Source organism: Lepus europaeus, chromosome 9 (assembly GCF_033115175.1).
Source record: "Lepus europaeus isolate LE1 chromosome 9, mLepTim1.pri, whole genome shotgun sequence".
Lineage (NCBI taxonomy): Eukaryota > Metazoa > Chordata > Mammalia > Lagomorpha > Leporidae > Lepus > Lepus europaeus.
The window spans coordinates 54,961,018-55,032,233 of record NC_084835.1 but is presented as its reverse complement, the minus strand read 5'-3'; the positions used below and the strand labels follow the sequence as shown (position 1 = coordinate 55,032,233).

The window sequence follows — 71,216 nt, the reverse complement described above, 5'->3', positions numbered from 1 at the left end:
GAATATTACAGACAATGCAGAGTGTGCAGAAGTACAAATGGACTTTCTGGAAGTTTACGGAAATGGAGGAGGATTTTTGCTGACCCAGGATTTTGCCTGCTGGTTGAATTGAAAACATGGTGAAGGAGCAAGATGTACTCCCAGCTGCTGCTGCTGACTTTTAACCAAAGATTTATTTTATTTACTTGAAAGGCGGAATTACAGAGAGAGAGAGAGAGAGAGAGAGAGAGAGAGAAAGTGAGATTTTCCATCAGCTGGTTCACTCTCCAGATGTCCACAATGGCCAGGGCTAGCCCAGGCCGAACCCAGGAGCCTGGAACTCCCACATGAGTAGCAGGGACTCAATCACTCAGCCTATACTCCGCTGCTTTCCTGGACCATTAGCAGGGAGCTGGATCCAAAGTGGAGCAGCTGGGACTAGAACCGGTGCATGTATGGCATGCTGGCATTGTAGGTGGCAGCTTAACCAATTATGCCATGACTCTGGCCCCTTACCAGCATCTTCTTGATGAGAAGAATTGGATTTTTTTCTTTTCATAAACAATTTGTCACTTTGCTGGTTAATGCTCAGTTTATTTCTATTTTTAAATAAAATGTGTCAAAATAGCCAAATTTTTGCATCAGGAGGTAAGCATTCAGCTTGTTCTACAAGTCTGTGATACAAGAGGATAATCAAGAGAAGAGAGGTCTGCAGTAGAATTCTGAGACCTTCTCAGCTGCAGGTATAAGAAAACCAAATCAACCTGTTGACAGGATGAAGGGAGCTTATTAGCTCAGGTGACTGAGAAGTCCATAAAACGTCAGGCTTGAAAGAGGCCTGGGCCTTGTGGGGCAACAACACCAATCAGGTGTGGCTTTATTATTATTATTATTTAAGGATTTATTTATTTATTTGAAAGGCGGAGGTAGAGGGAGGCAGGGAGAGAGAGAGCGGTATCTTCCATCTGTTGGTTCACTCCTCAAATGGCTACAATGACCAGGGCTGGGCCAGGCTGAAGCCAGGAGCCAGGAGCTCCTGGGTCTCCCACATGGGTGCAGGGGCTCAAGCACTTGGGTCATTTCCTGCTGCTTTCCTGGGTGTATTAGCAGGGAGCTGGATTGGAGTTGGAGCAGCTGGGACTCAGACCGGTGCCCATATGGGATACTGGATTTGCCAGTGGCAGCTTAACCCACTTAATGCCACAACACTGGCCTTATTATTATTATTATTTAAACTCTTTTTGTCTGAGGTGTGGAGAGGAAACAGAAAGAGACACACAGAGAGAAACAGAGAGAGCACTCCCATTGCTAGTTCATATTCTAAGGCCCACAGTGGCTGGGGCTGAGCCGGGCTACAGCTAGTAACCTAGAACTCAATCCAAATCTCCCACATGGGTGGCAGGAACCTAACTACTTGAGCCATTTCTGCTGCCTCCCGAGGCCTGTATGGCAGGAAGCTGGAGTCAGGGACCGGAGCTGGGAGTTGTGGAATATGGGCATCTTAGTTGGTGACTTGACTACTAGGCCAAATGCCTGCTTGCAGGTCTGGCTTTGCTCCAACCCTCGGGCTCAGGCTCCCACTGAGGATGTTAGCAAACCTCACGCTGTCTGTTCTGGGGGTAGCAAGTTGGTGGTTCACAACAATTAGAGCTCCACACACCTTTAAATCACACTTAGTGAGCGAGACAGAGGTCACTTTTGAAGTAGCTACCACCAAAAAAATGATAAAATACCCTTCTAGAAATTTCTAGGAAACATGTGCTTTTGTCCATCTGAATTGCATCGCATGCTTATCCTCAGACCATGGGGAAAGCGTCAGCCCAGTGCTGGTCACTGCGGCCACCGGGGTTCGCAGTCTGGGGCAGGGTTTCAGGTGGGCAGGTGATGCTGGTGCAGTGAGCTAAGAGGATGGACACACTGAAAGGGGCAGCCACTCTCAGCAGGTGTACGCATGGCTGCAAGAGTCCCAGCAGGGCTGCAGACCTGGACCAAAGAACAAATAGGAGTTCAGTGGACAAAGGAGAAGGTGAGAAGGAAAGAACTTGGGGAAGAAGAACATCACGTTATAAATAACAGCAGTTTTATCGGGAAGACTGTAGTGACAAGCAGCACAGAAGCGTCTTCTTTCATAAAAATTGTCAAGGCAACCACAAGGTGGTAAGCAAAGATTCCAATACTGGCAGAGAGAACTTTCTTTCCAGATCTTGGGGCTGACTTTCCACTGAGTATCTGAATGCTGTGCTGAGGAACGTCAGCTTCCCTCCAACGCCTTCAAAAGGGGCACGGGGAGTTCAACCTTGGCTTCCTAGGATTTCTGTGCTTCTGGGAGGAAAGGACTCTCGCTATTCGGTTTTCTCTCCCACACTCTTAGCTTTATCCCAAGCACGAGGGATGCCTGTTGCATCCTGTTCAAGGTGGAGTGGGGCATAAGAGTTAAACAATCCTCGCATGGACTTAGGCACCCCCTTGGCTTGTGTAGCGGCTGTGGCATGCCTCACAGAGGGCATGTTTTTCCTGTGGTCAAACCAACTGTTAAAGACAAGCAGAAAACCATATAAAAAATTTGGAAAGCCCCCCAAACCCCACAGCAAAGCTCCAAGTCTTTGTCTTTGTCCTGTAGTGCTGATGTGGGAACAAGCTCATAGGCCAAACGGCACGTGTAACCTATTTGTTCACGGCACTTGCATATTTTCAGTCTTTTTTTTTTTTTTGACAGGCAGAGTGGACAGTGAAAGAGAGAGAGACAGAGAGAAAGGTCTTCCCTTTTCTGTTGGTTCACCCCGCAATGGCCGCTGCAGCCGGTGCACCGTGCTGATCTGAAGCTGCGGCGCCGGCCCTAATTTTTTTTCATATTTTCAGACTTGATATTCAGGTGTTCCCCGGGAGCATGGCTTTGTGTAATTTCACTGCCACTGTGAAGAGTCTGGCCCAAGCATGGATTGGCCAGGTCTCTGCATCCTGGGTGGATGGACGGAGCCAGCCAGGGGCCTGTTTTCAGCTGTGAAACTGCTCTGGACCTGCAGCCGTCTCCACTCTTGAGCTCCTCCAGTTCTGCCCCTTGATCTCAGCCAGACTGAGCTTCTGGAACTACAATTCTGAAAGGTTACACCCTTGAGTGGGCTCATCTACAAATCTGAAAGATTGCACCCCTGTTAAAACCTTGCAAGGCTTCCCCTGGCTCTCAGCATGGAGCCTGGTATCCTTCCTGTGACCTATGGTCAAAGTTAACCACAGCTCGTGTTCTGGCTGCTCCACTTCTGATGCAACTCCCTGATAATACACCTGGGAAAGCAGCAGAACATGGCCCAAATCCTTGGGCCCCTACACCCATGTGGGAGAATCCGGATGGAGCTACTGGCTCCTGGTTTCAGCTTGCCTAGCCCCGGCCACTGCAACCTTTTAGGGGAGTGAACCAGTGGATGGAAGATCTCTCTCTCTCTCTCTCTCTCTCTCTCTCTCTCTCTCTCTCTCTCCCTTTGCCTCTCCCTCTCTGTAACTTCACCTTTCAAGTAATCAATACATTATTTATTTATTACATGCCCTGCCCTGCATCTCACCCTTCAGCCCTCAGCTTCCCACACCCTGGGTCATGTACCCCCCATCTCTGCCTCTTCATCTCTCACCTTTTACTTCTCGTCCTCCCCTGCTCCTCCCCTGGCTGCCCTGGGAATCAGCGAGCAGCCCCAGTTTCCTCCTCTACGGCAGTGTGGTCAAGGCAGGGGATTTAATACCCTAGACTCTGCCATAGGCACAGATGCTGCCTAGAAGGCTGGATTCAGATCCTGATGGCATTTTCACCACTAGCTGAGAAGTCATGACTGCCTGGAGCCTTGGCTTCTTTGTCCTGCAGATGGAAGAGGAAGATTGACCTTCTAGGGCTATGGGGAGAATTCCCTGAGGCTCTGGACCATGTTGGGTATTGCAGGCTCCCAACAGATGTTCATCCCTTCTGGTTTCTCTATGGTGAGGCAGGAAACTTGGTGCATCCCACATGTGGCTGCTCCAGGCAACTGCTCCTAGGCAGAGGCCCAGGAGGCTGCCCAGTGGTTCTTCCACTTCTTCCCTCCTGCCTTGCCCTTGCCCTCCTCAGGTGCTGCCCCCAGTGGCTTCCTGTGCCATCCTGCACTTTGAGCTCCTCTCAGTGCCAGCATGGCAGAGACCTCAACCTGGGACACAGGTGTCCAAATAGATGTCACCCTTGGAAGCTGCCACCATATAACTCCAAGTGTTCATTCTGTGCATTTGGTCTGAGGATTGTCTCTGCTGTCCATGTTCAAGAAATAAATCAAAATAAAGCACTGAGTTTGTCACATGGTTACTTTGGCCTTCAAGTGAGAAGAGAGTATTGGAGAGGAATCTGGGGGCTCTTAGATGGCTACCTTCTTGTGTTTGTGTTATGCATTGTTCTCACCATGCTATTTGAGAGACAATGTTTCCATCGACAGAGCTGGTTGAGGAGCTCAGTGTGTATTCTCCTAGCTCTTTTGACTTCAATTATTTTCCTGCAAGAAACAAAGAATTCCAACTGCACTTATACTGTTTCAGAATAGAAAAGCAATTAAAACATCTCCCTCCTTTTTCCAAATAATTCAGGGCAACCTAAATATGAAAATTCATAAAATAGGAAGACAAACCCACTGCGAATGAGACTGGCAGCATTTTGAAAGGATCGTGCTCCGCGGCCACCGGGTCTCCCCAGAGAGGCCTCGGTGCTGTGCCAGGTGAGGCAGTGGGCCCTGCAGCCAGGCTGCAACTACCAACCCTGCTGCTGTCCAGCGCTGGGAACCTGGCTTTGCCACCTGAACTTGGTAAGTGTTGGCTCCCTCCTTTGTGGGGTGGTAGTGATGAGTACCCGCTTCCTAGGGTTTTGAAAGAGTAAGAGAACGAATTCATGCACAGCACTCGGTAAAGCACCTGCAGGGAAGCAGAGAGATGCACACCTCCATGGTCAGCGCCAGACAAGCCCAGTACAGCCCGGTGTGCACAGCAGCCGCTGTATTTAGTACTTTTGGGGGTGTTGGGGGGGGGAAGCAGAGCCTCTTGCAGAACCCCTTCTGATCTCGAGCATGAGAAGTAAACAGGGGGATGCTTGAACATCGGCAATTTTTCTAGCAGACACTTCTTCCGTAAGAACACAACACCATCCTCAACATGGGAAATCACAAAATTCCGTCCTGTGGCTCTCACCTTGGCACGGGGACCCTCCACCCTTCCCTGGGGTGGGGTGCATAGGACCATGGGGATGGCGGCATCCGTTGCTCGTATTTACTGGAAGCACTGTCTGAGTCTGTGTGGAGCCCACAGAAAGCGATAATGGCAAAGCAGCCTTGTGCATTTTGCCCTGGGTCCGTGTAGGCCAACATGAACGTCCCGGTGAATGAAGGTCAGAATTCTGGGTGTCAGAGAAATGGGAGGGTATTCCATCCCAGGGACTCCTCTTTTTCTGCTTAAGTGACAGTAAAGGCTGCCGTGTGCGGGAGTTGCAGCCTCAGCCAGCTAGCAGGTGTGTGGTGTGGCAGAGTCCGGGTGGCGGCCGTGACAGAGAGCTTCAGGGTGCACCGCATCGGCTTTGAGCGCTTCAGTCCGTGCGGAAGAGGAAGACCGGGAGAGGAAGAGGGGAAATGGGAGAGGCAGAGGAGAAAGGAGAGAGGAGAGGAAAAGGAAAACACCGAAGACACAAGACAAACCGCTACAAAGAACCGACATGTGCGCGCCCTTCTGGGGAGGGCGCCGCCGCCGCGGAGCGCGGGGCAGTGCGGGGCGGTGCTGCGCCGCTAGGGGGTACCGCGAACCCGGCTCCCCAGCAGCGCCCGGCTGCGGAGCAGGTGCGGGGCGGGGGCGGCCGGGGCGGCGGGGGCGGGGGCGGAGGCGAGGGCGGGCCCCGGGCTGCGTAAAGGCCGGAGCGCGCGAGGCGACCGCGCCCTGCGCAGGCCAGGAGGAGCTGGTCCCGCGATGGCTCAGAGTTCCCGGCAGCTGTCAACGCGCGGGGACACCGGGCGCCCAGGCTGAGAGAGTCCGAGTCCCGGGAAGGCGCGAGGCGCCCTGCGGGCGGGAGCAGGAAGAACCGCGGTGAGTAGCCACACAACTTTGCATGTGCTTGAAGTCGCCGGGGAAGAATGCGAGATCCTTCCTTTCCTTCGTGGGAACTGGAACGGAGAGGTGGCAGCCAGCTCGCCCAGTGATTTTTGAAAACGTCTCGCTCTGATGGTAATGTGATAGTATGATAGACCTGGACATAACTTGGTCATAAATATGTAAGGATGAGCTTTGATGGCAGAAATCCCAACTCTTCAGATGTGCTCTGAGTTTGCAGGGCAAAGGGATTTTTGAATATAAATCGCGAGGGACAAATTGTGCAACAAAGCAGTAAATTTAAATTGCGTGTTTCTTCATTCTCTGCTCATGTGGGACTTTTTAAAGTATCTACTGATGAGACTTCTTGGAATTTCAAATAATGCAGAAGTCAGGGGAAAGCGTTTATTGAGGGGAAAGTGACATTCTGTTTTCTTCAACTTTAACATGTATGTGTAACCCAGGCTTTCAGATGGAAGGCAGTCACGTTTTACGTGTGATTATTCCAAGGAAGCAGGCTGCTTTGTTGAAGTCTTCGCTGTACGTGTCTGTGGAGACTGAGTGTTGCAGCTTTGAGAGGGTTCGGGACCAATGTTCAGAATGCACCTGTCTCTCTGAAGAGAATAGGGATCTCTCTGTTGAGAAACCCGAGGAAATCGGGATGCCGTAGCCTTAGGGTTGTGAACACTGGGTGTGGGGCTGGGATTTTGCAGGTTGTGTGCAGGGGACACGTTGGAGGGTGAACTTGGGCACCAACTAGGACAACAGGCAGAAGGAATGAAGCTATGCTGGGCAGGGAGGGGTACTGCCGTGCTGGTGAGGAACGGAAGGATGGGATCTTGCAGGGAGCAGAGTTTTCAAGAGGCTGGTGGGAGTTTAAGCCTGAATGTTGGAGGGGCGGTGCTCCAGGGGGCAGGACTGCAAGCCAGAGTGGCCAAGCCTGGCTCTCGCCTCTGCCGCAGCCTTTGTCAGCTTGCACTTGCTGTCGGCATGCTGTTGTGTTTCTTTGGGACACTACTAACCTCTCTGGATCATGAGAAAACCCTATTTTACAGTAATCGGCCGCCAGCAGAGGAGCACTTTTCTCGAGCAATGAATTCCTCATCTCACCTGCCTTTCGTGGACCTCAACTTGAATGCCACAGAAGGCAACCATTCTGGACCAAATGTCAAGAACAGGTCTTCGCCGTGTGAAGACATGGGCATCGCTGTGGAGGTGTTCCTGACTCTGGGGCTCATCAGCTTGCTGGAGAACATCCTGGTCATCGGCGCCATCGTGAAGAACAAGAACTTGCACTCTCCCATGTACTTCTTCGTGTGCAGCCTAGCAGTGGCTGACATGCTGGTGAGCATGTCCAACGCCTGGGAGACCATCACTATCTACTTAATCAATAACAAGCACCTGGTGATCGCGGACGCCTTTGTGCGTCAGATTGACAACGTGTTTGACTCCATGATCTGCATTTCCGTGGTGGCCTCCATGTGTAGTTTGCTGGCCATTGCGGTGGACAGATACGTCACCATCTTCTACGCCCTGCGGTACCACCACATCATGACAGCGAGGCGCTCTGGGGTGATCATCGCGTGCATCTGGACCTTCTGCACCGGCTGCGGCATCGTCTTCATCATTTACTACGAATCCACCTACGTCATCATCTGCCTCATCTCCATGTTCTTCACCATGCTCTTCCTCATGGTGTCTCTGTACATCCACATGTTCCTCCTGGCACGGACCCATGTCAAGCGGATAGCGGCTGCCCCCGGGTATACTTCCGTACGGCAGAGGACAAGCATGAAGGGCGCCATCACGCTCACCATGCTGCTGGGTGTGTTCATCGTGTGCTGGGCTCCCTTCTTCCTTCATCTCATCTTAATGATTTCGTGCCCTCAGAACCTCTACTGCTCTTGTTTCATGTCCCACTTCAACATGTACCTCATCCTCATCATGTGTAATTCCGTGATCGATCCTCTGATATATGCCTTCCGCAGCCAGGAGATGCGCAAGACCTTTAAAGAGATTATTTGTTGCCATGGCTTCAGAATAGCCTGTAGGTTCCCTGGCAGATATTAAACACGAAGTTCTCCTCTCTATGGCTCTCTTCTTCCTCCTCCTTTACCGATGACAGGGTCGGTCAGCCGCAGCCAGCAGGTAAGCAAGAGCCCTAGGAATCCAAACTGGGCGTTGCCTTGGCCCCTGTGCCAGCTCAGACCTGTGCTGAAGATGTGTTCCTTTCTCCCTGCAGTGATTGTGACAAGCATGCACTTGTTGCTTCTCCATTTGGAGAAAGAACTGTGACACTTATGGTCCTCATTCATCCCATTGTGTCTGCTTCAGTCCACATCTGGGGAGCCCTTCCTTTTTGCACTTGGCAAGGGTGTGCTCAGGGAGTGGACAACATCCTGGGTGTGATTCTATGCATGACTAGGAGCTGGCTGTTAGTGAAAGGAAAACCACAAAGCTACACCACGTGTTGCTCTTTTGCCCTGGAAGCGGGTTTGTGCTTTGCTTGATGCACCTGGGAGTGGTGCCTACCTTTCAAGGGAGAGCCGGGGGGGTCAGATCCTTTCCCTTTGTGGTTTCCCACTCATCTGCTGTGGATGCCTCTGCAGTCTCCTCTCTTAAACCTTTGAATCCCTGGCCTGTGCTCACAATTGTCCCAGGGTGGATTTTCTTTAATTCTGTTTCTGCAATTACGGTTTTGCACTGACCCAGACATATAACTTTATGCAGCAAATCTTGCCTCAAGTGCTGTGAAAGCCTCTGTGACTCTTCCTTACTATGTTCTTCTGCTCCAATCCAGGGTCCCCCAGGGAGCGTTTGGGGGCTTATCAGGGCTGCTCCATGTGCTGTATGTAGTGCCTACCCAGAGCCAACCTTTCTTCGACCCTTTTTGCACAAGGTCTGCTTTAGTGCCTGAAGCCCCGCCACGGTGTACTTTGCAGCATCTTGACCTGACTGCCACAGCCAGCCAGGGTCAGGGGCCCAGTCTGCTTTGTAGGAGACCCATCTTCTTCAGTCCAGAACAGAGGGAGAAGACCTAACACTGGATGCTTCAAGTTCCACACCTGGGCTGACCTCCCAGGATGCTCATGAGCACTGCAAGAGAACGTGGGAGGATTTCTTGTAAATTGACAAAGCAACATAAGAGATTTGCTTTTCATTTTTAAAGAAATGACTCAAGGGGGGCAAATAGCAAGGAAGGACCCAGGAGCCAACCACGTTCGGAGCATGGTCTGGAGCAGCAGTGTAGCACCCTGTCCCAGGGCCCTCACCTGAAGGGAAGGGCAGGAGTTCCCTCGGGTTTTCACATTCCATTATTTCAGTTTTGCTGTCGTGAATATTTTCTCTTTTGTTTTGGACCTCTACTCCCAGGTTGCTCCCAGTGAAGGGGAAAGAATATGTAAGGCAGTGGACTGTCAGGGTCGCACTACAAGCAGCTATTGGGAGGGAAGAAGGGCCATTCCTGTTGAAGTCAGGGACCTCCTGGGGAATTGACTTCCAGCTGGACTCCCACCCTTGGGACTGCAGAGTCCAGGAAAAAAGAAATGGTGCTGGCTGAGCAGAAGTGTACACCAAACACCCACATCTTTTGAAAGTGGCAAATTAACAGGGGAGGCTGACCATTCCCATGTCTTCTGTTCCCTGTGCTGCACATGTATGTGAGGGTAAATGGGAGTGGGTGATCCCAGTGACAGTGCTGTGGGAAACCAGTCCAGCATCGCTGTGACGCGTCTCACAGGATTCCGGGCTCTGTGACACCTGCCTCCCTGCGGCAGTCCCTTGCATGGAGTCGGGACACACTCAGTGTTTGTGATTGCGCTGACTCTTCTGCCCACTAGCCCTGAGTATGAGAGACTGCTAGAGTTCCAACTGTATGGGGTGAATAAAATTTCGGCTCTTGTGATTTATGTTGGCTCCATCTGGGAGTCGAAATCTCATCAGGGTAATCCTCTGCTTGAGGTGCTTCATGACTTAGTACAAGGTCTGACCTGTTTTTACATAAAGGTCTTTGAGGAAATTCTCCAATGTCTTCTAATCACTCTATAAATAGTACAGAAATAACCCAAGTTGTTTAGACGCTTCTTTGGAAAGAATATGTGTGTGTAATGACTTGGTAAATATCAATACCCAAGTTGGACCCTGGCATCCAGCAAAGTCTCTGCCCCCCTCAATAAAACCCACAGAACTTTTGAATATGATATGACATTGTATATTAACATTCTGCTTCTGTAGGGACTTTATTTTGTGTAAAAATATATTCAAGAAAATGATTAATGAAATGGGAAGACCAACCCACCCCTTTGGTCATTCTGATGATATGTTGCTGTTTTGATGTGATATATGATAAGATATACTCAATGCTTTTGATCTTTCTGCCAGTTTGTCAACAGCTACTGCAAAATGAGAGGGCACATCCAGTGGTGAATTGTGATAAAGTTCCCTTAACAATGTTTATTCCAAGATGGCCATTTCTTAGTTCAAAATGATATAAATAAAATAAAGTTGTACACACATGTGACTTTATATACTGTGAAAAGTCTGTGTTGTAGTAAACAAGTGTTTGGGGGTATCACCTATTGTGTGCACAGGATGGGCTAGAAGCAGTGGCCAGCAGAGAATCTTTGCCATCTAGTTGCTAATGAGCCATGGATTATTTCGGGACATGGCTAGTTCAAGGTAAGTGGGAGTATTGTCCATACTTCCAGCACTACATGTAATTAAACATAAACCTGTGGACATATTGTAAAACATTTTGTAATATTTTACATCTTGTCACTCCATACTCTGACTCCTGTAAGAGCAGTTCTCACTGCCGCCAAGTCGGGGTTTGTATCTGAGCTGTGGCTGAGGGAGTCCCTGAAAAAGATCCCAGATAGCCTCTGCATTTTCAGACCCACAAACTAAAAAGACAGCATATAGATCCCATCCCTGAGCCAATCAGTCATGGTGGGACAGGGAACCATGCAGGCTCTCCCATCCACAGATAGGCAGAGGGGCAGGCACACAGCAGCAGCTTCTGAGCATTCGCGTGGCCAGGGGATACCTCGCTGGACACTGCAGAGCTACACCCAGTCCTTAAACTCACCACATAGTTCCCCTTTTTGCTCCTTGTCTTGATTGTGGAAACAGGAGCCTATTGGACTTGGAAGGAAATCTTGCCTTGAATTTCTTTTCCCTGAGACATTTGATCCAATGGAAAGAATTCAAAGGACCCTTTTAGTGCATCCTTTCACAACTTTCCTCAGAGTCTACTCTGAAGATTTAGTAGTGATGATGAGAGCATCCCCTTGAATTGCTTCTAGTGCCAACTCTGAGCTTTTATGTTTTAAATTAATTAGGGAGAGGGAGAGAGAGCAAGAGCGAGGGCTCACATCCACTGGGTTATTCCACAAATGCCTGCAGCAGTGGGGGTGGGAACTCAATGTGAGTCTCCTGGGGATGGAGCGGGGGGAACCCAATTATTTGAACCATCACCTGTGGCCTTCATGGTCTGAATTAGCAGGAAGCTAGGGTTAGGAGCCGGAGCCAGAAGTGAGTTTTAATTGGTCTGCGTTGTTCAGCTTAGTTTCATCTTTTCTCATTGGCCTGGGAAGAACTGTTTCTCCCCATTCTGAAGCCCTTTGATGCTAGATTTTCTTGAATTGTTTTTTCCTAAAGATGGTTTCCAGTTTATCACGAAATAATTCAATGCATATATTTAAAAATTGTGATAAGACACATATAGCATACGCTTGAAGTGTTCAGTTTGGCCGTGTTGTGCCTCCACGTTGGTGCAGGTGGAGCCCCCTCTGCAGGCAGCTAAAGCTTTCCCCTCTGGTGGGATTCATTAGGTGCAGGCAGCAGTAACCAGTGATGTTTTCCAACCTGCACTAGTCAGCTTTTCGTGACTGCAGCTCACGCTTATGAAGGAAGGCTGTTTCCTTTGGCTCCTGGTTTTGGAAGTTTGCAGTCCCACTTAGGCAGCTGCATTGGTTCGGCCACCTGGTGAGGCTGCAGGACGATAGTGGCTGAGTGTGCGGGGAGGAAGAATGATCCTGTGGCGAGCCAGGAAGCACAGGTACAGAAAGAACGAGTGTGTTGATGTATTGATGTGTGTGTGGTCTTTCCTTATGAAGCCACTGTGATTTGGTCATGGGGGACTGTGCCAACAACCTAATCCAATCTGGTCACTTCAGCCACCACGATTGGCTTTCGTACCCTCAATCCATTAACCATTAGCAAACTCTGGAGACCAAGTCTTTGACACAAACTAATAACCAAACCACAGTGCAGCCTCTCCACATCATTATACATGTTTGCTGTCCTTCAAGTGACTGCATTTCCATCCTTCCTGGCCGATGTGCACCCATTTTAGTGCTGATTTGGCCTCCTGAGTAGTCACAATTAGGATAGTCAAGGACGGTGCCTTTCACTTTAATAACAATGGGACCTGAGAGGAACTTGCTAAAATGCAGGTGCAGACATGGTGGGGCTGGAGCTGGAGCTGAAACTTTGCATTGCTAACAAGCTCCCAGCTGCTGGGGGTTTGCACCCACTTTGAGAACCAAGGTTATCCCAGAGAATCAGAGAGCTCCCAAGTCTCAGCCACTTAACCTTACAAAGGTTGGTTTCTCTGTCATGGTACATGCTCCACACAGGTTAGCAGTGAGTCTTCCTGTGGCTACTCAGGGGCTTGGGCTGATGGGGCCCCTTACACAGCTCTCCAGTGAGTTTCTGGGTGCACTCACATTTTGCTCATCAGGCTAAGTCACACTGGCTTAGAAATCCAGCCCTAGGATGCACCTGGATGTTGTGTGTGGCACCCACTGTGTGCTCAGCATGATGCTGAGGGTGGAGCTGTGCCGTGTCTTGGTCCTCCAGGAGCTTACACAGGTCAAGGGCCCTCATTCTAGCCCATGCGCAGGAGATGATCTGTGTAATGAAGAAAGGACTTGGGAGGTGGGCTCTGCATACACTTCGATAGCAGGGATCCCCACAGGGGGAGCATTGAAGACACATTCGGAAAAGCCCCTGTGGTTGATCAGGATGTCCTCAGGTATGATTTCTTCCCCCACTGAGAACCACTGGTGCGTGCAAAATTTCAGAGAGGAAATATTGGAAGTAGTAAAATCAGGGGGGTAAATCATGATCTTAGAGGGAGAGGCCTGAGCACCGGCAGGAGCTTGTGAGTGGTGGAACAGCTGCCTCTAGCAGAGGGTGTGTGTTAGGGCGAGAGGGGAGATCGCTGAAACGTGCTGGAAACCACAGGTGAGCTTAGGTGGTCCTTGGAAACCAGGAAGAGCCTGTTTTACACTTGTCTTATAGGAACTAGGGAGCAACTGCGAGTGTATCTTTTTATCCTTTTCCCCCCCAAGATTTATTTATTTATAAGTCAGAATTACAGAGAGAAAGAGAGATCTTCCATCTGCTGGTTTACTCCTGACATGGTCACAACCAGCTGAAGCCAGGGGCCAGGAGCTGCTTCTTCCAGGTCTTGGGTGAAGGGCCCAAGTACTTGGGCCATCCTCTGCTGCTTTCCCAGGCACATTAGCAGGGAGCTGGATCAGAAGAGGAGCAGTGGGGACTCGAACCAGCGCCCATATGGGATGCCGGTGCTGCAGGTGGAGGCTTAACCCAGTGTGCCACAGTGCTGGCCCCTCTCCTTTTTTTTTTTTTTTTTGACAGGCAGAGTGGATAGTGAGAGAGAGAGACAGAGAGGAAGGTCTTCCTTTTTGCCGTTGGTTCACCCTCCAATGGCCGCTGCGGCCGGCTCATCGCGCTGATCCAAAGCCAGGAGCCAGGTGCTTCTCCTGGTCTCCCATGTGGGTGCAGGGCCCAAGGACTTGGGCCATCCTCCACTGCACTCCTGGGCCATAGCAGAGAGCTGGCCTGGAAGAGGGGCAACCAGGATAGAATCCGGCGCCCCAACCAGGACTAGAACCTGGTATGCCGGCGCCGCAAGGCGGAGGATTAGCCTGTTAAGTCACGGCGCCGGCCACCCTTTTTTTTTTAAATCCATGACATGGTGTGATAAAAGCTTTGCTCATGAGTTAGTTTTATAGCAAATGTGCATTCAAGTGAGGAGAGATGCTGGGCAGCTGCTGTGGTCAGGGGGTGGGAGCACAGAGGGCTGGGCTTGGCTAGGGGGTGGGCTGGAGAGAGGAGGAAGTCATTTTCAAGAGGGGAGCTCTCTGCTGGTGTCCACTTAAGCACAGGTTTTACAGAAAGGGTCTTAGACTGTAGTTTGTACAGAGTTCCAACCCCAGTGGGTGCCTAAACCACAGATAGCAGCGACACCTGTACACACTATGGTGTTTCTCATACACACTTGTACATACTTAGGATAATGTTTAATTTAGAAAATGGGCACAACAGCCACTGTGATGCAGTTGTGAGGACCCCAGTCCCACATCCCAAAGGCCCTACCCTCAGTTACTGTAATTGGATTAAGTTTCTACCCTCAATCCACCAACCATTAATATTAATTTTTTAAAGATTTATTTATTTGAAAGAGTTACACAGAGAGAGAAGGGGCAGAGAGAGAGAGAGAGAGAGAGAAAGAGCGAAGTCTTCCATCCACTGGTTCACTCCCCAATTGGCCGAAATGGCCAGAGCTGTGCCAATCCAAAGCCAGGAGCCAAGAGCTTCTTCCGGGTCTCCTATGTGGGTGCAGCGGCCCAAGGACTTGGGCCATCTTCTACTGCTTTCTCAGGACACAGCAGAGAGCTGGATTGGAAGGGGAGTAGTTGGGACTCGAACTGGCGCCCATACGAGATGCCGGTACTGCAGGCAGTGGCTTTACCCACTACGTGACAGCACCGGCCCCACTATTAATATTAAGACTTAGAGGACTAAACCATTAACATGTGGGCCTTCAGGAGACACACACACTAACATCCAAACCAAGCACAACAATTAATAATGAAGTCTTAACGTACACCAATACACCGTAATAAGGGTTCTATGACTGTGGCCTGTGTCTCTCTCTTTCAAAACACCTGATTGTGGGGCTGGCATTGTGGCACAGTGGGTTACGCCCCTGCCTGCTACACTGGCATCTTCTCCTTTTCCTCTCGCTAACACCCATCCATTGTTCTGACGTGTGACTCCCGGCTCTGACTCCGAGCCTTACCTTGTCTTCTGAGCTTCTGCCCCGTGTCTTAGGGAGATGCACACCAGGTGGCCCGGGATCCCCCCAAGGCTCCTCATTCCCACTCATCCACAGCAACCAAGTGGCTTCCTTGGTCTCCAAGTGCAGAGAGACGCTGGGGCCGTCCGGGCCTCTTGTCTTCCCGGACGTCACCGCAGAGTCAGGCAGGAAGCCCTGTGGGGCCTCCCGAGCTGCCTACACACCTTAGCGCCCTCTGCTGTGCGGGGTTTGCCTCGTTCCCTTTCAGCCTGGACTCTGGTGCTCACGTCTAAACCACCTCCATTTCTCCCCACATCGACAGTGTTATTCCCGCCGTGACGAAACCTGCGGTGATGCCCCCAGCCCCAGTGCTCACCTTTTACCTCCAGTCGTCTCCAGCGCACCAGCGGGCCGTCCGGTCATCCTCCACACTCAGGCAGCCGGACTGCTCTGAACGTGGGGTACGCTTTTCCGTGTCCAGAGTCTGTTTACGTTTCACAGTGGCAGGGGCACTCTCTGCATGCCTGAGCTGTCCAGGCATTTCAGAGGGCGGACGGCTTCTCTTTCCTTCACCAGAGACTCTCCGTGAGAAGGGACTTGAGTCAGGTGGGACAATGCTACCCTGTAGAACCTGGCTCACAGATGGGAATGTTCCCTGTCGGTCCTGTTCACCACCACACCTTCTAGTGACCCGTGACAAGTGGACATTTAAGATGTGGCCACGTGACTGAGGCCCTGGCGTCTAAGTTTTGGTCTAGTCCACTTAGGTTTACTTATAGGACGACCCTATTGGACAGCACAGAGTTAGGGTTTGGCTCATCACATGCGAGTTTAACAGAAAACTTGGGAAAAAACTGGCCTAAGGTGAAGGGTTTTATTTTGGTGACATTTTATTTCGCAGAAGAGGAGCGTGGGTGTTGGGATCAGTGTTTCAAAGCCAGAATGGGGCTCGATGTTGTCTTTTTTTTTTTTTTTTTTGACAGGCAGAGTGGACAGTGTGAGAGAGAGACAGAGAGAAAGGTCTTCCTTCCGTTGGTTCACCCCCCAAGTGGCTGCTACAGCCAGTGTGTTGCAGCTGGCACACTGTGCTGATCCGAAGCCAGGAGCCAGGTGCTTTTTCCTGGTCTCCCATGCGGGTGCAGGGGCCCAAGCACTCGGGCCATTCTCCAATGCCCTCCTGGGCCACAGCAGATAGCTGGACTGCAAGAGGAGCAGCTGGGACTAGAACTCGGCGCCCCAACGGGGACTAGAACCCAGGGTGCTGGTGCCACAGGTGGAGGATTAGCCAAGTGAGCCACGGTGCTGGCCCCCTCCATGTTGTCTTAATGAATTATGCTTCTGCCATTCGTAAGGCTAATTTGTGGACCAAGCTCTGGCCATCATAGTCCAATTACAGGCCAGGCCAGGCTGAGAGGCAGTTGGCAATGCAAGCTTTCCATCACAGAAGTGTGTCTTCAACTCTGCACACCTGTCCCCTCGTACTTCACTGAGCGTGTTTTTCTTTTCCTTTTTTGGTAATTCCTCCCAGTCAACTGTTGGCCACCTGGGTAGATCCTTTATGTCTCTTAATCTTCCCATTCATCTTGTCTTCTTTGTATGCACTAAGTACCACTTCAGCCTGGTGCCCCTACCCTATCTCTCTCACTGAATTTCTAAATCGAAAATTATTATTAGTATTTTAAAGATTTATTTATTTATTTGAAAGGCAAAGTTACAGAGGCAGAGAGAGAGAGAGAGAGAGAGAGAGAGAGAGAGAGATCGTCTTCCATCTGCTGGTTCAGTCCCCAGATGGCCGCAATGGTTGGAGCTGTGCCAACCTGAAGCCAGGAGCTAGGAGCTTTCTCCAGCTCTCCCATGCAGGTGCAGGGGCCCAAGGACTTGGGCCTTCTTGTACTGCTTTCCCAGGCCATAGCAGAGAGCTGGATCGGAAGTGGAGCAGCCAGGACTTGAACCAGTGCTCATATGGCTCATATGCCAGCACTGCAGGTGGTGGCCTTACCCACTATGCCACAGCACCGGCCCCCAGAAATTATTATTTTAATGTCTATGACATTTTATGTGTCTTCCCACTGCCTTTTTTTCATGGCAAACTTTTTGAATTCTTCTATCCATATCTTGTCCAATTTTTCTGAAGACTCTAAATACATTTTTAAAAATTCTGTCCTTTTGGGGCCCACACTGTGGCATAGCAGGTAAAGCTGCTGTCTGCAGCACCATTATCCCATATGTGTGCTAGTTCAAGTCCCAGCTGCTCCACTTCTGACCCAGCTCCCTGCTAATGCACCTGAGAAAGCAGTGGAAGATGGCTCAAGTATTTGGGCTCCTGCACCCACATATGAGACCCAGAAGAAGCTCCAGGCTCCTGGCTTTAGATTGGCCCAGCTCTGGCCATTGTGGCCATTTGGGGAGCAAATCAGGGGATGGAAGATCTCTCTCTCTCTGTAACTCTTTCAAATAAATAAATATTAAAGAAATTTCTATCCTCTTAACTGAGTCATGTGTTCTCTCCAAAGTTCTACTTTTGTGCATTTCCCTGTTGCGTGGCTTGTTTTCCTCCAGTGCTGGGTGACCCCACTTCCTGTGCATCCCTGTGAGCAAAGCAGAGGGTTACAGTGACTTGGAAACTGCATGGGCTTCCCTGCAGCTCTCCTGAGCGAACGAGGCAGCTGTCTGTAAGTGGGCAGGTGCAGGTGCACCAATGGGCAGGCTACCTGAAGCATGTTCAGGTGTGAGCAGGCTGGTGGGCTCTGCATACTCTGCTCCCCCTGAGCTGAAAAGGGAAGGATATTTTCCCCGGGGGGTCTGCTCCTGCCTCAGGAACCCAGCTCCTCCTGGCGCTTGGGGGCTTCACTCCGAGGCCCTCCCCGGGAAGGCCTCCTAGTGGTGCAGCGTGGAGGAGGCCAGGCCACAGTTCCACAAGTCTTTCCCATAGGGATAGTCCAGCTCTTCTCCTTCCTGCCATGCTGGCCTCCCATCCGCCACCCTGCTGGGCTCCCTTCTGGGCATCTCACGAGTCCTTCCAGTCTGCTTGTCTGGCCACCTGCCTCCTATGCCTTTCAGCTTCATCCTAACTTTTAAGATTTATTAAAAAGTATTTGTTTATTTGATAAGAAGAGAAACAGACAGGTGGACAGAGGGGGCAGACACACAGAGAGCTCTTATTCACTTGTGTACTCCCCAGATATCTGCAACAGCTGGGGCTAGACTAGGCTGAAGCCAGGGGCTAGGAGTTCCATCTGGGTCTCCATGTGGGAGGCAGGAAGCCAAGTCCTGAGCCCTCACTGCCGCCTCCCAGGTGTGCATAGCAGGAAGCTGGAGCCAGGAGTGGAGCCGGGAATCACAGCCAGGCACTGGGGTGTGGGACACAATTCCTTAACTACCAGGCTAAGCGCCCACTCCTTACCCTGTTTTAGTCTTTTGACATTTCCCTTCCTGTTCTCAGCACTTTAATGAAGTGTCCCCTTTTATCCATTTCTGTGGATTTTCAGGAAGAAGTAGCGATAGAAACTTGCATAATCCACTCTCTTGGGTGAGGATCCTTTCCAGCATGTGGTTAGAGGGCTTGGGAGGCAAGTAGGACCTGTCTCCTCAGAAGAACAGAAAGGCCATGAGGCTGCCAGAGTCCAGGCCTCGTCCTCACCTTGGTTCTACCGACCCTCAGCCTCTCCCAGGCCAGAAGCCTTTGCCAGTGTTGAGTCAATGAAGGCGTCTTAGCTCATCCTGGCACTTTGAGCCGGCTTTCTTGTCCCGGCTCCTAACTCCAGAGAGTGAAGCTCTCCGTTCACTCAGGCAGTGCGATGTCTCCAAGTCCCTGCTGTGGGACGCCCATTCACGTGCCCAGCGGTCTGTGGTCCCTTAACGTTGATGGTCACGGGGCAGGCCATGGTGTGGCCTATGTTGGAACATCTGGATTCAAGTCCTGGCTATTTTGTTTCTGATTCAGCTTCCTGCTAATGCGTGCCCTGGGGGGCAGCGGGTGATGGCTCAAGTACTTGGATCCCTGCCACCCATGTATTAGACTTGGATTGAGTCTAGGCTCCTGGCTTCAGCCTGGCTCCATCCTGGATGTCTGCAGGCATCTCGGGGGTGAACTAGTGGATACAAGACCTCTGTCTCTCCCTGCATTTCAAACAAATAAAATAAATAAATAATTTACAACAATAAAGTTAATGGTCAGACTTTTTTTTCTTTGCCAGCAGGTGGCAGTGAACTTACCTCAAAATTTTCATTCTGTCTTCCACTTAACCCTCTGACCAGTCAGTTAATGAGTTAAAGTAGCCCTTGCTGAGAATTCTTCCCAAGAGCTCATTCCTTGAAAGTTGCACAAAAATTTTGTGCGTGAAAATTGTAATGCATTGTTTATTTCAAAAGGACAATCTCATTTAATCCTCTTCAACCTGAAAATAATTGGTTGGGGGCTGGTGCTCTGGCGTATTGGGTAAAACTAATGCCAGCAGTGCCAGCAACTCATATGGATACCAGTTCGAGTCCCAGCTGCTCCTCTTCTGATCCGGCTCCCTGCTGTGGTCTGGGATAGCAGTGGAGGATGGCCCAAGTCCTTGGACCCCTGCACCCACGTGGGAGAGCCGGGAGAAGCTCCTGACTCCTGGCTTCTATAGGCACAGCTCTGGAGATCTTCCACGCACTGGTTTACTCCATGAATGGCCATCACAGCCAGGACTGGGCTAGGCTGAAGCCAGGAGCCTGGAACTCCATCTAGGTCTCCCACATGGTGGCAGGGTCCCAAATACTTGGGCCATCTTCCGTTATTTTCCCAGGAGCATCAGCAGGGAACTGGATCCGAAAAAGAGAAACTGGGACTTGAACTGGTGATTTGATGTGGGATACTAGATTCACAATCACTGCTTAACTCACGGTGCCAAATGCCAGCCCCATGGTTGTCTCTCTCTCTCTCTCTCTTTTAAAAGATATATTTATTTATTTGAAAGGCAAAGTTACAGAGAGGCAGAGAGAGAGAGAGAGAGAGAGAGAGAGAGAGAGAGAAAGGTCGTCCATCTGCTGGTTCAGTCCCCAGATGGCCGCAATGGCTGGAGTTGTGCCCATCCGAAGCCAGGAGCCAGGAGCTTCATCCGGATCTCCCATGTGGGTGTAGGGCGTCAAGGACTTGGGCCATCTTTACTGCTTTCCCAGGCGATAGCAGAGAGCTGTATTAGAAACAGAGCGTGGGGCCAGCACTGTGGTGTAACAGGTAAAACTGCTGCCTGCAGTGCCACATCCCATATGGGGACCGGTTCGAATCCTGGCTGCTCTAGTTCTGATCCAGTTCTCTGCTATGGCCTGGGAAAGCAGTAAAAGATGGCCCAAGTCCTTGGGCCTCTGCACCCATGTGGGAGACGTAGAAGAAGCTCCTGGCTCCTGGCTTTGGATTGGTGCAGCTCTGGCTGTTACAACCACCTAGGGAGTGAACCATAGAAGAATTCTCTTTCTCTGCCTCTACCTCTCTGTAACTCTGCCTTTCAAATAAAAAAATTTTTTTGTTTTAAAAAAAGGAAGTGGAGCAGCCGGGACTCGAATTGCCGCACATAGGGGATGCTGGCACTGCAGGTGGCGGCCTCACCCACTACACCACAGCACCGGCCCCCCATCCCATAGTTGTCTCTTAATTCAGACTTTGGGGCTTCATGAAATTGCCACATTACATTGTTGTTTTAAGTCCTTGGCTGGCTTCGATTTCTTTGGCTTCCTGGTGCTCTCTGCACAGGCCCACACTCCTACATTAGGACTCTGACATTTGTGTGCACGTGAGTGCGAGTGTGTATGGAGGTGTGCCTGTGTGTGTGGGGGGTGTTTGAGTACATGTGCATATGTGAGTGTGTACATGTGTGTTTGTACATGTGAGAGTGTGCACATGATGGGTGCATTTGTGCCTGTGTGGGCTTATGTGTACTTGCACATATGTGTATATGTATGTATGCATGCAAGTATGTGCCTGTTTATATATGTGCGAATATGTGTGAGTTTCTATGTCACATGTCTGCATGCATTGTGTTTATATATGTGTGTATATGTGAATGTGGGGTATGTATGTGTTGGTGTGAGTACATACATGTGTGCATATAGGCATGTGAGTGCCTGTGTGTGTACACGTATGTATGTGTGTTAGTGAGTGTGTGAATGTGTATGTGGGTATGTGTGTATATGTGTGCATGTGCATGTGTGGGTGCATATGTAGCAGGGCAGAGACAGCAAGGTGTGGTAGGTGGCCAGGTTTCCAGTCAGCAGTGTGCTGGGAGCAGGAGCTGTGAAAGTTCTGGTCTAGACCCAGGGATCTCCAGAAGCTGGTGTGAAGGGCTAGCAGCTCAAGGCTCTGCATCCTGAGGGGCTTCCTTGTGCCTAACTGTCGGGGATCACTGTGGGCTGTGATAGGCATTGCTGTATTGCCCGACAAACTTTATACTCTCATCTGTGGGCATCTTTGTCTCTCTTTCTTTTCCCCCTTCTCAAAACCCAGAGCTGAGAAGGCAGGTGTGTGAGTGTGCACAAGGGAGTTGGTGGCCAGGTGTGTCCTAGGGGTTTCCTGTTTGCCCTTGTCCCCTGCAGGTGTCCTTGTCCACCACTGGTTTGGTGTGAGCTGCAGCTGCCTGCTTTCTCCTCCGGCCTCACTGGATGTCAGAATCACTGAGGAGCAAGGGAGAGGGAGCTGGGGCTTTGTGGGATTAGACGGGGAAGACGACAGCACCCACAGCTCTCTGACATCATTGCAATGAAACAGGATGGTTCAGCGTGGCCCTCTGGGAGCCAACATCATCTCCTGTGACGTCCACTCCTCCATAGCCACTTGTTGCCAAGGCCACACACCAGCCAATCCCAGGAACTTTTCCACCTGCAAGATCCACCCTGACCTCAGAATTCCCTGCGTGCCTTTCAGTGCTCTCCATGATTTTCCTTTAGCTTCTTTGCCTTCATGTCTCACCTCTCTGCTGTCTCATACGTTTTGCTCTTCTGCAGAACCGCTTTTGGTCCTCAGCTGAACTGTGTTCTTCATCTTTTACCTTCAGGCCTTTGCCCCCGTGTGGAAGAAATTATGTTCTCCAGGCCAGTTCCTCTTGGCAGCTTCCTGCACATAACTGACACAAATGCCTTCAGGAAGCAGGGTCTCATCCGAGATCTAATCCTCAACCCTACCTGACCTTTCTCTGCCTTCCGTAGTACCCTGCGCCTCCCCTATCTAGGCACTTATCACATAGGCTTGGCGTTGCTCTCTTTAATTGTCTTCTTGGAGCACTGTACTCTCAGCTGCTGGAGAGGAGGAGCGATGTCCTCACTAACTGATCTACTCAGGAGAGATCGGAATGACTACCATGTGCCAGGCGTGCTGCTGGGTGCTGGGTGCACATCGTGAACTCACCTGTCTTCTACAGAGATGCACTTCATTTCTTGGCTCTGGCTTGTAGGAGCGTGCATGTAGTAGATATCGATGGATTCAATGAACAGATTTTCCCAGTCAAGCTGACTTAGATCTACTTCGATGCTTTCATATAAAACATAGTTCCTTTATGAAATGCAACAAAAGTCAAGGCTCACAAATCTTTACCTAATCTCAGTATCTAGCACATCTATCAACAAATGCACCTCCAGGATCAGGCATTTTGGTTAAGATGCTGGTTAAAGGCTGGCATCCCATGTGGAAGTGTCTGGGTTTGATACCAGGCTCTTCTCGTTTCCAGGTTCCTGCTAATGCAGGATGGAATTCCTTGCTCCTGGTTTTGGTCTGGTGCAGACTTGGCTGTTACAGCCACTTGAGGAGTCAAACAGTGAATGAAAGACCTCTCTCTTAATTAATCAATCAATTGATCCCTCTCTTTTAAATAAAAATAAATTTTAAAGAAGAAAAAAATAACATGATTAGGCCATTATTTAACATTAATAGGGCCTGCGCTGTGGCTCACTTGGTTAATGCTCTGCCTGTGGTGCTGGCATCCCATATGGGCACCGGGTTCTAGTCCCGGTTGCTCCTCTTCCAGTCCGGCTCTCTGCTGTGGGCCGGAAAGGCAGTAGAGAATGGCCCAAGTGCTTGGGCCCCTGCACCTGCATGGGAGACCAGGAGGAAGTACCTGGCTCCTGGCTTCGGATCGGCACAGCGCTGGCCGTAGTGGTCATTTGGGGGGTGAACCAATGGAAGGAAGACCTTTTTCTCTGTTTCTCTCTCTCACTGTCTATAACTCTAACTGCCAAATTAAAAAAAAAACCACTAATAACATTGAATGTAAATGGATTCGATTTTAGAACTAAAATATACAGGCTGCTGGTTGGATTTAAACAGTAAGCTCTGAAGATACGTTGCCTACAAGAAACTCATATCACCAGGAATGACATACATAGACTGAAAGTGAAAGGACGGGAAAAAAACCAAAAGCGAGCAGGAGTAGTTACATTAATATCAGGCAAAATAGACTTTAAGACAAAAATCTTCAAAGAGACAAAGATGGTCACTCCATATGGTTCTAGCCACTGTCAGTCTGTGCATCCCAATTGTGTTTGCTTCTATTATCCCACTACCACAGACCTGTGGCCCGTTGGTCCCCATGGGACACCATGCTATACTCTCTGGATTATTCACACTAATAGTAGAGTTTCTAGTTTTCATTCAACTCATCTGTCATTATTGATGCCTATGTATCTTTCTAAGATTAACACTAGTGAAACCACATTTCCCTCTTTCTAAGAATTGGAGGCACAGGTTGCCCAACATGAAATCCATCTCTCAATGATATCAACAGTGGGTATAAATGGGCAACACTGAACACCAGCTATAGTAGTACCTGAAAGAATATCAGTGTGGGGTGGTGGAGAGCCAAGTAGGCAAGATGTTTGGTAGCAAGTGGCCTAGAGTCGATTCCAAAGGGGAATCTGTAATCTGCTACCCTTTCCATTAAAGCCAAAGAGTTCTAGCAAACCCAATTGCCATACCTGTGGAGGGCATTTTAGAGGCAACAGATGGCAAAGTGTGTTCACATTCTACAGTTTTGCATAGAAAGTCACAGCGGAAATAAGCCTTTCATGAATTTTGGCTCCTGTGCAGTAGCTGTGAGGAATGAAGATAGCCCAAGCTGGGAGAATGTGTGGTTACCTTGTGAATGCCTATACTTCAGATGTAAGACTTTGCTTATAAAGAGTTGGTGATCCGAAAGTTTGATATGAGAATCACCAAAATAAGTATGAAACATCACAGGTGAGCTGCTTTCTCCTTTGTAACCGGAGCTCATGAGTGGGTTCGTCTTGTGTGAACTTGCATTTTTGAACTCTCTGAGTTTATTCAAACATTTATAATCTCGCCTAGGTCTGGAGGTCAGAGTGGCTTTGGTATTAGGTTCAGTGGAAGTTGGACTCAATCCACTGGGAGGTCTCAGGTCGGGGAGGTTTTGAAAAAACAGGGAATCATGGGTCAAATGGAAGCCCAGGGGCCAGGACTCTCATTGGAGACTCCAGCTAACTTCATGTAAATAAGCTATGGACAAAGAACTTTGTGTTTTTCTACAGAAATGACTGGAATTCACCAAAGATAATTTAGAGTTGTGGTGGCTAACGTGGGGAATTATCAGCCTGGACAAAAATTACTCACTTATGCAGTGCATTGGGGAAGAAGAATCCCAAACAGCTCTGAGAAATGGGATGTGTTGTTTGATTGGCAGAGGCTTCTAAGACACTAAATGAGTCAGAAATTGCCTAAGAGCCTCGTTATAGAAGATGGATGAAAAATGTAAGCAGCTAATTCACGAGAAGATCGAAGAAGATTGTATGTAGGGATAGGCATTTAGATAGCTGATTAAGAAGCCTACATCCCACCTGGCTATGATAGCCACCTCTGGCTCCTGGCTCCAGCTTCCTGCCAATGTGTACCCTGAGAGCAAGCAGGTGATGGCGTAAGTACTTGGATCTCTGCCACTCATGTGGGAGACCCAGCTGGACTTCCTGCTTCTGGTGTTGGCCTGGCCCAGCTCTGGCTGGTGTGGTAGTTGAGGAGAGGAGATTTCTCTGTATCTTTCTCTCTGTCCCCCTGCCTCTCAAGTTAAATAAATTAACACAACAAGATTGTACACTGATTGAAATGACTCCAATTGGTGTCTTCTCGCTGTGCTCCTCTCTGCCATCCTTTGCCTAATTGTACTGAAACTGCTACCCCTTTTGCTCAGTTACTTTTCCACCCCAAACATGAAAGTAAAGTTAGACCAGTGCCTCGCAACGTCAAGCCCCTGGAGAGCCAGGTGGGCTTCTTTAATCCCCTTTACACCCTTGGTAAACATCTAAGCTCAGAGCAACAGTAAAAGAGTTCTCGAATCCCCAGGCATTTGCTGAGCAATTTAGAATTGCTGTAGGAACATATGATCCAGGATTCCATGATCTTTTATTTTTTTCAAGATTGATTTATTTCAAGTTTATTTGAAAGGCAGAGTTACAGAGAGGCAGAGGCAGGGAGAGAGAGAGAGAGAGAGAGAGAGAGAGAAAGAGAGAGAGTCTTCCATTTGCTGGTTCACTCCCCAAATGGCTGCAACAGCCAGAGCTGGGTGGATCGGAATCCAGGAGCCAGGAGCTTCTTCTGGGTCTCCCACGTGGCTGCAGGGGCCCAAGGACTTGGGCCTTCTTCTACTGCTTTCCCAGGCCATAGCAGAGAGCTGGATCAGAAGTGGAGCAGCCGGGACTTGAACCAGCACCCATATGGGATGCTGGCATTGCAGATGGTGGCTTTTAGCCCAGGATTTCCTGATCTTATCAGTTTATTCATATGATACTGGTGCTGGATGAAGCCCACAAATGACTGTTGCCAAATGGGGAAAACCTGAAGATCTTAAGGACCCTTTGTCTCACCCAACTTTGAAGGATGGACTGAAAAAAAGAGCCAGAGGAATAGCAGAGACTCTTTTGAAACCAATCCTTAAGATTTTCCCACAAAATCCAACTTCTCTGTGATACAAGCTTGTAAAGAGAAAAAGGGCAAATGGGTCCCGGACTGCAAGGTTAATGGGAGGTTTTTACAAAGCATTCTGGACTTGCTGTGGAAAATTCAGGTGTAGTGAATTTCTTGTCTGCTGTATTAATTAACGGGCTTCATCATGAACTAAGGACTGTAGCTAAAAACACAAAGCAGGCTGAGATGTTGCTGGCTCACTGAATTAGTAACCTTAGCTGAGCATTCTGGAAGTGGAGTAGCCAAGACTTGAACCGGCTCCCATATGGGATCCTGGCACTGCAGGCCAGGGCTTTAACCCACTATGCCATAGCGCTGGCCCCTAGCTGAGTATTTTGAATGGCCCTTCAGAAAAAGAGGAGAATCCAAGGCAAGCAAAGGGACCTCCTTGCACATATTTTTTAACCCCAAACCAAGAGACCCCAATTGAAGGATCCTATTCTGGGAGGTTCTGCCTTCCTTGTAAGCAGCTGGGCCATGGAAGAAAGAGCTGTCCACTCTTCCACCAGTGTGTGCTGGGCCCACTGCTTTGTCCAGATGTTTAAAAAAAATTTTTTTTTAATTATTTTTAGAGAGAGAGACAGAGAGAAAGGTTTTCCTTTTCCGTTGGTTCACCCCTCAAATGGCTGCTATGGCAGGTGAGCTGCGCCGATCTGAAGCCAGGAGCCAGGCTCCTCCTCCTGGTCTCCCACGTGGGTGCAGGGCCCAAGCACTTGGGCCATCCTCTACTGCCTTCCCGGGCCACAGCAGAGAGCTGGACTGGAAGAGGGGCAACCGGGACAGAATCCGGCGCTCCAACTGGGACTAGAACCCAGGGTGCCAGCGCCATAGGCAGAGGATTAGCCAAGTGAGCTGCGGCGCTGGCCCAGACTCTTTTCCCATTAGAGGAAGAGGGTTTGATTCTCAAATTAATCCTAAATGCTGATGGAGTGGGGCTAGATTTTCTGGTAAACCTTTAAGTGAACAAGATGAAACTAAGATTACAATGAAAGGGGGATCTTGTAAAGTCTTAGTGGTGACCAGAGTCCTTTCATCTACTTAACCCGTCCTCACACTGCAACCAAAAGAATATTCTGGGGCGAGGATTTCAGATCAAGTCCTAAAGGTTCCCGAATCCATTTCTGTCCAATTGACACTAGGAATATTTTCAGAAAAACACTTGTATTTACCTTGTGCTACGGTCCCGTGATTACTGGAACAAGACCTGCTCCCCATGATAGGAAACCTCATAAAATTCCCCCTGGAAGCAGAGGGGATCTTCGAGTTTCCTGACCCTTCTGGCCTGCACTGCTCTGTGCACAAGAGGCAGACGTGGGTGACTCAGCCCTATGCAGTCCCTGACCTTGGGAAGTATCTGAGTATTTGTGAACTTCCTCCTTAACTGACAGAGGAGTCTTTAAATGCTGAGCCCACAAAAATCCAAAGACATCATTCTAAGCTATTGCCCAAATTCCTCAATACCCAGTAAAACCAGAGGCTACTCAGTGACTCTCACCGACTGCACTGGACTTAGTTAAAAAAAAGACACATAATTCCTTGCATTAGCCCTGTGACCCTCAACCCTGAAAACCCCAGTGGAAAAGGTTGTGGATTAGTAAATAAGTAAAAAGCAGTAAATAAGATCGGAATACTAAAATTGTTTCCGGTTGTTCTAAATCCTAATACCTTGTTTTCTAAAGTACTCACCAGTTCAAAGTGATTGACAGTGGTGGAACTTTGCTCAGTTTTCTTTGCGTTTCAGTTGATAAAATAATGTCAAGATTTCTTTGTTTTTACTTAGAAAAGCCAGCCGTGCACTGGAACTGTCATGACACAGGGGCTGACTGACGCAGAGCCCAGCTTATTTTTCTCAGACACTGCACCAGGATCTGGCATAATGTACAGTTCCCTGAGAGTTCAGCTCTTATTGAATTCGTAGACAACCTACTGCTATATTCTCTTAGGGAAGATTCAGAAATAGATTTGATTTACATCTTGCAACGATTAGCTTAGAAAGACCTTAAGGCCTCCATGGGAAGATTGTAATTTTCCAGAGCAAGGATCTATTATTTAGGATGTGATCTGACTGCAGAAGGAATCTCCCTGTCGTCTGAGAGTAAAACTCATTCGTCCCAAGAGCCGTGACTCAGAGATGATTGAGGAGTTTCCTCGGACTTGCAGCACTTTACAGGTATCGAGTCCCCAGCTTTTCTTTGCTGGTATCTCCCTGAGTGAATTTACAGAAGACTGTCCCAGAGCCTTGGCTTTGGTAGGATAACCATGACAAGGCCTTCAGCCAAGTAAAACTGGCTCTACAACACGCTCCAGCCTCAGGACTTTCATATTATGCCACAGCTTTCACTTTGTTCATTAATGGACGTGAAACTGGGCTTACTCAAGAGTCCTTACTCAAAATCATGGGGGAAATGTGGACCCATTACTTACTATAGCTTGCAAGTGGATCCAGTGGCTGCAGTATAGCCAAACTCTTTAAAGGCAGCAGCAATGACAGCCGGATGGGTGGAAATCTCCTCTGCATGGTGTTAGCAAATAAACTCTTACAGGTTCCACACACTGTAGAAAGTCTGTTGAAATCACATCAGACCCTACATTTTTCAGGGGACAGACTAACATCTTACGAAAGCATTCTGATCGCTGTTTTTAAAAAAGATTTATTTATTTGAAAATCAGAGTTACACAGAGAGAGGAGAGGCAGAGAGAGAAAAGTCTTCCATCCGCTGGTTCACTCCCCAATTGGCCGCAATGGACGGAGTTGTGCTGATCCGAAGCCAGGAGCCATGAGCTTCTTCCGGGTCTCCCATGAGGTTGCAGGGGCCCAAGGACTTGGGCCATCTTGTACTGCTTTCCCAGGCCATTTGCAGGGAGCTGGATTGGAAGTGGAGCAGCCAGGACTTGAACCGGCACCCATATGGGATGCTGGCACTACAGGCAGCGGTTTTACCTGCTACACTACAGCGCAGGCCCCAAGATGTCTGATCTCTGTCTCAGGTGTTATAATCTACCCCACTACCTGTTACTGTTGCCTGACGACAGTGTGGACCACAGCTGTGTGAATGTGATAGCACAGCTATTGACCCCTTGCATAAATTTACATCAAGCTCCAGTTGGCACTCTGGAGCTAATACTTTTTTTCTTTTTTTCCAACTTTTATTTAATAAATATAAATTTCCAAAGTACAACTTTTAGATTATAGTGGTTTTCCTCCCCATAACCTCCCTTCCACCCGCAACCATCTCATCTTCCACTCCCTCTCCCATCCCATTCTTTATCAAGATTCATTTTCAATTACCTTTCTACACAGAAGATCAGCTTAGTATATACTAAGTGAAGATTTTAACAGACTGCATCCACACAGACACACAAAGTACAGAGTACTGTTTTTTTTTTTTTTTTCTTGATGAGTGTTGTACCAAACCTGCAGACAGGAAGTCATCCTCTGGCTTGTCTTTGATGTATTTGATTTTGGCTGGTTGAGTTTGTAGGGACTCTGGCTAAGGAGCCTTCTCACGTCCTAGTATTATCTTCCTGAAGATCACTGGGTAATGCCCTGGTGTGCTGGATTCACTCAAGGGTCTCAGAAGCATGTTTGCAGCCATTAATGGTGTGCTAACTGGTTTCGTGGTGACTAGAGCAACAAAAATGGTATCATTGACAAAGGAACATTTCTTCAATGATCCTGATGTTGTGAGGTGGGAGTAGCACATTGGGGCAAAGATATGCCAGTCTTGTTGGTGACAGGAAGTGGTGCTGTGCCTAAGTGCTGGTCACTCTCTTATGCCCAAGAGGCTGACCAGAAGTGGGAGATCATTTGGCAGTTTTAAATAGGAAGCCATTAAATGGAAATGGCTCTAGTTACTTAGGTTCCTATGTAAGCAATTGAAGCCCAGTGTGAACAGTAAGATAAAGCCAGAGACTTTACCAGCCAGAAACCACCAACTAAACTCTAGCTAGAGACTTTACCCAGCTAGGAGTCACCAACTAATCTCTAAGAGGACATTTTACCAGTGGAAACCACCAGATAATCTCTAACTAGACAATTTAGCCATCAGGAATCCTTAGTCTCTAACTACAGACTCTACCAGTCAGAAACCAACAAATAATCTTTAACTAGAGGCATTATCGGTCAGAAATCACCAACCAATCTGTAACTAGGGACTTTCCACTCTGTCCAATCAAATGTGCTCTCTTTGTGTTGTTTCCATGGATACCCCATGAAAGCCTCCCCCCCCCCCCCCCAGTCGAGTGATAAACTGCTGTGGTTTGGTGCTGTCTTGTGTGGTCTCTGTTCAAATAAGCTCTGTAAATTTTTAATGTCTAAATACACCATTTAACACCAGCATGATACCTATGTTGGCCAGACAAGTAAGTGCCATGTTTGAAGGCAACCCAAGAAAGGTCTTTTCCAGTTTAAAAGACACTGCATAATCAGTTATTGCAATACTTGCTTTCTTAAACATCTAAGGGGAGAAAAATGGTCATAATAAATGAGATAAAAGTAAAGAATGTAACGCTTTTATGAAAAACACTTGACTCATGCTCATAGCTGTAAGTATGCCCATCCTGGTAGCCAAGTCCACATTCATCCCCGTGTGTGTCCTTACACTGCCTCATGTCTGTATCCATACCCGTTACTCACCCCAGACATCCACATGCATACCTGGATTTCTCTCTGTGCACGTAACAGACTTACAGATGTCTGCCAAGCCATGTGTGGATGCAGCCACATGTCCTAGAAGCCAAGGAAACACAGACAGACTGCCTGGAAGTGTAGCTCCTAGGACTTCTCATTCCCTTCCCAGGCGCCAGGTGCTGGGGAAACGGGGCCCCTAAGCTGAGGGTGTGCTAGATCCACTTTCCGTGGGAGGCTGCAGGAAAGAGAGGCACCTCCCGCTGGCTCTGACCCTCAACACTGGATGGTGGCCTGAGATGGAGCTGAGGCTCTCCTGTGTTATGTCACCAAGATTTGGGGGTGTTTGTTACTCTAGAAGGCTCTCCTAACTAATAATATTTGAGTGGGAACACAACAGAATGCCAATAGTGTATTGGGTCTGGGTTGTAGGATTACGAACAATTTTTGCTTTTGCTTAGATTTTAGTGTATTTTCTAAATTTACCACAATAAATTAGTGTTAGTTTCTTTTTTTTTTAAGATTTTGTTTATTTGAAAGGCAGAGTTATAGACAGAGAGAGAGAGAGAGAGAGAGAGAGAGAGGTCTTCCATCTGTTGGTTCACTCTCCAAATGGCCACAATGACCAGAGCTAAGCTGATCTGAAGCCAGGAGCCTGGAGCTTCTTCTGAGTCTCTCATGCAGGTCCAGGGGCCCAAGGACTTGGCTGTCTTCTACTGCTCTCCCAGGCCACAATCAGGGAGCTGGATCAGAAGTGGAGCAGCTGGACACAAACCAGTGCCCATATGGGATGCCAGCGCTGCAGGCTTAACCTACTATGTCACAGCACCGGCCCCTAGTGTGTTAGTTTTTGTACTAAGAAAAATCTGCTATTTTACATGATCAAAATTGTTAATTTTGTTAATTGTTAATTTGTTAATTTTTAAAATATATTTTAGTTTCTTTGAGAGAGAGAGAGAAACTCCCCCATTCACTGGTTCCTCCTGAAGTGCCTGTAGTGATTGGGACTGGGCCAGGCCAAAGCTGGGAACCAGGACCTCAATCCCAGGCTCCCTTGTGTGTGGCAGGGACCCCCCTTACTTGAGCCATCCCCACTGCTGTGCACTAGCAGGAGCTGGAGTCAGGAGCTGGAGCCAGGTGTTGAGTCCCGGCACTCTGATATGGGCCCTGGGCATCTCCACCTGCCATCTTAACTGCTAGGCCCCAATCCCACCCCCCAAATTACTTACTCTTAAGGCAAAACTCTTTTTTTTGGTCTTCATTTAATTGTGTTTGTTCTTAAAGCTCTGACTTAAATTCTAGTGCCTCATCCTCACATCTGAATGCTTAAGGTTGTCTGCCAGAAACAAACCCTTGGTTGCTGTCACCAGTGTCTGCTGTCTGAGGAAGGCAGGGCACAGCCACTCTGCCTTCCTGTGTGGTTTTGAATGCTTCACTAAAAGCTGGTGAAAGACACTGGTTTTTATGTGATTTTAAAATTTCGGGGGCTGAGGGGGGAGGAGTAGAGGGAGGTTGGATAAAAGGTATCAAATCACAATTAGAATAAGTTCTCAGGGGCTGGCACTGTGACAGGGCAGGTTAAGCTGCCCCTTGCAATGCCAGCGTCCACATGAGCGCTGGCTCTGCTTCCAATCCAACTCCCTGCTAATGTGTCTGAGAAAGCAGCGAATGACGGCCCAGGTACGTGGGCCCCTGATACGCTGTGGGAGACCTGCCTGGAGTTGCAGGCTCCTGGCTTTGACTTGGCCCAGCCCTGGTTGTTGTGGTCATTTGGAGAGTGAACAAGTGGTTGGGAGACCTCTCTTTCCCTCTATCTGCCACTCTGTCTTTCAAATAAATAAATAAATGAATAAATAAAATTTAAAAAATAAGGAGTAAGTTCTAGTGTTCTCTGCACAGTGGGTTGACTACAGTTCACAATAATAAACTGTTCTATATTTTATGAACTAGTAGAAGAGAGGAATTAAAATATTCCAAACATAAAGATAAGGGGAGGAAAATGTTAATTACCCTGATATGCTCAGTACACATTCTTGAAATATTATACTTACCCCATGAATATCCACAGTTAGTGTTAATCAAAAAAACTTAAAAAATATGTAAAGAGATGAAATTGCGAACTAACCTGTTGTGATCATCACTCGTTGAACCATGTATTGAATTACCACACTGTACCTGTAAAAATGTACAATTAAAATAATAAAACACACAAGAAAACACCACCAGCAGCAGAACCCTTTGGATTAGTTTGCTGTGAAAAGTTAGCATGGGTGCTTGATAGGCCAGAGCTCTGTGGCTCGTGAGCTTTTTGCTTTTACTCTGCCCCTTTTATGTCCTTTTTGTGCCATCTCTGCTAGGGTTGAGAAGACGGAGCAGTTCCAAAATGATGATTTTTTTGGGGGGGAATACTTTGTTATTGATTTGTTGTTAGGCTTTGAGATAAAGAAAAGTGAAAACATTGATTAAAAGAAGACTTTGAATCACCTGTGACTTTCTTTCATCCATATCATCTCTGTTTTGTTTTAAGTGGGGGATGATTTTTTTCCACATGAAATGTGTAGAAATTCAATAAATAAGAAGAGACAAGCATTTCTGGTTGACATGGGACAGGATCCAAACTCCTGAGGGTCTGGTCTGGCTCTGTGTGCCCCCTCCCCTCCCAGCCCCAGGACTGACTGGAACATAGTTTTAAAAATGGTGACCTAGAAGCTTGAAGACTAAATAGATTCTCTGGCATCACAAGGGGAAAAGAAACAACAGTAAAAAATGATCTGGGGAGGACTTGTCTCCCTGGGGTCCATTGGCTGTGTGGAGAGACTGTGGCCAGAAAGTCAGAGCCCTGGCCTGCTGCCTGTGGTGGGAGACCTCACACAGGAGACCAAAGTTCTCTCCCTCTCTCCCTCTCTCTTTTTAAAGAGTTATTTATTTATTTGAAGGACAAAGTAGAGTTAAATGGGGAGATACAGATAGATGATACAGAAAGATAATAAATATTTTCCATCTGCTGGTTCATTTCTCAAATGCATGCAACAGCCAGAGCAGGCCAGGTTAAAACTAGGAGACAGAAACTCCATCCTGGTCTCCCAGGTAGGTGGCAGGAACTCAAGTACCTGAATCAACAGCTGCTGCTTCCTAGGGTTGCACAGCAGCAGGAAGTGGGATTGGATGTAGAGTAGCCAGGACTCCAGCCAGGCCCTCCTGTGCAGGATGTGGATATCCTAAGAGGTGGCTGAAGCCTCTGCACCACAAAGCCTGCCCCATGGCAAAAGTTCTTGAGTTTTCTCATCTGCAAAATAGATGCAGCTTTCTGATGTGTGGTGTGGAAATCGTTTCTCACCTGTCGTTGTAGGGATAAGATAAAGCACGGAAGAGCCAGACACAAGGACAATTCCTAGCTAATAGAAATTATAAAAAGGGTTCTTGACACAAATATTCATTAGCTGACATTTTGTTCACCTTGGGTCATCTTGGGGTTTTGCACTTAGGGTCCCGCAGGCATGAACAGGAAGCAAATGTACGTTCCAGGGAAAGCCAGTTTGTTGAGCTTGCGGGTTGTACCTGGTGGATGGGTATCCTCTCTCAGGGGTCTGATGCGAGCAGGTGGGATGAGCTCATGGACTCCCCTGGCCTGGCTGGGCAGGGCAGGGATGGCGGATTTAGAGCACACCTGCCCCGAGGCTGGGAACGAATGCGCCCTGAGCCCTGAGTCACAGAGGCAAAGCTGTCTAGACAAAAGCAGTGAAAGCAGCGTGCTTCCCCCGTAACTGAAAATGTCAGCCAGAAAATTGTACCAAATCAATACTGGAGGTAATCACAGCATTGGGAAGGACTGTGGAGATCTGATCCCCACCCACGGCCTGTGCTGCCTGGTAGCAGCCACTGGGAGTTTGGGGCTTGAGACACAGAGGGAGGCGGTGGGGAGAGACTTTGCAGTAGGCGGGGAAGCTTAGCGTCCCTGATCGCCTGTGCTGGCTGAGGACAGAGACCGCACTGTACAAGGGAAAGCTTGGGCCGGGGCTGGGATCACTGCAGGGACATTCCTGGAAATACCTGCTCACTCTCCGTGAGCGCAGAATCAGCTGCCCGCCGCTGAGCAGGGACTCAGACAGGAGCCTCCTGTGTGGCCCTGACAGTTATGCGGGAAGCCATACGGACAGAGGCAGTGACCAAAGATCAGGGACCAGGATGTCACTGAGTGCTGGTGACAGCTGTGGACAGGCCCTGAGCTGCCACTGTGGGAGGAAGTGGTGATGAGAGGTAGGGCAGAGCCACAGACCCCAGTGAGTCTGAAGTTGCAGTGACGCACACGTTAGCAAGCTGACCAAATGTAGCTGTGAAGAACCATACTCCATTTTTGTATCTGACATAATAAGCATGCACTTGGGAATTAAGCTTAGTTTAAAAAAAAGTGACAGTTTTAGAGATCTGAAGGGATTAACAACCACTGCTGTGAAATACGAAGTCCATTAAGCAGTCTGTTAATTATCACCTGGCAAAGTCCAAAAAGGTGTCATGAAGGGTGCAACTAACTTGAAAGAGAAGCAAAGGTGAATTTCCACATGCTCTTTGCCTCAGTGAAGTGGACCCGGGGCCCAGAGTGGAGGGAGCTTGCCACTGAGCACAACCACTGCAGTTTCAGTCCCACTTGGAACCCCAGATCCATACATGCTTGGCATCTTCTTTGAACAGCGTTCAAATTGAAGTCAGATTCAGCAGCAAAATGCTTCTCAATCCAAGCTATTTTGGAGGGTGTCTTCATAGAAGACAAAGGGGCTCTCCAGGGCCAGAGGACTCTAATGGGACTCTAATGGGCTCTAAGGGGACCCAGGTGCTCTGCACACTGCGGATCAGCCTCCGAGCCCAGCCAAGGGACTTAATGATATTCCATCACTCATTTCCCTCCTCATCTGGAAAACGAGGGTCAGGACAGTGAACTGCTGTGGGTTTGGAGGATCCCATTAAACTAAATGAAATAATGCAAGGGAACATGACTGGCTTAGAGTAGCTCATCAAGGCTGTAGAGCACTGTGGTACATCTTGCTTTTCCATGATGAGCCCATCACTCTTTTAACAACAGCTGTGCAGCAGGTAGTAAAACCCCCAGTGCCCGGCTCCTGGCAGATAGACTGTGTCTGTCAGTGCACTCCTTAATCCCTTAACTGCTCTCTGGGCTTCTGGACACGAGTTATGCTATCACTCACCAGCATGAGGTGCTTAGTCTCAAACAGCATAAACATCTCGCCAGGGAAAATCCTGTCCTGCATTCTATTTATGACCTAGTGTGACAGTCACCTCTGTTTAGTTTCTGATGGTTCTTTGGTTTATTTATTCCTCTTTAGTCACACGACTTTGAAGAGATATTTGCATTCTTTTCCTCCGCAGACCCTTTGTATGGTGAATGGATCTCAGCTGTTTATTCTGGGTTTTTGACCAAAAAAACTCCATTATTTGTTTGAACCAATACTTTCTATCAAAATTCCTATAGCTTCAAAAATGGTAGTTTAGTATTTCACTGCTACAAGATGCCATTCACTATAAGCTTACTTTGAAAGCATATTCAAAATGAAATATTTGAGTGGTTGCATAAAGTTCATTTAGCTCATGGCAACACTTAAGACTAGTAGTGAAAACAGGTTGACAGGAAACTAATTTCTGTATATACTTGCTGTGAAGGCTGACATCCAATAACGAAATCCTGCTGTCGATATCATCTCAAGACTGTTCCTCCCTCTGTTAGCTAAACAGGGACGTTATTTCTGGTCTGTCTGTTGCAGTGAAAAAGCAAGCAAGCAACCGACCAACCAACAAAAACCAGGTAGTGGGAAAGACCAAAATGCAAAGAAAGAAATGTAGAAGGGAAGATGGCTTCTATTTGTAAGAAGAAAACATTTTCTACACGAATCTGAAATGAGTCAGAGGGTCATAGATTCTCTGAATATGAAAGTTTCTAGGCCACTTCCTCACTCCCTCCCCCCTAGATGTCTGACGGACCTTTGCTTGAGTGTTTCCTTAAAGATAGTGCGGACATGTCCTACTTAAGGGATAGAGGGTAAAAGCAAGACCAGGGTCCTCTTTTTCATGACTAAGAAATGCTGGTTGTCTTCATCAAATATCTGCTGAAATTTGGTCTCTTCTGACTACAACTCTCTAGTCTTAGTCACGACGTTGTGAGGGACCTTAGAGAGTAGTTAAGAGAGCCTTCTGAATTTTAAGTGAGCAAGCCTTGTAGAAAACCAGTGGTTGTCTTGTATCAAGCCACAGGCCTGGTTTACCATAGAATGTGTTCATGGACACATTAGTCATGTGGGGAGGCCCCATGGACCAGAGTGTGGGAGCTGCCACTCTGGCCTTAGAAAAGGAGCTGGGAACTCCTTGCAATGAGACTGGTCAGTCACAATGACATTGCTTGTGTCTGTCAGTGAGCGTGGGGATTATGGCTTTTATTTTATTTTATTTTATTTTATTTATTTGAAAGAGTTACAGAGAGAGGTAGAGAGATAGCCGAAGCCAGGAGCCAGGAGCTTTTTCCTGGTCTCCCACGCTGGTTCAGGGGCCCAAGGACTTGGGCCATCTTCTACTATTATCCCAGGCCATAGTAGAGAGCTGGATCAGAAGAGGAGCAGCAGGGACTAGAACCATCGCTTCAGGCCAGGGCTTTAACCTACTGTGCCACAGCCCTGCCCTGGATTATGGCTTCTTAACATTATTTATAAGGCTGTCAAGTGGGACTGGGGGTCTGTGGGCCCCTCAGATGCAGGTAGAATGTCCTTCACAAGCAGGCTGTCAGCTGTGCCTAGAAAGCTTGTTTCCAGACTGGCTGGTCTCTCTCCAACTATAGCTTCTTGTGCTGCATGCGTGACCTTGAAGTTTTAAATCATGCCTTCAAGTTAGTTGCAGTCTTCCACCCAGAGCTAGCAGAGGAGGGGGCTAAGTCTCTAAGGAGACAGGCTGTCTCCAAGAGACCCCCGCTATCTCCTTGAGCTGCAAGCCAATCAGCACACTGTATGTGAAACCTCTGACCAATGGGCACCCCATAGAATCCCTTAAGAACCCTGGACGCTTCCTGAAAGCCAGTGAGTGGCCGTTTGAGCACTCTGGCTAGTCTTCCCTTGGACCAGACGCTTTTCTGTCACTTGCCAATCAAAGAAAAGTATCTGCTTCTTTGTAAATTGTTTCCCGGCTTTTTATTTCTGTACTGAGCTGAGGGAAAGAACCCATGAAACTCGCTCCTGCAACTGCCCTCCCTCCACGACCAGTAACAATTTAATAATTTCACTGAAATATTTTCATTTTTGTGTTGATATTTTCAGCACATGATAGAGGTGTAAAAGAGGATTTTGAAGGTGTACATATATATTAAATATATATAATATATATCATATATTACATATAATAGCACACATTACATATTATATAATATATTACATATAATATATAACATATATTGCATATAAAATATATATTATATATAATATATGTAATATATATTATACCATCCATTATATTATATCATTCATATATATATATTATACCATCCATATATTATACCATGCATTCTAATTCTGCATACAAATTTTTTTGAGTTTTATTTGAGGTTTTGATGCTTTCTGGGAGATTCAGATTTCAGTCAGATGGACTGGTTGTCAGGTGCTGTCATCTTTGGTGTGTGATTTAACTTCTCCCAGCCTCAGGTTCCTCTCCCTAAGTGTGTTACTATGATGAATGTGCTAGATGTGAATAAAATCACGGGGGTGATCATTTAGCACAGCCCCAGCACATGCTCCCGATCAATGGACCAATGTTATTTGTGATCCTTTCAAGTAAACATAGTATTGATGTATTTTTTATTTTTATTTTTTAAGATTTTATTTATTTATCTGAGAGGTAGAGTTACAGACAGAGAGAGGGAGAGATAGAGAGAAAGGTCTTCCATCTACTGGTTCACTCCCCAAGTGGCCCCAGTGGCTGGAGCTGTGCTGATCCAAAGCCAGGAGCCAGGAGCTTCTTCCAGGTCTCCCACGCAGGTACAGGGGCCCAAACACTTGGGCCATCTTCCACTGTTTTCCCAGGCTATAACAGAAAGCTGGATTGGAAGAGGAGCAGCCACGACATGAACTGGCACCCATATGGGATACCAGCATTGCAGACAGAGGCTTAGCCCACTACGCCATAGTGCCAGCCCCAAAGTATTGATTTAGAGATATGTAAAAAAGTATGCTATATATTTTGCTCATTTGTAGCCTTCTTTTTTTTTTTTTTTTTGACAGGCAGAGTGGACAGTGAGAGAGAGAGAGACAGAGAGAAAGGTCTTCCTTTGCCGTTAGTTCACCCTCCAATGGCCGCTGCAGCCGGCGCGCTGCGGCCGGCGCACCGCGCTAATCTGAAGGCAGGAGCCAGGTGCTTTCTAACATAGAGCCAAGAATGATTTTTAATAACAAGTGTGCAAAATGGAATCGTTTTGGTTATTCCTTTTAGAAAACCATTGCATGTACTGTATTTAAAAATGTTATAACTCCTAGTTAACTTTGACTACTGAGGACTTTCTAGACTGAAGTGTCTGTTAGGAGCCAGTGATGGGAGATGACATTTGAACCTTAGATGACATGCCGGTTCATTCATTCCACAACTATGCCTTTATTGTCACTCACTTAGTAACCACACAGTACCTGAGCACCTACAGCTGTTCAGACACTGAGCTGAACACTGGGAATGCCAAAATGACAGAGGTAAGTTCCTCTCCTTGAGGGGATCGCAGTCATATTGGGGCAGTAGAGCTATTCACAGGAATAATGGGACCCCCCGAGAGAGCCATGCCCTGATTGGAAAGCTTCCTGGAGAAGGAGCCTGCAGGAAATCTTGGAGACAGAGGCGGTGACCGAGGGTGGAGGGACGGCATTGCAGGCAGCAGCGACACAGGAGCAAACACAGAGATCAGAATCCTGGAGGTGACCAAGGTGCAAGGGAAGCCAGCTAGTGACGTGTGGAGCATGCCACGAGAGTGCACGATGGGAGTGCCCAGAGGTGCTGCTGGAGGGGCGCAGGTCTTGCGAGCTGCGAGTACCACATTAAGAAACCTGTGCATTCATTTTCCTAGGGTACTCCAAAAAGTCCATGGAAAATGGAATCAAAAAATAAGTTTGCTTTGTTGCAAAAAAAAAAAAAACCACCTTTGAAATCTATGCATGGTTTTCTTGTAATGCACACTGTGCAGGAACTTTTGGGAGCACACTCATATAGGCATGGGGATTTTAAAGAGTTCAAAGCAGAAAAATGGTATGATCAGATGTGGGGTTTCTGAGGAGGCCTCTGGCTAATTTGGGAGGGAGAGGTTCAAGGGGAAGCTGGCTTCCAGGCTGGGAGGCTGTGGTTGTGATCCTGTTTAGACTGGATGCTGCCTGGGGCGAGATGGTGGGAGTGCAGGTGGAAAGACTGGATATTTTCGAGAAAGCCTGGGAGGCGAAATCCCAGGAATTGGTGCTTGCTGGACCGTGGCAGTTGGGAAAATGGTGAGAGAGGAAAGTTTTCACAGGGTGTCAGAAAAGGAAGAACAAACTTAAGGAAGCCTATGGGCTCCCCTTGGGGCTGGCCGTGTTTGTGGGACTTCAGTGAGGATGCGTTCAAGAATCCAATGGAAAAGTCTAGGCTGGAGATGTGTGTTTGTATCTCTTTAGATACGGGTAGAAATGAAGCCCAAGATCTGATGTGATCACTCGGTGAGGCTGTCTGGAGTGAAGAGAGGCTGGTGACTGAGCCTTGGCGGTAACACAGCATCACTTCTGCCATAGCCTGAATGTGGGAGCAGTCGCAGCCCAGGGTCAGAGGGAGGTAACATTCTTCCGTGAAAACTGGTGAGAAAGATTGAATGTCAGGGGCCAGCACTGTGGCGTAGCAGGTTAAGCTGCTGCCTGCTGCCTGCAATGCCAGCATCCCGTATGGGCTCTGGTTTGAGTCCTGACTTTTCCACTTCCAATCCTGGCTTCCCACTCCCCCAAATGGTGGCAACAGTCAGGACTAGGCCAGGCTAAAGCCAGTAGGCTGGAATTCCATCTGGGTCTCTCATACGGACAGCAGGGACCCAGGTGCTTGAGCCATCTGCTGCTGCTCTCCCAGGTACATTAACAGGGAGCTGGATTTAAAGTGGAACAGCTGGGACTTGAATCTGCACTCTGATATGGGATATTGGTGTCACAGGCAGGAGCTTAATCTGATGAACCAAAATGCCAGTCGCTGTTATTTATTTCTTTAACAGTGTAGTATTTTGAGTTCCCTTTAAAAATAGAAAAATGTGGGGCCAGTGCTGTGGCGCGCGCCAGTTCTAGTCCCAGCAGCTCCTCTTCCAATCCAGCTCTCTGCTATGGCCTGGGAAAACAGTGGAGGATGGCCAAAGTCCTTGGGCCCCTGCACCCGCATGGAAGACCTGGAGGAAGCTCCTTGCTCCTAGCTTTGAATCGGTACAGCTCTGGCCATTGTGGCCAATTGGGGAGTGAATCAACCTCTCTCTCTCTCTCTCTCTCTCTCTCTCTCTCTCTCTCTGCTTCTCCTCTCTCTGTGTAACTCTGACTTTCAAATAAATAAATAAATAAATATTTTAAAAAATAGGAAAATGTGAATCAGATGATGACCTAGTTTTTCACTGATTTTGTACACAGACATGTTGAGGATGAACACAGCTATGATCATAAATTCTGCGACTTACAACTTTCAATAACTTCAAAAATATTTTTGTATTTACTGTCAGTTTTCAGAATGAGCTTATTTATTTCTGCTTTTGAGACTAGATAATTGTAAGAAAATTGATTTTCCCTTTTTCTTTCTCTGAAATACATTGTTGAAAGCAATGTTTCATTGCTCCAAATTGCTTTGTGATGAAAGTGGCTGGAGCCCCAATTAAGAGAAATTACCAAGCCTCTGAGCCTTTTCTGTGCTGGAAGAAATTGACTGTGGTGATGAAAGTCAATCAGATTTCTTAGCAAAGTTGAGCAAGAGTAGGCGCTCTGCCTTCTCCGAGAGTCAGGACCTGCCACGCTCCCACGAGGGCTCCCATGAGTGCACGAGAGCTCTTCCCTGGTACTTAGAAGGGTTTGGTGCTCTCCTGTGGGCTCAGTAACTGGGAGACAGGTGTGTGGAAACCATTCAGGCTTGCGGGCCATTGATAGGTCAGAAAGGAAAATGCAGACAGAGGGCACGTGGACTGCTGAGGCTTTTATGGTAAAGTCAAGGGGCAAAGGTCATGAATGATGCGATCCTTCAGTTTCTCAGCTGTAGGATGCGGCATTCATGGTACCCTGTGCCTGCAGAGGGAGGGTTTCTGTGTGCTTTTGCTATCATTCTTTGGAGAGATCATGGAAAAAAATGCTACAGTGGTACAAAATTGGCGAGACAACCGAAGTGTCTAAAGCCATCTTAGAATTTTTTTTTAAGATTTATTTATTTATTTGAAAGTCAGAGTTACACACAGAGAGAAGGAGAGGCAGAGAGTGAGAGAGGTCTTCCAACCACTGGTTCACTCCGCAATTGGCTGCAACAGCCAGAGCTGCGCAGATCCAAAGCCAGGAGCCAGGAGCTTCTTCCTAGTCTCCCACGTGACTGCAGAGCCCAAGGAGTTGGGTCATCCTCTACTGCTTTCCCACGCCGCAGCAGAAAGCTGGATCAGAAGTGGATCAGCCGGGACTCGAACTGGTGCCCACATGGAATGCTGACACTGCAGGCGGCAGCTTTACCCTCTACGCCACAGTGCCAGCCCCCATCTTAGAATTATTAAGAGGTGACTGTGGGCCCTGGAATTCTGGTCTTACTATCTAGAGACATAATTTAAATCATTGAGGAGAAAAAGTGTGTCCAGAAAACTCATGCTTCTTGAGAATGTTCCCCTTACACATTTTTACATCGCTTTACCGTGACGAATTTAGTCTTTAAAAAGCTTAGCAACTATGGTTAAGTTTTTCTGACAGATTTATTTCTTTCCTGCCTTTCTGAGGAGCAAACAGGATGTGTAGGGGTGTGGCTGGGTCAGAAGCCTGGGTGGGTGACTGTGTGAGGAGGGCATTCTGCACCCACATGGGAAACCCTGAAGAAACTCCCGGCTTCTGGCTTTGGATCAACCAAACTCTGGCCGTTGCAGGCATTTGGGGTTTGAGCCAGTGGACGGAAGATCTCTCTCTCTCTCTCTAACTCTGCTTCTCAAATAAATAAATAAATAAATCTTTAAAATAAAGTAAAACAGTAGCTCACAATAAATTTCAAGGCAAACAAACAAAAGAATCATATTCCTGGGGCAACGATCCCAGTGACCTAAGGGTCACCCACTATACCCCACTCCCAAAGGTTCCACCTCTCCCAACAGCACCTCTTTGGGAATCAAGCCTTCAATCACAGTGGACCTTTGTGTTGCGCAAACCATATTCTGTGGCTTAAACCAACAAAGGATCAAAAATGTCAAAAAAATTTGCATCTGTATTGAATAAATACAGTCTATTTTTCTTATCGTCACTCCCTAAACAATACAGTACAGCAACTTTGTGTTAGGTGTTATAAGTAATCTAGAGATGAATTAAGGTCTACAGGAGGGTGTGCACATGTTTTATGTAAATATTACACTGTTTTGCACTAGGGACCAGAGCATCTGCAGGCTTTGGAGCCTGAGAGGGGTCCTGGAACCAATCTCCCCATGGGTACAGCGGGGCACTTGCACTTTTTTTGTCACCTGAGGTCACTGTGTCTTCTGCTTCTTTCGTCAAAGCAGCACTAACCCAGGTCTGTGTGTCAAGGCCAGGTTGTATGGGCTAAGTGGGAAGTTTTACAGCATAGTGTAGAAGAGGAAATGACTTGAGGTGAATACTGATAATTGTAAGAAAATTGATTTTCACTTTTTCTTTCTCTGAAATACATTGTTGAAAGCAATGTTTCATTGCTCCAAATTGCTTTGTGATGAAAGTGGCTGGAGCCCAATTAAGAGAAATTACCAAGCCTCTGAGCCTTTTCTGTGTTGGAATAAATTGATCACTGATATTCAGTTAGGGATTGTAATTTTTTAAAAGATTTATTTATTTATTGATTTGAAAGTCAGGAGTTATAGAGAGAGAGAGAGGTCTTCCATCCACTGGTTCACTCCCTAAATGGCTGCAATGGCCAGAGCTGGGCTGGTCTGAAGCCAGGAGCTAAGAGCTTCTTCTGAGTCTCCTATATGGGTGCAGGGGCCAAGGACTTGGGTCATCTTCTGCTGCTTTCCCAGGAACATAAGCAGGGAGCCTGATTTGAAGTGAGCAGCCAGGACTTGAACCAGCACCCATATGGGATGCCAGCGCTGCAGGCTGGGGCTTTACTCATTACTCTACAGCACTGGCCCAGGGGCTGTCATATTTGTAAAGTCCTTGGCCATCTTTGTCATGAAAGGATGCATGCACTGACCTGCTTCCTCTAAGGACATGGCTGTCCATGGTTTCCAAATTCCACTCTTCACCCTCCGGGTCCTGAGCCTGCCTATCAATGCCTTGCCCCCTTGCCTCCGGCTGCTGCTTGGAAACACGAAAGTGCTGTCAACCTACTGTGCCAATCATATTAGCTCTTTTCTCCCTCAGTCCTCTTTTTCCTGGCTCACTTGGATTATTATTATTTAAAAATATTAAAACAGGAACAAAATGGTCCATAATAATGATCCTCTAAATAAATCTGCTGTCTTTCTGGGTGGGATCATTCTTTACCCACAAAGAACCAGTGGAAACTTTGAAAATGCAGTACACTATAGCCTGTACCTGTGAAGGTCGTGTCACCTGGAGGTGCATCCTTGAGAATGGGATCTCTCAGGGTGGGGAGTGACGGTGAGGTGGAAACAGCAGTTTGTTTTCCTTCTATCCAGAGAAAGCCATGAGGATGTTTTATTTTAATCTTTCTTCTTCCTTCAAACTTCTTTTTAAAGTTTTTATTTATTTATTTGAGAGGTAAAGTTACAGACAGTGAGAGGGAGAGACAGAGAAAGGTCTTCCTTCCGTTGGTTCACTCCCCAAATGGCCGCAATGGCCGGAGCTGCGCCGATCCGAAGCCAGGAGCCAGGTGCCTCTTCCCAGTCTCCCATGTGGGTTCAGGGGCCCAAGGACTTGGGCCATCTTCTACTGCTTTCCCAGGCCACAGCAGAGAGCTGAATTGGAAGAGGAGCAGCTGGGACTAGAACTGGTGCCCATATGGGATGCTGGCGCCACAGGCGGAGGATCAATCTACTAAGCCACGGCGCCAGCCCCACTTCAAACTTCTTTTTAAAGGTGAACTTGCGTGGCCACATTCTCTCTTGTATCCCTTTTACCTTTAGCAATCTATCAATCAACCCACTTTTGTGACTGAACTACAATTTTTTTTGCTTTATTTCTTATTTATTTAGCATTTTTGTCATATAGTTGTTGTCTGCTTTTTTTTTTTTTAGAAAGCTTTTATTTAATAAGTATAAATTTCATAGAAACAGCTTTTGGAATATAGTAGTTCTTCCCTGCAAACTCGCCCACCCACTCCCAAACCGTCCTACCTTCTACTCCCTCTCCCATCTCATTCTTCATTAAGATGCATTTTTAATTACCTTTATATACAGAAGATCTACTCTATACTAAGTAAAGATTTCAACAGTTTGTACCCCCCCACACACACAGTATAAAGTACTGTTTGAAGACTTGTTTTACTGTTAATTCTCAGTACAACTCATTAAGGACAGAGATCCTACATGGGGAGCAAGTGCACAGTGACTCCTGTCGTTGACTTAACAATTGACACTCTAATGTTTATGATGTCAGTGATCACCCAAGGCTTTTGTCATGAGCTGCCAAGGCTATGAAGCCTTTTGAGTCCACAAACTCTGTCAGTATTTAGACAGGGCCATAAGCAAAGTGGAAGTTTTCTCCTCCCTTCAGAGAAAGGTACCTCCTCCTTTGATGGCCCCTTCTTTCCATGAGATCTCACTCACAGAGATCCTTCATGTAGATCATTTTTTGCTACAGGGTCTTGGATTTCCATGCCTGAAATCCTCTCATGGGCTTTTCAGCCAGATCCAGATGCCTTAAGGGCTGATTCTAAGGCCAGAGTGCTGTTTAGGGCATTTGCCATTCTGTGAGTCTGCTGTGTGGCCTGCTTCCCATGTTAGATCGTTCTCTCCTTTTTAATTCTATTTGTTATTAGCAGACACTTGGTCTTACTTATGTGATCCCTTTAACACTTAATCTTATCTATATGATCAGTTCCACACTTAACATGATCACTTTAACCAGTAAGATGGCATTGATACCTGCCAGCTAAATGGAATTTGGAGTCCCATGGCAATTTTTTTTTTCTTTTTGACAGGCAGAGTGGACAGTGAGAGAGAGAGACAGAGAGAAAGGTCTTCCTTTTCTGTTGGTTCACCCTCCAATGGCTGCTGCGGCCAGCGCACTGTGGCTGGCGCACCGTGCTGATCCGAAGCCAGGAGCCAGGTGCTGCTCCTGGTCTCCCATGCGGGTGCAGGGCCCAAGGACCTGGGCCATCCTCCACCAGGCAGAGAGCTGGCCTGGAAGAGGAGCGACCGGGACAGAATCCGGCGCCCCTACCGGAACTAGAACCCAGTGTGCCGGTGCCGCAGGCAGAGGATTAGCAATTGAGCTGCAGTGCTGGCCCCCATGGCAAATTTTTAGCTTTACCCTTAGGTGTAAGTCCAAGGGAACGTGTGCCGAACTGTACATCTCCTCCCTCTCTTATTCTCACTCTTATTTTTTATAGGGATCGATTTTCAATTGGATTTAAACACCTAAGAATATTTCTGTGTTAAATAAAGAATCCAATAAATGGCATTAAGTAGAAAAAGAAAATACTAAAAAGAATAAAATAGTAAGCTGTTCCTTGACAGGTAACCACATACAAGAAACTGCAAAAGAAGTACAGGGTTTCTATGTCCCTTTACCAGGTTGATGGTAGTGACTCATGCAGCTATAGTGTATTGTCAAAACCAGGGGATTGGTATGAACCTTAATTCACATATCATGTATATAGTTCTATGATATGTTATCACATGTCTAGATTTATATAATAATAGACACAGTCAGAACACAGAGCTGTTCTATTACCACGAACTCCCTGGTTTATCCTCTAATCACCTTTCCTCTGGCAACCACTAATCTATTCTCCAGAGCGGATTTTACAGTGCATGGTAGCTGTTGATGCATGCTTACAAGTTTTGTTTTCTGAAATGTTTGTATTTTACTTTCACTTTGAGATGGCATAAAATTAAAAATTTATTACAGAGAGAAGTCTCTCCACTGGCTCACTCACCAAATGCCCACATTGGCCAGGGCTGGGCTTAAACCAGGAGCTGGGAACTCAAGTCTAGGTTTCCAATGTGAGCAGCAGGAGCCCAACTACTTGAGCCATCACTGTTGCCTCCCAGGGTCTGCATAGGCATAGATTGAACCTAGGTGTTCCGTTGCGGCTGTCTTAACCACTAGGCTGTTTAAGCAGGCACAGAGGTCTTGGCTGATAGTGTTTTACTTTCAGTAATTTCAAGTTGTCTTGTGCTGTGCATGGTTTCCTACAGGAAATCTTATATAATTCATTTTCTTGATTGTCACCATGTAATGTTTATTTTTTTAACCACCTTCAATGTTCTCTATCTTTGGTGACTTTTTTTTTTTTTTTGTTAATGTGTCTGGGTGTCTTTGATGGTTATCTTTCAGCAATTTTGGATACTTCTTGATGATTATATATTACCATATTCTACCTTCTTTTCCTTCTGGGACTCTTAAAATATTTTAATTCATGCTTTTCTTCTGTACTCCAATTACCCATTTGTTAGAAGTTTCTTACTGCACCACAGATGTTGGTTGTTCTGTTTTATTTTATCACTAATTTTTTTCTTAGTGTCTCAGTTGGGATAATTTCTGTTGACTATATTTGAATTCACTGATTCTGCCTTCAGCTGTCTCCAGTCTGCTGGTAGACTTGCTGAAGAAATCCTTCAGCTTTCATTGTCTGTCATTTATTGTGTTCTAACATTTCCATTAGACTCTAAGCTTTTTCTTTAAATGGACTTTCCTCAAATGTTTGTCTATGCTGTCCTTATTTTCCCTGCTTCATATGTTTTGACATAGTTATTTCAAAGGTCTAGATTTTAAAATACAGTTTTAATATCTGAAAAATTTCACTATAATGTGGGTGGCTACAAAACAGACTAAACTCTACGAGGCCGTCTGATTCCAGAAGTGCAGCACAGTTGGCCTTTCTGAACAGGAAGACCCGCCTCAAAGGCCATTCAAAAGAAAACAGTCATTGGATGTTTAATGTCTTGACTGACAGGTCCTAAAGGTCCAACAGAGAGTGGATGAAGACACTGGCCGCAGAGGAAGTAGGAGCCCCCCAGGGGTATTGCCAGCTCTCTCCTGGCTGTCATTTGTCTGCAGTCCCTGCCTGACTTAAAAGTGGAACCGCTTCTATGGAGAAGAATTTTCTTTGGTTTCAGACTCCTTTTTAAAGATTAATTAATTCATTTGAAAGCCAGAATTAACAGTGAGAGAAGGACACACACACACACACACACACATACTCCATCCGGTGGTTCACCCCCCAGATGGCCGCAGCATCCAGGGCTGGACCAGGCCCAAGCCAGAACCCAGGACCTCCATTCGGGTCTTCTATTTGGGTGGCAGGGACTCAAACACGTTGGCCATTTCCACTGCTTTTCCCAGGCCATGAGCAGGGAACTGGATCTGAAGTGGAGCAGCAGAGACGTGAACTGGTGCCCATATGTTATGTTAGTGTCATGGGCAGCAGCTCTACCTGCCATGGCACAATGCTAGCTCTGGCTTTAGATTCTCTCTTTTCAAGTAACAGGATGTTAAAATATTGCCAGGAGTCCCTAGAAAACTGGATAGGACAGCAGCAGTTTCATGTCATTGTACTAAGCACATCAAATAGAATAGAATCCTTGTTTTCAGTGTTGAACTAAACTCTTATCATCATGAAGCCTTAGAGAAATATTCTCTGTAGAATGAATAGTCCCTTTTATCATCAAATTTCAGTGAGTAGAGATTCCAATTTTAAATGACTGTAAACAACAGTGAGAGGAAAAGCATGTGACTCATCTCAAAATAGGTTTTTTTATTTTTTTAAGGACAGAGATCAGATTCTGTGATGCCTCCAACTTTATTCTTTTTGCTCAAGATAGCTTTGACTGTTTGGAGTCTTTTGTGGTTACGTATGAATTTTAAGATCTATTTTTTTTTTCTATTTCTGTGAAGAATGTATTTTTTTAAGATTCATTTTATTTATTTGAAAGCCAAAGTTAGAGAGAGAGGTAGAAACAGAGAGAGATGGCTTCCATCCGCTGGTTCACTCCCTCAACGGCCGGAGCTGTGCTGATCCGAAGCCAGGGGCCAAGAGCTTCTTCCAGGTCTCCCACGTGGGTGCAGGGGCCCAAGGACTTGGGCCATCTTCCCCTGCTATCCTGGGCCATAGCAGAGGGCTGGATCAGAAGTGGAGCAGCCAAGTCTCAAACTGGCGCCCATATGGGATGCTGGCGCCCCAGGCCAGGGTGTTAACACTCCGCTGCACCACAGTGCCGACCCTGGAGATGAACTTTTCTACTAGGAGTGTTTCTACATATTTGTAGTTAGTGATGAAGAGAAAAGAGTGGGAAAATGCAAAGTCCTTTGTAGCTAGAGCATCAAGAGAGAAAGTAGTGGATGAAGCAGCATTTTTTAAAAGATTTATTTATTTATATGAAAGGCAGAGGCAGAAAGAGAAAAAGAGATCTTCCATCTGCTGGTTCACTCCCCAAATTGCCACAACAGCCGGAGCTGGGCCAATCCGAAGCCAAGAGCTAGGAGCTTCTTCCAGGTCTCCCATGTGGGTGCAGGGGCCCAAGGTCTTGGGCCATCTTCCGTTGCTTTTCCAGGTGCATAAGCAGGGAGCTGGATCAGAACTGGAGCAGCCGGGACTTGAGCTGGTGCCCATATTGGATGCTGGAACTGCAGGCGGCGGCTTTACCTGCTGTGCCACAGCACCAGCCCCAGAAGCAGCATTTTTATGCTGTGACCTGTCATCTGCTCTGGAAAAAGCTATGGTCTGAATGCTTATGTCTCCCCAAGTTTGTGGACTTCTTAACCTCCAAGGAGATGGGCCTTAGGAAGGTGACTAGGCCAGGACAGTGGAGCGCTCGTGAATGAGATTTGTGCCCTTATAAAAGGGGCCCAGGAGGGATTCTTTGCCCCTTCCACCAACTGAAGGCACAGAAAGAAGGCACTAGTTGTACTAGTTGACAGTACCTTGCCCTTGGATTTCTGTGCTTCCACTGCTGTGTGGAATAAATTGGTGATGTTTATAAGCCACTCAGTCTATGGCACTTTATCATAGCAGCTCAGCCCTAACAGACCAAGGTTATTCATAAACACTGACTTTCAGTAAGCATTTACCATGACCCAAACATCATGTTGAGAACTAACTATGCATTTCTTAAACAACCTGTGAGAGAGCTAAAATTATTCCTTTGGAACTGGTGAGATTATAGAGAAGTGAAATATCTTGTCCAAAGCTGTTTAATAGAAGGCATGGCACTGGGATTTGCACCGCATGAGCTGATACTGTATCACCTCTCCTAACAGTATTCTTGTTGGGATTTTGGCCCTATCTATAAAAGGAAGCTCTTGCTTCCTTCTAGACGTATTCCATCAAGTTATTTGGTCAACATTCTCAGCTTTATTGGTGTTGGGACGATTTTTCATGCATCACAGCTCTTTAGAGTTCACGTCAGCAATGAGGTAAGCTGATGCAAGGAAGCAGGAGAAGAGTTTTTAACACTCACTCTTCAGTAGGGCTGGGGGGCCGTAACCGAGGTCTATGTACATTTGTCTGGTTGTACAACAAATACCTGGGGAGACTCACTGTATAAAAGTCAGGTATGTTTCTCTGGAAGTTCATGTGGAAGGTCTTGTGGCCCCAGCGGTTTGCGTTTTGTGAGTGTGGGGGATGGTAGGGCAGCGCCTATAGAGGAAGGAGCGGCGATGCGCCAGAAAGCGGCTGGGCTCAAACTCCGGCTCGGCTGTCCCATCCTGCGCTCTTCAGAGCTCCTTCTGAGGGCACATCCGCAGCAGCCTGAGGACCTGCACCAGGTCCTTAACTAAACACTTCCTAAACACCATGTTCGGATTAAGTTTCCACCATCTTTGCACCACTACCTTATGATTTTGATGTATAAATGTCTATAGGAGTCTGGAGGCCAAATCATATTCAACTGTAGCACTGAATAGCATCACATCCCTGTTCAGCAAATTCCACACCACTGAAACTTCTAGAAAATTGAAAGGGACAAACTGAGGACAAAAAGCATAAAGAATTCTGGTGGGTTATAAGTTCTCAGAAGTTGTTACTTCAGAAGGTGATGTTGCTTCTGCCAATATAACACCTTCTTAAAGAATTCAGTTGGGTGAGTATATTGACAACTCAAAGAAGAAGAGACCCTTGCTATTCTGCAGTGTGTTACTGACCTTCAGTGGCGCCCTCCTGCCCCTGTGCTCCCTACCCCAGCAGAATTTTGGGGAATGGGGCCAAAGTCTAACTCGGGAATGTTAGGGAATAGGAAGAAAGATTCATGCCTTCCATTGTAGCACTTGCTTGGCATCAAGTTTGTCTTTCTTATGCCAACAGCAGGGCCTGGTTGTCCTTACTACTTTGCAGATCTACACCTCACCCAAATGACTCAGGTTCCATGGCCAGAGTTAAGACCTCGAGGCATCTCTCCCACCTGGCAGATGGAGTTTCCTCCTTCTTTTAAAGAAATCACTGAGATATTTGTGACATTTACAGTGATTCACATCCTTTTGCTTCAGATATGCTGTCAGTTGCCTGCTCCCAGAACTCCCTGTCTGTGAACTCTAAGCATGCTGGAAACCCCTGTGCTCTATGAGTACTACAAACTCTTAAACTTCCAGCTTGTCACTGAGGCCAGGCAGTGATCCTGCCCTGAGGTGGGTCCCTAGCTGGGCTCTAATATGAGGGCCTCTGATGGCTGCTGGGCACTGTAGCTGCTGGCTAAGTTGGTGGAGAGTTTCATTCAAAACACATATGCATGTATTTGGAAGCTCATAAAGACATGGTGATAAACTTTCCCTTTTTTAAAGATTTATTTATTTTTATTTGAAAGTCAGAGTTACATAGAGAGAGGAGAGGCAAAGAGAAAGAGAGAGAGAGAGAGAGGTCTCCCATTCACTGGTTCACTCCCCAACTGGCCACAATTGCCAGAGCTGTGCAGATCCAAGGCCAGGAGCCAGGAGCTTCCTCTGGGTCTCCCACATGGTTGGAGGGGCTCAAGGACTTGGGCCATCTTTTACTGCCTTCCCAGGCTGTGGTGGAATGAGGTGAAAAGGTCATATCAAGATGGCCACTGAGGTGAAAAGTTCATGCCAAGATGGCTGCTGACAACAGAAACTGCCTGGCAACAGGCTGTGATTGGATGGCTTCAGAAACCACATGACAACAGAGGAAACCACATGATAACAGAGCCTGACTGATGGCAGGCCGTGATTGGATGGTTTCAGAAACTGCCTGGTGACAAGAGCCTGACTGGCAACAGGCTGTGATTGGATGGCTTTGGAAACTGCCTGGCAACAGGCTGTGATTGGTTTGGGCATAGACCGCCCCTTGACCGGATTGGCTGGTCTTGACTATATAAGCTGTTGTACTAACTCAAATAAACGAGTCTGTGGGCTGCTCGCCTCAGGCCTGCTTTCACCCGACTCCCGGGGTCTGTGTGGTGACTCTGCGCCTCTTGCCCCCACCACGCTCCTCCTCTCAGAAACAAATCCACTGCAATATTGTTGAGAAATCCACTGCAACACCAGGCCATAGCAGAGAGCTGGATCTGAAGTGGAGCAGCTGGGTCTTGAACCGGCACCCATATGGGATGCTGGCGCTTCAGGCCAGGGCATTAACCCACTGTGCCATAGCACTGGCCCCATACTTTCAAAATTTCCAGTTATAATACAAATTATTATCAGTAAAGGAATGTATTTTAAAACAGGAATAATTGGATTGTTTGCTCGGCATGCATTGCAAATAATAGATTTTAAATACTCAGTATATGTTGGCAAAATATTTAACAATTGTTAGCCACTTCATCAATGACCAGTAACAATGTCAGCAGGTGGTACCCTTGAGTGTGAGTCTCAGTAACTGGCTGTGTGTGCAGCAAATATGCATCTGCCTCAGATAGATGGGATGCTAGCATTAAATATAGGTAAAGGAGTAGCTATCTAAACAGTGTATGGAGAATTTCTTCTTTCTCCTTTGCCTCCTCTATTTTACAGGGAATGTTTATGAAAACCATTTTTAAAAAAGTTTTATTTATTTATTTGAAAGTCAGAGTTACAGAGAGGAAGAGGGAGAGAGGGAGAGAGGGGAAAGGAGAAAGAGAGATGGAGACACACGCACACACACACACACACAGAGAGAGAGAGAGAGAGAGAGAGAGGGAGAGAGAGAGAAAATTGATCTTCCATTTGCTGGTTCACTCCCTAAATGGCTACAACAGCTAAGCAGAAGCCAGGAGCCTGGAGCTTCATCTGGGTCTCCCATGTGGGTGCAAAGGCCCAAGGACTTGGGATGTCCTCTTCTGCTTTCCCAGGCACATTAGTAGGGAGCTAGTTTGGAAGTGAAGCAGCCAGGACTCAAACAGGTGCCTATATGGGATGCCAGCATTGCAGGCAGCAGTTTAACCTGTTACACCACAACACCAACACTGAAATCCATTTTTAAAGATTTATTTATTTATTTGAAAGTCAGAGTTGCAAAGAGAGAGCGAAAGGCAGAAAGAGAGTGAGAGAGAATGAAAGAGAGAGAGCTCGTCCATCAGAGAGCAAGAGAGAGAGAGAGAGAGAGAGAGAGATCCTCTATTCGTTGGTTCACTCCACAAATGGCTACACTGGCTGGGGCTTAGACAGGCTGTTTCCTGGAACAGGAAATTCCATCTGGCTCTCCCATGTGAGTGACAGGGGCCCAAGCACCTGAGACATCTGCTGCTGCTTTCCCAGGCACATTAGCAAGGAGCTGGATTAGCAATGGAGCAGCCAGGATTCCAATTGGCACTCATATGGGATGCCAGTATTGCAGGAGGCAGCTCAACCTGCTATGTAACAATGATGGTTCCCTCTATCTTGAATTTCAATTTTTTGCCGTCATTCCTATTTCTCATATAATTCATTGAAGGTCATTTGTGAAACAAATTATATCAGTATAAATAATTTCAAATAAATAAGTATATAATTTAGACAAAATCTTTTTGTCAAATAATGTATTATAGCCTTGTAAATACAGTCAAAGTTGTTATAATACATACCAATCTTTATTTATAGTTTGGAAAGATAATTCAGTATTAAAAAACCATTAGTGTAATAATCCCATTACAAAAGAAGAAAAATGACAAGCTAATGAATGTTGAGGAATAATTAAATGAAATTCAACATTCATTTACGACAAGCATCCTGCTGGGAAAAGAATATCTGCAATTTGATAAAAGGTAACCTTCACGAAACAAACATCATCTTGGTGACATTTTGAAAACATTCCTATTTAATGTTAACAAAAGCAAAGGATTCCCTCAACCCCTCTTTGCTTCTTTTCACCATGGTACAGTTGGTCCTAGCCAGAAATGTGAGAGAATTAAAAGGAAGAGTCGTGTTTGCAAATAGTATCAGTAGCTACAGACAAACCAATAAAACTAATAAATGTCAACAGCAAGATTTCACAGACCACAGAATCTCAACAAACGTGCTGTGCTCAGCCTCATTAGTAAGCCAGTGTGGCACTGGGCATCAGTCAGATTGACAGGAGTCTGAGGGTATTGCTAACAGGAGAGGATGTGGTAGCAGAAATTTTCACACATTGGTGGTGGGATTGTGAATTTGCACGACCATTTGGGAAACAGTTGCACAGCCTGTGTTTGTCTGGTTGTCTCGGACCTGGTGTCAGGGATGTAGATCTGGTGTCTTCTCCCCAGAGGGACAGACCTCCTCTTGGCTTTGTGGTGCTGGCCCCAAGGAAACCGCAGACTGTGCATGGACATTCCTTTCAGGTGGTGGGACAGCATTTTTAGTTTGGGCTGTGAAGGGCACATGTGGAGTAGGAAACACATGTGGCCATGTAAGTGCTGTGCTGCGGTGTGGCTCTGGTCTGACCCCCAAGGGTTCCTATGTTGGAGGACTGGTCCACAGTGTGATGGTGCTGAGAAATTGGGCTTCCAAGAGGTGGAGCTTGGTGGGAGGCTCTTAGGGGCATTGAGGGTGCTGCCCTGGGAAGGGAATGCTGGCCTCCTGGAAGGAGTTCTGCGAGAGCCTGGCCCTGGCTCTCTCCAGTCCCTGGCTCTCGGTATGGAGGTGTGATCCTTCGCTCCTGCCATTGTGATCTGCCCTGATTGACATAACCAAGAGAGGCCTCACCAGAGCTTAGCAGATGCCAGCACCATGTTCTTGTTCCCCAAGAACTGTGAACTAAAGAAGCCTCATTTTCTTCATTAGTAGCCCACCTCACATACTTCGTTAAAGTAATGCAAAACTAATACCATAAATTGCCTGTAATTCTCCAGTAAATTGCCTTTCCCAGGCTTCTCCATGTCCTTGGCGTGTCCTAAAGCCTTGACTGTAGGACAAGCAGAAGGCTGTGTAGGAGTCAGCAAGGCCCCAGGCACCACCTACATCTTGTTGCTGCAGGTAGTTTGCTCCATGAACATTGTGTGGGAAAAGCTGTACAGTTCTTGCTGTGTAAACCTGTGTCTGGAGACTTACTGCCAAGCTCCTTCTCCTACCATTTTTAAAACCATTTTTAAGAGCCATAAACGTGTCTGCGTTGTCCTTCTATGTGTGCAGACCCTGCTTGAATTCCGCAACAGAGCAAAGTATGAGTAGAAGGTATTATAGCTTAAGCACCCACGGAGCAGCTTCACTTTTGCCTTCTCACGTGGCTGCCAAAGTGTATTGGATCTTACTTACGTAATAAAAATCATGGCCATCATACCTCAGAATATTGGACAACAATTAATCAATTAATTGTGCCCTGAGAGAGCAGGGGAGCCTTGGATTACATAGACCAGCTGGTGTTTAGCTGCTCTCAGGGAGGCTGCCTATTCAGAATAGAAGGGTGAGTCCAGGGCCCCCTAGACAGGTCCTCCGGGGGCTTGTAGGACTCTCCCTGCATATTGTAAACCATAGGCTTGGTCAAACTCTCATTTGCAGCAAGCTCTGGTACAAGGCAGTTACATAGTTTCATGATCAGGACATGGTTTCTCAGGGCTCTCAATTCTTCCTGTAAAGTGAGGAAAGATCTGTCTTGTTCGGTTGTTGCTATTTTGAATAAAAAGGCACTGCTTTCTGAGCTCACTGCCCCAGCCCTCGTGGCAGCAATGGGAAGGCTTGATGAAGTTGTGCAAGATCCTGGATCTTGCACCAAGGAATGCTGAACCCACGGACAGCCATGCCTTGGAACTGAACCCAGAGTCGGGCTCCCTGGGGTGGAGATGGGCCAGGGAACTCCTGGGAATGTGGTGGTGTTTTCATAATCTTGGGGATTGAGAGAGCAGGAGGAACTTCTGGCTCATAAGAATCTGGGAGAAAGAGGGAATGGGGGTGAGCAGAAGGAATGGAGCAAAGTCTGCCAACACCCCTAGCCCTGGTGCCGAGTTCTTAGGGTGGGAGACAAGGAGTGTGAAAGGATTGGTTTCCACGACTCACTGGTGAGCCTTTGGCCTGAGGAGTGCAGGGCAGAACCCATGGCTGTTGGAGTCCCCCACGTCTGCACAGACAGAATCTCCCCATGCAGCTGAGAATTGCAGCTTTGGGCGCTTTTCCAAGGATCTAGAGGTTTTCCAAACTCGGTCCCCTGCTTTGTTTGTGTGGATATTCAGCTTCCCTGCAGGTGCTGGCCACCTGTGCTCTGCTGTCTTGGGCTCTGTGTGCAGTTCTATCTTTTTAAAGATTATTTTCACCTTATTTGGAGAGAGAGAGAGAGAGAGAGAGAGAGAGAGAGAGAAAGTGAGTGCTTCCTTCCCCTGTTTCACTCCCCAGATGCCTACAATAGCTAAGGCAGGACCAGACCAATGCTAGGAGCTTGGAATCTAATCTAGGTCTTTCATGTGGGTGGCAGGGATTTAAGTACTTGAGCCATCATCTACTGTCTCCCAGGATGTACATTATCAGGAAGCTGGATTGGAAGTGGAGCCGGGAGGCAAACCAAGCACTCCTATGTGGGATGTGGGTGTCCCAAGTGCTGTCTTAACCACTGATCTACACTGAATGTTGCCCAAGCATCCCCCATCCTCGCCAACACCCTGCCTGCATCTTGAGTCAGAGACTGGCTCTCTTGGGTCCCTTTCTGTCACTTTCCTTCCAGTCTTCCCCAGACTCACCTCCATGCTTTGCTTCCCATCACAGAGATCCAGACCACTCCTGGTACCCAAGCAACCAGAATAGCATCTGTATGTCCCATGCCCCAGGTTAATGCAAGAGCCACAGAAAATCCATAGGTGTGTCCAATGTGAAAATTGTTTCTCTGTAATATTACTCACTTCCTGGCTAAAACTCCTTCAATATCTTCCCATTATTCTTAAGTTGAAATAAAACTGTTTTTAACTCAACAACTAAGGCTTTCTGCTCCCTGCCTGGCTTTGTCTTCCACCTCACGTTCTTTACCTTGTGTCCAAACTCTTTTGATCATGAACACTCATCAGTTAAGATACAGTGGTCCCTCAGTCCATCAGGGATTGATTCAAGGACCTGTGATATAAAAATCCATGGATGCCCAAGTCCTTTACATAAAATGGCAAAATATTTGTACAGAACCTGCACACATCCTCCTGTAGACTTCAAATCATCTCTACAATAACGTATGATACCTACTATGAAGTAAAGTCTATATAAATAATTGCTGTACTGTATTATTTAGGGGATAATGACAAAGAAGCATGTGCATGTTCAGGGTGGGTGCAGCCATGTAGTCCTAACTACATGTCGGATCCAGAGTTGACTGCGATTTTCTCTGTTCTTATCAGTCATACATTTTGGGTATATATCTATTTCATTGCTCACCCTGTTTTCACATCAGTGAAGCACTGTTCTTCAGATCCATCACACACCTGGGATGAAGGGCTCAGTCAAACTCACGTAGATTGCCTTGCAAGCCCCCTGGGCTGGGTGCTGTGCTCTGTGGACATCTGTTCTGTCCAGACAGGGTTACCTCTGGATCTCTGCATTTTCTCCTTCCCTTCCCAGGGCAAAATCTTCTCACCTTTGACTGGTTCTCTATATTCTTCGGATGTTTATTAAGCCAATAGGCACCAAAAAACAGGCCATACTGCTTAGAGGATACAAGCCAATTTAGGCTCAGTAGTTACAGTTGTATTCATGGTCTTCAAGTAGGTGTGAGTTGCTTGAATCCAGTGCCAAAACACACAGCTACAGATACCTGACTTTGACTTCAGTCCCAATCTCTGAATCTGTGTTTACATAGGAGCAAGGAGAATGAGAAATCAGACAATACATCTGCTCATTTACTACTCACTAGTCAGAGGCTAAATGAACTTACTCAGCATTTATGAGGATTAATTAAGCTGACGTTTGGACAGGGGTCAGAACACAAGTGATGGATATTTGGATTGTTTCCAGTTTTTTTTTTTAATTTTGATCTATGCTTAATGGACAAGCATTTACATGTTTTACTCTGTACACTACATTTGCAGGATGGCTCCCCAGAAGTGCAATGCTGGATCCAAGGGCGAATATGTTGGCAAGTTTTGTAACTACGGATATAGCCATATTTTGCTTTTTTAATATTTATTTTGTTTATTTGAAAGATGGAGTTACAGAGAGAGGTAGAGGTAGAGCCAGGGTGGGGGGGGTGTCTTCCATCCGTTGGTTCTCTCCCCAGATGACTGCATCAACCAGAGCTGAGCTGATCTGAAGCCAGAAGCCAGGAGCTTCTTCTAGGTCTCCTATGTGGGTGCAGGGGCCCAAGGAATTGGGTCATCTTCCACTGCTTTCCCAGGCCATAGCAGAGAGCTGTATTGGAAGTGGAGCAGCTGGGACACAAACCGGCACCCATATGGGATGCTAGCACTGCAGGCTGGGGTTTTAACTCCTTGCACAATAGCGCCGGCTGCATATTTCAATTTTTAAGGCATTTTAATTTTAGGCATGGAAAGCCAAGACACTCTGGCAAAAAAAAAAAAAAAAGACCTAAATGAAAGATCTCTGCAAGTGAGATCCCAGTAGAAAGAACGGGCCATCAAAGAAGGAGGTGCCTTTCTCTGAAGGGCGGAGGGAACTTCCACTTTGACTATGACCTTGTCTAAATAAGGTCGAGGTCAGTGAACTCAAAAGGCTTCCATAGCCTTGGCAACTCATGACAAGAGCCTAGGGAGATTACTGATGCCATAAACAAGAGTGTCAATTTGTTAAGTCAACAACAGAAGTCACTCTGCACTTACTCTTCATGTAGGATCTCTGTCCTTAATGTGTTGTTCAGTGCGAATTAATGCTGTAACTAGTACTCAAACAGTATTTTACACTTTATGTTCTGTGTGGGTGCAAACTGATGAAATCTTTACTTAATATAGGCTAAATTGATCTTCTGAATATAAAGATAATTGAAAATGAATCTTGATGTGAATGGAATGGGAGAGGGAGCGGGAGAAGGGAGGGTTGGGGGTGGGAGGGAAGTTATGGCGGGGGGAAAGCCATTGTAATCCATAAACTGTACTTTGGAAATTTATATTTACTAAATAAAAGTTAAAAAAAGAGTTATACTTTAGCTTACACTTAACTTAGCGATTTACACGTGGGCCAGGTCCCCTAAAACCGCATCATCATAGTATGTTAACAATCTTTTGGATTGTTGACTATCTGACAGGTGAAAAATGGGTCCACAAAGTAATTTGATTTTGTATTTTTTACCATTAGAAATGTTGTGCATTTGTCATATGCTTAGGAATCACTTGCATTAGATACCTGTGGACTGCTTTTTCAAGCCTTGTGATAGGGCAGTGGTTGAATAAATTTGGTGCATTTGTTCAAGAGGGTATTGTGCCACTGTACAAAAGAATGAGGAAATTCTCTGTTTACTGATGCAGAACAAACACCAAGATATGCTGGGAAGTGAAAAAGAAAGGTGCATATCTTTTGTGCAAAAAAAGATACAATAAGAACCATTTTCTATACTTTCTTACATGTGCACAGAGTCTGGAAGTACATGAACATGTTATCTGTAGGAAATGGAAAATGAGAACTTGAGATGAGAATGGGGAATGAGACAGATGAGGAACAGCTGTTGGAGGGACTTTTCACATTGTGTGCATTTTATTTGTTTTTAATTCTTTTTATTTGAGAGAGAGAGAGAGAAAGAATGAGGAAGAGAGAGAGAGAGAATTTACTGTCTGCTGGTTCATTTCCCCAAATGCTTATAATGACGGGAGCTGGGCCAGATGGAAGCCAGCAGTCAAGAACTCAATCCAGGTCTCCCATGTGGATGGCAGGGATCCAACCACTTGAGTCACCACCTGATGCCTCCCAGGGTTGACACCAGTAGGAAGTTGCAACGGAGAGCTGAAGCTGGGAATTGAACCCAGGCACTTTGCTTGAGATGTGGGCATATGAGCTGGCATCTTAAATGCTAGGCCAATTGCCTTTCCTATATATATATATACATATACATATACATATACATATACATATTTAATTGTGTGACATGAGGACACTTCAGAAAAGTTCTTAGAAAATGGAATTAAAAGGTAAATTTATGTTGGTGTAAAAATAACCTTGAAATCCATGTGTAGCTTTTTCATAATTGGCATTTTCATGAACTTTGTAGGTATACATATCATTTTTGGCACCACAATACATTTATCTTTTAATTCCGGTTTCCATGAAGCTTTTGAAGTACCCTCATATTACCTTTTTGATGAACGAAATTAAAGCAAAGAGTGCGTGTCTTGAAAGCAGGCTGCATGTTGAGATTCACACTCAACACAGCTCCCATGACTTCCTGTCCTTATTCTGCTTTAGGGAGAGGCTTCTGCAGATAGTGACCAGGGCTATGGAGGTGGAGGCAGAGATTTTGTTTTAAAAGCTGTATTTGAAATGCACAGTGACAGGGGTTGGTGTTGTAGCACAGCAGGTAAAGCTGTGGCCTGCAATGTTGGCATCCCATATGGACGCTGGTTCAAATCCTGGCTGCTCCACTTTGGATCCAGTTCCCTGCTAATGTGCCTGGGAAGGCAGAGGAAGATGGTCCAGGTACTTGGGCCATTGCTACCCATGTAGGAGATCTTGATGAAGCTCCTGGCTCCTGGCTTTGGACTGGCCCAGCCTTGGCCATTGTAGCCATTTGGGGAGTGAACAAGCAGACGGAAGATATCTCTCTCTCTTTCTGTCTCTCTACAACTCTGCCTTTCAAATAAATAAATCTTTTTAAAAAACGAAATGCAGAGAAAGAGAGAATCTTCCATCTGCTGGTTCACTCCCCAAATGGCCAGGCTGAATCCAGGAGTCAGGAACTCCATCCAGGTCATCCATGTGGGTGGCAGGGATCCAAGCACTAGAGCAATCTTCTGCTGCTTTCCCAGGTACATTAGCAGAGAGCTGTATTGGAAGTGGAGCAGCCAGGGCTCTAAACAGCCCTCTGATATTGGAGGCCAGCATCACAGGAGTGGCATAACCTACTGTAATACAATGCCCATGCCTGAGACAGAGCTTTGAGATCATTGGCCAACAGAGTATGTTCAGCTTGGGGCCTCATTTGAGGATGCCCGTAGAAACACTTGATACTTAACTGCATGTTTAATGGACGACCAGTGCTCTCAAGGCATTAATCCTGAGACGAAACACAAGAGGAAAGTTCTGTGGTTGTCTCCATGGTATACAGGAGGAAACCCAGGCTCGGAGCCTTGCCCAAGGACTCAGAGCTTTTAAGTAGGAGGGCTGGCAATGGAAGCCAGATGTCCTCGTATTTCTATTACTCTGAGGAGCCAGAGTAGTCCATGAGGCGTTGGTCCTGTCTCGAAACCAGGGGAGACATGTTTTTCACTACATTCTCTCTCCCCTTCTTGAAAGGTCAGAGGAAACTAGGTGGGGTCTCAAACTAGGTCACCCACAAAACTGAACACGAACTGAGAGCATCCACAAAGCAGCTTAAAAATGTAATAATTTGATACAGAATTGAAGTCATCATTATGGGGACAGCCTGGGCCTTATTGATCGTTCCTATGTAAAATGCACATCTGCTCCTGTTGTCCATGGATTCTATGTGAAGTTAGGTACTGAAGACCCTGCTGTGCACGAGTGTGGCTGAGGATCTGGAGTGGAGTGTGTCTGCATCAGCACTTGGACTTCACTCTTGCTTCACCTGCTGTCAGATCATGGCATCCTGGACTAAATGTGGCTCATGGAAGTAGCCTCTGGGTGACAGAGGCCTGGCCTCTGATGCCAGGCCTGTGTGGTGGCTGAGAGCATGAGTGCGGAGAGGAGAGGCAAGGCTGCGACAGGCAGGAAAGTTCCCCAGGCAGGGCTGTGTGAGAGTATCTGTGGTGGGGGATGAATTGCACCACCTCTCTCTACAGCCTCACAGAACAGTGCACTATAAAACAAGGCTACCTTTTATGGAGAATACTCAGTTTAATACTCAGTTTAATTCCAGAAAATTGTGCTCTACGTTATTCTTTCGGTGGTAGAAATGCCACTTTGATATGATTGATAGCATTTGCTTTAGATTTTTAAGGAAAATGAACCTATACATGGTATTTTATACAGTCATGAATTCAGGTTCATGTTATAGAAATATAGTCCATGGGGTGGAGGGGGAGACCCCGTAAGCATTTCTCCAGACCAAAGGATGAGAGGACCTGCCCTGGATGCCCTGGGGATGCAGGCTGCAGGCTGCGGGAAGCCTGCGCCTACCAGGCTGTGCTGCCAACTGCGGGCTTGCCCCTCTACCACTCAGGTTCTACCCAACCCTCCACCACGCGGTCAGACCTGTTGGTGCCACCTGCTCCTCTCTGCACCTCGGGGAAACTCTCCCCGAGGCCCAGTGTTGCCTCTTCCAGAAGACCCTGTCCCTCTTGTCAGTCCCGAGCCACTTGGAAACCTTCTCTGCTGTCTCCCTCATTGCACACTCTCCAAGTCAGTCCCTCTCCGAGGTAGTGAGGGCCTAGGATCAGAATTCGCTGCTTCCTCCAGCTTTATCCTTAGCAGTGACAAACGGATGACCTTGCAGATTCTGTGCCTTAGATTTCTGTGGGGGAGGGTGCTTGTCAATGTCTGCCCCCTCTTCTGTGGCGGGAGGGCAGAGCTCTCTGGGGATGGCTCTGCCTTCAGGCTCCAGGCGGGGAGGAGGCAGGTGCTGTCAACAGGTCTCTGCTGTGGTGTCCGATGATTGCAGCCTCGGGCTCCCCGGGCTGCTCTGGTCTTGGTTTTGGCCATGACCCAAAAGCTTGACATCCCCCCTCCGTCTTCTCACCCCACAAGATACATCTCCTTTGTATTCTGTTCTTCTTGTGTTTTTCTAGCTATAAAGTTATAAAAAATAGTAAGTTATAAAAATAGTAAGACTATCCATGAAGAACCAAGCTATTATAAACAGCACAAGTGGTCTTCAGAAACTTCAAAACTTCAAGAGAAATACATATTACGGTAAAATTTGGGGGTGCTTCAACATTTCTTTTGCACCAAAAATAAACTTATCTTTGCATTCGATGCGTTCGGGAACAGTTTTACATATTCTGAAAGATGGTGGGATAAGCTGCAGGCCCATTAGAGATAAAAAGGACAGTCAGGAGCTTGGGTGCTCAAAGAGTATTAACTTCATTCTGTCACTCACACGCTTATCCCCATGGCTTCTGGAACCGGAGACCAAGAATGCTACCCGCACCTTCTGCAGATGATCATCTTTTTGAAGGCATCCCTGAGCTCTGGGCTCCGGAAGGCATAAATGAAGGGGTCGATGACGGCGTTGCACATGATCAACATGCCGTTCACCTGGAAGAGAGACATGTAGCATGCGCAGTAAGGGTTATCTGGGCAGAATGTCATTAGCAGCACGTGAAGGACGAAGGGGGCCCAGCAGAAGATGAAGACCCCCAGCAGGATGGTCAAGGTGATGGCCCCGCGCATGTTGGACCTGGGGAGGGTGGAGATCCTCCTGGCGTGGGAGCGGGCCAGCAAGAACATGTGCACATAGAGACACAAGATGAAGACCAGCATGAGCGGGAACAGCGAGGTGAAGGTGAGCACCGTGGGGATGTGATGAGAGAAGATCACCATGGTGATGCCGCTCCCCGTGCAGAGTGCCCAGAGGACGGTGAGCGCGACCAGGGCTCGGCGCACGGTCACGATGCTGTGGTACTGCAGAGAGTGGAAGATGGTGATGTAGCGGTCCGCGGCGATCGCAGTCAGGCTGAAGATGGACCCCAGCAGAGACAGGACGAACATGGAGTCGATGACGTCATCCGCCGTCGTTTCGAAGTCGCCCCGAGGTTTGAGGTAGCCCGTGTTTCTGAGCAGGATCAGGATGTTTTCCAGGATCTTGTACAGGCTGCCTAGCATGTCGGAAACGGCCAGGCTGCAAATGAAAAAGTGCATGGGGGATTGGAGATGCTTGTTCTTGACCACGGCCAGAAGGACGGCCAGATTCTCCAGCACCCCAGCCATGGAGAGTGTGAAAAACACCTCCTCGGGCAAGACCACCCGTGGGCAGTCCGAGTGGTTTCTGGCCGTGTCACTGGAGTTCTCGTAGGCACTGAGAATGCGCTGCATTTCTGCTGCTTGTGCAGGGGCCTGGGCTCGACCTCGCAGAGAGCTCGATCCAGTCATCCAATGCCTCCTGTCCTCAGCACCTGCTGGAGATCCGAGGGCAAAGTCGCTCGGCCACCTGCAAGAGACGTGGAGCAGACTACAAAATGAGAACCAGCCACATTGGTGTAAGAACAATCTCTTCCCTCTATAAAATAACTGTTTACTTATTTATTTTATTTTTTTAAATATTTATTTATTTATTTATTTGAAGGTCAGAGTTACACAGAGAGAAAAGGAGAGGCAGAGAGAGAGAGAGAGAGAGAGGTCTTCCATCCGCTGGTTCACTCCCCAATTAGCCGCAATGGCTGGAGCTGCACCAATCAGAAGCCAGGAGCCAGCAGCTTCTTCCGGGTTCCTCATGCAGGTGCAGGGGCCCAAGGACTTGGGCCATCTTCTGCTGCTTTCCTAGGTCACAGCAGAGAGCTGACTCAGAAGTGGAGCAGCCGGGACACGAACCAGTGCCCATGTGGGATGCTGCCACTGTAGGTGGCGGTTTTATCCACTACGCTACAGTGCCGACCCCTACTTATTTATTTTAAAGAAACACATTCAATGCAGAGCTCTAGAAGGCTCACTCTTTTTACATTTAATTTAATTTAATTTTGTTTTTATTCTGACAGAGAACTCTCATCTGCCGGGTCACTCCGTAAATGTCGGTAATAGCTGATGCCAATCCAAAGCCAGGAACATGTAGGGAGCCAAGTTCTTGAGCTGGTGCCTGCTGTCTCCCAGGGTGTGCACCAGCAGAAAACTGGATGGGAAGCAGAGATGCATTGAAACCCAGCCACTGTGATAGGAGAGGTAGGTGTCCCAATCAACTACTTAACTGCCAGCCAATGTCCTCTGTGGTGTAGTAATTTAACTAAAACAATTCACCGAGCCTTCATCTTGAATTCTGAGCCCAGAGATTAAGACAAATATTTCTTTTTGTTCTCCTCCCTTTGCCTTGCATTCTGGTCATGAATGCAGTTGTGTTTGTGACACAAGGGGACTTCAAAATGTCCATGGAGAAATAGACTCAAAAAGTTAAGTTTATTATGATGCAAACATATTTGAATTCTTTGTACACAAGAGGGTTTTCAGAAAGTTCATGGAAAATGTGCATTATGAAAACAACAAAACACAGATTTCAAATTTTTTTTGCCTTCAAATAAACATACTCTTTAAAAAATCCCTTTTTCAGACTTTTTTTTTTTTTTTTTTTAGATTGGAATGAGCAGCAGTGGGCTCCTGCCTGAGAAGACGTGAAAGAAATGAGGCATGTGTGGGAGCAGGAAGGCACACAATGCCTCCTCCTCCAAAGAAGGGTCTCTCCCGTTCACTGTTGCTCCGGGGCACAGCCAGACCAGATAACCTGTGGGATGAAGGCAGGTGTGTGGGTGTGTCATTCCCGTGTGATTCTTTCTGCTTCCCAGGAATCTAAAAAAGTTGATCTCATAGACGTTGAGAGTATAATGGTAGTTTTCAGAGCCTGGGGACTGTGGAGGGAGGGCCGAATGGGGAAAGGTTGACTAATAAATAGGTACCAAGTTATAGTTCAATAGGAGTACGAAGTTCCTATGTTCTAATGCACAGCGTGGAATGGGGACTTCAGCTAATGATAATGTAAGCGGCAGTGATGACTCAAGTGCTTGGGTCCCTACCACCCATGTGAGAGACGTGGATTGAGTTCCCAGCTCCTGCTTTTGGCCCCTGCCATAGCAGACTTTTGGAGAATGAACTAGTAGATGGGAGTTCTCTCCCTCTGTCTGTCTGTCTTTTGGTCTCTCAAATCAGAAACCAAGAAACTCCAAGAGAAGATTACTCATCTGTTGTAGAAGAGCTAGTGGGCCCCAGGATGAAAGGCTGAGATGAGGGGATTTTCCTGTGTACACACACACAAAGCATATGTCTACCTACATGACTACAGTCCCTATTCAGAGGGTGAAATTAAAATATTAAATGCATCCAGTAAAAATTGGGGAAAAAGCTCAGAAGCCAAGATGCTGAGAGGGGCTCCCAATTCACTCACAGGGAATCTGTAAGCACCCCATGTGTGCACCCCCGCCAAGCCAGAGAGCCCATCTGCTCAGTGGAAAACAGCCCCGTTAGCCTCCCCAGCCAGCCTCCAGGAGAGCAGTACAACGAGGAGACGCAGCACTCTGCAGCCACCTGATCCTCAGCAGGCCCCTCCCCGACCCCAGGCCTCCCACAGCCCACCACCACTGGTCAGTCAACCCTACTTTCAATAGCAGGAGGCCCAAGGGGCTCATTTCCATGGCTACCATGCCCCTACCCCACTTCGTAGTAGAAAGATAGTAGATTATATACCACACTTTGCTTTTCCATGGATCACTTCCTCTTCCTCCCTCCCTTCGTTCTTTCTTTCCTTTTTCCTTCTGCTGCATGGTATTGCATGGTATAGATGTATTCTAACTTACTGAATCTGCTCAGTGTTCATAGCTATGTGGGTTATTTCCAATATTTTGCTATGCCAAGCATGCTGTAGTGCACAGTCGTCTAAGTACACAGTGTCTTCTGTGCATGTATAGTGCGGCTAATTCACAGCAGTGGAGTTGTTGAGTCCTTATGCTTTGGTGATGGTTTTGATAATGTCAAAAGCCTCTCCTAGGGCCTTTGTCAGTTTCGGCCCTGGCCAGCGCTGTGTGGAGGTGCCCTATCTGCCATGGCCTCCTCAACACATGGCTAGCAAGCCTTTGGATGGCTGCCCACATCACATTTAGCAGGTGTTTTATGTTCAGGTTTCAATCTAGAAACACACAGCATGGGTTCTGCTCTCGCCCTCTGGTGAGGTTGCTGTCCCAGGCGGGGCAAGCGTTCGAGCATCCTGTGCTCTCAGGGCCTCTCAGGTGCCAGCCCCTCCCTTCTGTGGCAGTGCCCGGGGTGCACGGGACTGCCCTGCCAAAGGGTCTGGCTGAGGCTGCAGCTGGCACTTCATCTCTGAGCATGTCGTGTCCCTGCAACTGAGAGGTGCATCTATTTCTTGGCACGGGATTCAAAGAGAGGAGTGTGGGAAAATGGAGCAGCAAAATGAACTTGAGATGATCTCACAAGAAATAAGGAGGTGAACAAGGAAAATAAGCAACAACACTAAAATGAGAACTGACATACAGGACCTGGTTGAGTTTTCCAGAAATTAGAAGTAGCCAGATGGTAGACTTTGTGCTGAATGGACCAGAGTCTAGGATCCCATCAAGGCATCTACCTTAGTGTGCTGATGGCTGTCTCCTGCTCTGACAGTGCTGTGGCCCTGGGCCATCTTCTCAGTGTTTTAAACCTTACTCTGGTTGCAGGGGTCAAGGTGAAGTTTGCCCGATGTCAAAAGCCAGTCTTTGGGAAGAGCTATTCAGACTCTCAGCAAAAGTTAATGACTTTGACTGACATTTGGGAAATAGAGAATTGGAGAGGGGGCTGGAAGATACAGGGCATCAGTGAGCTCATTGGCAGCAGGAGCTGTCCCCCCCCCCCAGTCTTCCTTCTGGCCCGCGCCCACCACATTCAGCAGTGATGCCCCTGGGAAGGGACCTGTGCGGCCAGTGTGTGTTCAAGCCCCACTTTCCCATGGCATTCACATTGTCATCTCCAGGCAGGGGTTCTAGGACCTAGCAAGTCCCACCTCCACTCCTGGATGTTTGGCTCCGGTAGGGTGGAATACTTTGAAGCACTTGTAATAAAAGCAACTGAACAAATGAAAAAAAAAAAAAATCAAAAAGACTCCTGCTCTTGTGGCAAAACACTTAATAGGGGAAATCAATCTTCAATGCACGTGAGATGAAGGATCTCCTCAGCTCTGCCTGAGAGGGCCCCAGTCTGCCTCTGGCATTTTGTTGATGCTTTGTAGACATGAATACTATTGATTGCTGTGAAATTGTCCGTGAACACGGCCACCTGATTTCTTATTTGGTGTAATTCTGTGCAACCTTCGAGAGTTAATAACTGTATGCTTGGCACAGGATCTGACATGATGTGTGTCTTGTCAATGGAGAGCAATGTGTGGGCTGATGAGGAGTCTGATTGAGAAGAATGCTAGTACTGATATGAAAAGTCAGAGAAGTCATTTTCTACTTTGGGTTCTTAGAATCAACCGAAGTGCAGAGAACTGACTGAAACGACTAAAAGCTCATTGATCTGTTGACTTTCTGTTGCAGCCTTGTTAACACTGACACGGAGCAGCTAAGGAGCAGGCCCTTGGGAGCACCTGCACGGCTGAGAATTTTCTCACAACAGGTTTTTCTTTTTGCTCATTTTTTCTAAGAAGAAAGATTTTGCATTAATTACCATAGCTTTCACTTCCCCCTTAAGGTCCCAGTGATGGTGATGTCAACCAGCCGCCCCCTCATCATTTGACTTTGAGGTTTGAGATTAATGTGTTGCCTTTCTGGCTCAGATAATGTAATCAAAATTGTAACGGAAGAGGACATTGTGAGTTTTTTGCACACACTAAATGGGTATTGCTTTTCCTCAGATGACATCGTACAGTGACAGCGAAGGTAAAAGCCACATCCGTGGAAGGGTGGAGCCCGCAGGACAGTGAGGTCTACTGTGGTGTTTCACTGGTTCCAGTGAAATGGTGCACTTTCCCGGGAAGGGCACTGCCTGTGCTCCAAGAATAGAGTTGAGGATGCCCACCAGAGGGAGTGCCTAAAGTACATTAAATCTCATCCCCGAACTGGGAGAGAGAGAGAGAGAGAGAGAGAGAGAGAGAGAGAGAGAACGCTCATCCTCTGGTTCAGTCAACAAATGGCTGCAACAGCCAGGGCTGGGCTAGGCTGAAGTCAGGAGCCCGAAACTCCATCAGGGTCTCCCACATGGGTGGCAGGGGCCCAAGTATTTGGGCCATCATGTGCTGCCTCCTCAGACACATCAGCAGGAAGCTGGATGGGAAGTGGAATAGTTAGGACTTGAACTGGCGCTTCAAAATGGGATACTGGCATTGCAAGCGGCAGTGTAACCCGCTGCACCACAACTCTTGCCCTGGAGTGTATATTTTAAGTGATGCTATCTGTTTACTCATTACTCTTTCAAAAGATTTCTTGGAAATTTCTAATAGTCTTGGAAATTTCTCCCTGGGAGAGAAATGTGAGAAATAGGAGAGAGGGAGAGGGAGAAGATGGGGTGGGAGAGAGGAAGGAGGAAGAGGAGAGGAATATATATATATATATATATATATATATATATATATGATATGATATATCAAGACCAAGCTAAGGTTTGATTTTAGTTAGGAACAGTTGGCCTTCTGGGTATTGCTAGAGTACCCCATGTCCAATATATCCTAAAAATAAAGGTTTTTTTTGGTGAAAGTTAATTTTTGATTTGGTCTATGAGAAATTATCATCAAAATCAAGAAAAAGCATCAGAGAAAGACACCCTTGTCTACACACACATGTAAATGCAGGCAAAACAGAGCTTGATTCATAGAGTTCTCACACTGTGGTTTAGTTTATAAATGATGCCATATGTGAACTATCTAGCCCAGAGCCTGGCACACAGTGAGGGCTTCATAAAGGCTGTCGACCTTACTCAAGCGAAGAATCTTAGAAACGCTGATCTTGTAGAAGTTGAGAGTAGGAGAGTGGTTTGCTGCAGAGGATTGAGAAGAGGTTGGACCCCAGGGATTAAGTTAGAGTTAAAGGAGTAGGTTCTGGTGACCTATTGAACAGGGGTGATGACAGCCAATAATAAGGTGTTGTGTATTTCAATATAGTTGGAAGAGAAGATTTCGAATGTTGTTACCACAATGAAATGATGGATGTTTAAGGGGATGGATAGGCCAATTACCCTGACTTGGCCATTTCACAATGTATCTATGCATCAAAATATTGCACTGTGCCCATAAACATGTACACTATGGCTAAATCTTAAAAAGCCACACAAAGCCATTATGATGAGGCTACAGTTAGGCACTTAATGTAAAACTTAAACTTGCAGCTTGCACAGCCAGCAAGGGAGGTACAAAGTGATGCTTGAAAATATCAAGACTGTTATTTCTCACTGAGTTTTCATTGCCGTAGAATGGAGTTCCATTGTTCAAACACTTGGCACTGAAGGCTCTCCCAAATCCTTTTCCAGGCTGTCACTCTCCTGTTGCATTTTCCAGTGTTCTGTGTAGAACCTGCGTTCTTGCCAGCCCAGGGGCTTATTGTCTTGAGGACATCCAGTTCGTGTTTGCCATCCACGTTTTCACCACCATGGGATTCTCTAACCTCTCCTCTATCTAAGCTACACCTCGGCTTAAGCCTGAAGTTAAGATCAAACCTCTTGAACGTCTCTGTCACTCTCCCAACCACATGCTCTGCCCGTGCACTCATGACCTGCAGCATGCTTTGTTCTTGCCTTGCATTGGACACTGGGAGTGCCCTGCTCTTGGGAGAGGGCAGCCCCAGTGCCTGTCTTATCTCCTGGGCAGCTGAGAAGTGCCCTGGAGGCCTGGCAAATTCTCTACCATCTTCTTCCCATCTGCTTTCGCCGCTGCTCGTGGTGCCCAGTAATATGCGGGGAATTCAAAGATTTGTGAATCAATGGAGTCAAATGTTAAGTTCATTTTGGTGCCAAGCTTCTTTGTACAACATGTTCTTCGTACACGTTGCCCAGACCTCTTGTCTGTGTGGATTTCAAAATGTTTTTTTGCACCAAAATAAACATCTCTGATGTCATTTTCCAGGAACATTTTGAAGCACC

The 71,216-nt window shown here is 47.1% G+C and overlaps 2 protein-coding genes across 2 annotated transcripts; one reads left to right on the top strand and one right to left on the bottom strand.

The window, feature by feature from the left end:
- Window positions 1-7,143: 7,143 nt before the first annotated feature.
- On the top strand, window positions 7,144-8,186 carry MC5R (melanocortin 5 receptor). Its single transcript, XM_062200217.1, has one exon. The coding sequence runs from the start codon at window positions 7,144-7,146 to the stop codon at window positions 8,119-8,121; it is 978 nt and encodes a 325-aa protein (XP_062056201.1). The 3' UTR covers window positions 8,122-8,186.
- A 14,174-nt stretch (window positions 8,187-22,360) lies between these two features.
- On the bottom strand, window positions 22,361-64,496 carry MC2R (melanocortin 2 receptor). Its single transcript, XM_062199975.1, has 6 exons — window positions 63,613-64,496; window positions 59,918-59,976; window positions 55,238-55,341; window positions 50,516-50,694; window positions 22,530-22,673; window positions 22,361-22,454 (listed from the first exon to the last, which is right to left on the bottom strand). Exons 1-6 carry the CDS (start codon window positions 64,494-64,496, stop codon window positions 22,361-22,363), a joined length of 1,464 nt encoding a protein of 487 aa, XP_062055959.1.
- Between the last annotated feature and the right edge of the window lie 6,720 nt (window positions 64,497-71,216).

Coding starts and splice junctions, on each gene's coding strand:
- MC2R (XM_062199975.1), bottom strand. CDS start 64,496: ATGCAGCGCATTCTCAGTGCCTACGAGAACTCCAGTGACACGGCCAGA. Junction 59,977..63,612: donor AAGATGATCATCTGCAGAAG/GTGCGGGTAGCA, acceptor TCTCATCTCAAG/TTCTCATTTTCCATTTCCTA. Junction 50,695..55,237: donor TTTTGCATTACTTTAACGAA/GTATGTGAGGTG, acceptor CTTCCTCTATAG/GCGCTGCCCTACCATCCCCC.
- MC5R (XM_062200217.1), top strand. CDS start 7,144: ATGAATTCCTCATCTCACCTGCCTTTCGTGGACCTCAACTTGAATGCC.